Genomic DNA, 65,066 nt, shown 5'->3' on the forward strand with positions numbered 1-65,066 from the left:
GAAATATGATCGCATTCGGCAGTGGTTTAGATCTTCACATTTCTTTGGGATTTAAAGCTGCTTACTGAAGTATGTTCTAGTGTCGGATTATGAAAGCTTCTGGATCCGCCGTCAGGTCTTCTATACTGTAAGTATGTTCTAGTGTCGGATTATGAAAGCTTCTGGATCCGCGGTCAGGTCTTCTATACTGTAAGTCTTCGGAGGTAAGCAGTGTAGGTCCTCCGTTTTTGATCGTCTCTCAACTTTCAGAAACTTTCGTGGGTCTTTCGTTTTTTCGTAATGAATGCGGACGTTGTCACGGGATCCCGTACTTGGGTCCTCGTCAAAGAAATTGAAAGGCAGCAGCACGAAGCTGAGGTCACCTCCGGGACTTGTTGTTACAAAGGGGACGTCCTCTGAGCGCGGAATATGGTGTTTTCCCAAAGTGATCCAGGCAACCAAATCCTCAACAAGAAAAAATAGCAACATGAGTATAGATTAAGTGAGTAGAATTTCAAATGGTTTCCTACAATGTACGTGTGTTTTGTTGTCTCTACCATGAGTAACCTTTTTTTTTTTTTTTACGCGACTGAGGGTGTACGCCGTTTAACCCAAATAAGTCGCACAGTTTTCTTCTTTATTTCTATAATTTTTCTTTATTTCTGTACAATATACGTAACAACAATCTAGGGGGAAATGATGCAAGTCTTGTCTTTAAAATTTCCTTTTTAGAAATATGCAATGTAAAATTCATAGCCTGGGATTTCATTTCTAATTTTTTTTTTTTATGGTTACTGCGCTTAAAACCTGTCAGGAACTCATGAATATTTTAAGCACATATCACATGATAGCGCAAGACTCACTTGTTGCATGGTAAATTGAATTTAACGTAAACATGCCAAATGTCGTTTACAATTACAAATGGAAATCTCGCTTATTAGCAGTATAAAACATTTGCACCGATATTGCAATATTACTTTATTACAGTGATATATTTTCACGGCCTTTTTATTCATCTATATGCGTATGTTACATTGTACTTCATTACTTCATCTCTCTCTCTCTCTCTCTCTCTCTCTCTCTCTCCATGTATATATCGCACATATATGTGCACATGTATGTATATTTAAGAAATAGATTTCCTGTTTGGCTTGATGTCATGTTTTACATGATGGCTTGAACTGCGATGCTTGACGCCAGCATTCTTCACGCAACACGTTAGCGCGTCCTGAAAAGTACACAGGTGTGTAGCGTTTCTGTTCATTTTTAAAAATGAAATTCTGTTATATATTCTGCGTGTGTGTTTATGTGGCATATAAATTTGATAAAATTTGCAGAACCGAATTACAACAAGCTTCCAATGTTTTACACTAATAGTTCAAATAATCTAGAGATAATAAACAAAGATTTTTTTTTAATTCTAAGGGAATGTATTTCTTTGTTAAGAGTGCCTTCCATTATTCGTTAAAAGTATCTCGAAACTATCATAATTTTGATGAGGTGGTAATCTGAAAATAACCATGGGAATGGAAGTTGCATTAATGTTGAGTTAATTGAGATTAAATCCAGACTTTAACCTTGCATATAGATATTTCTCAGTCTTTTATTTCTATAATTCTTATTGCATCGAAAACCCTTTATTACAGATATCATCAACTAGAGTTATGTCGCTTTGTAAAAATCTTCGTATTGCAGACCATATCAATAAACTTTGACTGCTGAATTAACTGCCAATCCGTGTCCACTATAAAGAAGATGGACATTAAGAGAATGTAGAACGATATCAAAAGTATTCCAAATTCCAATCATGATGTTTAAGTATTCTAAAGTGTTTCAGGTTAGCTACACATATCATTAAATGCTTGTTTGATAGTAGCGGATTTATGTACATGTATGTATTTTAATGTTTCAATAGTCCTCTCTTTTAAATAACTACTAAATCTTCAGCATTGATAGAAATCAATGGGTTATAAAAATGACAAGATCTAAAGAAAGAAAAATATATTACCTCCCCTTGAATATTCTCGTCCCCAATAAAACTTTCAAAATCAACAGTCGGTTGTTCTCCATCGTAAGTAGCGTATTTGGAAGAGCTATGAGGCTCGCTCTCCTTTCGCTTTGTGACAGCCATTTGGTATCGCATCCATGACGCACCAGGTTCGTTCCCGTAACCTTCAGGTAGAACACTCTTAGACATACCCCTGTGAACTAGTCTGTAGCCTTTACGATGACCGAATTTGTTTTTATCGTTCTCGTTTTCACTGTAGAAGATCAGGTACTTGGGGTTACTGAAGTTGAACTTATAAGCGGCTTCCCTTTCAGTGGCGTAGTTTACCTGTACAATTTTCTCCTGGTACCACTTGTCTGGATTTTTGTCTTTTGAGAAATTGTTTGGAACACTATCCCTTACTATATTGTGGGTGGAGTAGCTATTAATGGGACCTCCAATATCAAGGTCAACTTTGAAATGAAACAGATGGTGGTGTATGGTTCCTATAGATCGGTCATGTATTTGGAAGCCATATTTTCTTTCAGATACCAAAGGAGAACCTAAGACAATCCCCGTCAAGTGAACTTTTGTCTCAAATGCGCCATTTTGATAGAAGATGAAATCAAATATATAGTCATAATTATCAAAGGTTGTAATCATACGAAGAATGAGAACCGTGTTCGGCGTGCCATCGTAATATCCAGACGGGGGTTCGAAAGGTGCGTGATGGCGTCGCAGGGGAATGCCGGTGTTATGTTCGAAAATACAGATCGCATTCTTTTCTGTAACTGGAGCTCTTGAAGATTCTGACATCAATACTGAGTCAATATATGTAGCATGTCTTGGGCAATCAACACCTGGAACCATGGAACGAATAGCCCGTCCAAGCATTGCTACACTGTCAAAGTAATTAGCAAACATTCCCAGAGGGTGTTGCGAAGAATAAAATACGGACATTTCTTGTAACCCTATCTCGTAAGCAATCATGATATTTTTGAATTTAATTTGATATAACTGGGGACCATGAGTCGGAGATATTCCGAAATGGAACTTCCAGTTCATATAGGACACAGTCTTGTCTTTGATGGTGTAACGTTTTCCGTCTGGTTCGACTTCAATAGGTGGTCTTTGAGGGTATTCTGGAAATATTTCATGGTGGGTATGTGATGTTGGGAAATCAACGCGGATCTTATTTACCTCTCCATTGTTCCATTTTTCCTTAAAACTTTGTAGCGAATCAAACAACTTGTTGTTATACCAAACGGCGCTGGGTTTGGGCATAGCCGTTCCATCCATTCTCAACAAAAGAAAGAAATTAACTGGGTGAAGAATGGCGGATTCCTTCAGTTGTGCCAATGGATACCAAATACCTCGATAGCTCTTTCCCCGAATACCCGCGATTTTGGCAGCATACGGTACAACAACGAAGTACCCTAAGCACTTATTACCACAGTCTGAAAAAGATCCGTCAAAACACTCATGTAGTATATCTCCGACAACTCTTTCGGATTCGTTTTTCAATACTTCAAAACCAATGTTATATTCTGGCCAAGTGATTGGTCGAAAGGAGAAAGGAATAGGTTTTCTCGACAAAGTTAATTGTGGTGATGTTGTTATGTCTACATAGTACTCTGCAACATCAGGGTTTGGTTTTCCTCCCTGGAATACGGTGACCATTGCACGCCTTCTTACCGGGGTTCCAGAACGAGGCTGAATCACATCTGTTTTCTCTGGAAGAACAAGTTCCACGGAGTAAATGTAGTTCGACGCAATGGTTGTTTTTTCAGGGTCGGTTAAATTTAATTCTTTTTGGGAGTACATAAAGTCCATAATAGTTTGGATTTCTTTTCTGGTCAAATCACGAAAAGCATGAGGTACATCTGTTTCTGTCAAATCTATAGCACCAGAAGCTGGATGTCCATAACATTCTTTAATTTCTTCGGGGTCTTTCTTTCGGTTCATCATAGCAATAATCACTATCATTACAATTATAATCACCACACAAAGTATGCCCAGGGTAATGGTCAAGCATTTCCAAAATTTATGGACCTTGGAATTATCGTCTCCATTCTGTTGTTTGTCCATTGCGTCTAAATAGAAGATAAGTGTTATCAAACATAATTCTCTCTCTCTCTCTCTCTCTCTCTCTCTCTCTCTCTCTCTCTGTCTCTCTCTCTCTCTCTCTCTCTCTCTCCATCCATTCATCCATCTATCTAACCACCCATCTATCTAAAAGCACTGCGTTCCAAGTAGTGTTCGAGAATCGTAAGAAATTTACAATCGATAATCGAATCGAATCAGAGGTATTATTTTCGATTCATAATCGAGATTATAAAGAGAATTCAATTTAGCTATTTCATTCATGCAAATAAATAAATCAAACATTGGTGTTACTTACTGCATTTGTCTAGTAGTATCAAATAACTAACAAGGCAACAGTTTTATTTTCACCTCGAATTTTCAAATCAATCTTTATCTCAACTGAACCATCAACGTTTCGACTTCGGTTTTGTCCGCTTTATCAATTTCATGGTCATGATATTTGTCAAGATGGAATTTTAAAGTTCCAATGCCAAAGGAAATATTGATTGATTGAGTGTATCTTGTTTGATGTCTCTCTCGAGAATTTTTCACTCATATGGAGACGTTACCAAAACCAGTGAAGGGCTTCAAATTTAGGTCTTTGCTCGGCGCTTATGGCCATTGAGCAGTGAGGGTTCTTTAGCGTGCCACACCAACTGTGACACGGGACATCCGTTTTTAAGGTCATCTTCGAGGACCCGTGACATTCACACCTGATACCGAGCGTTTGGCGATGAAATTGTCACTACTTGTTTTAACGACTTAGGTCTGTCGCGGACGGGATTCGAACCCCGACCTTCCGCATGCGGGGCGAACGCTCTAGCCTCAACACCACCGCGGCGGTCCAAAGTAAATACAAATAAATGTATAGATAAGAAAATCATAATAAACTTCATACACCTGGTATTGGAATAGAAATAACACATGTATATTCAATGAAAGTAATTTAAACTAACAACAAACAAACTTGATCACAGACCTAGCAATCATAACAGATATGGACACCACAAGAGTCGGCAGTTTTATCTGTAAAGGTCTACCATGTAAACAACTAATCTCGGCGAGATTCATCGAGACTGGATATCTCGAAAGAGGCGACAGTCCAAATATCCAGCCTCGACGAATCTCGCTGAGATTAGGAAACAACTACTGAGCTTTGCTACGCTTGCGAAGCTCGGTGGCTGTTGTTTAAATTGTAGACGTTTACAGATAAACTGCCGATTCTTGTGGTTTCCATATCTGTTATGTTTGCTAGGCGGTCCTTCATTTTTCTTCTTATATTCAAAATATTTCCAGACAATAGAACACATTGCACTGGAATATGGATAGAGCTCTACGTTGTCAGCCATTGTACACTATTTAATTTAAGAGTTATCGCCCGTTCCGGAAAAAACCCACTAGCACTAAAACTACACTAGATCTACAAACGTATTTACACTGCAAATTACATGTTTATTGTAATAAATTTGGCTTGCTAATCAATACTTTCTGGGGAGCGAATTGGGACACGTACTATTCGTCCAATGGGCTGATTCACAGTGGAAATGAATAGGCAGATTGTGGAAAATCGTGTTGCAAGATGTTAAGATGCTCCGACAACTGCCAGTACAAGTCCAGATAACTTCAGAATTTTCTGATTTTTACGTACTTGTATAGGTGTTTATATATCTCAACTGATTCGATATGCAAGAGCTTGTTCTGGGTATAGTCAGTTTTTAAATCGAGGTAAGCTACTGACAAACAAGTTGATGGTACAGGGATTTCAACAGTCTCGATTGAAGTCAGCATTTCGCAAATTCTATGGTCGTTATAACGATCTACTTCGTCAATACAACCTCGCATTGGGTCAAATGCTGTCTGACGTGTTTCATACCGATTGTTAAGCCGTTCTTGGCACACTGATTTTGACTAAGGATAACTCCGTTTACTTGATCAGGATATGGGGTTCACGGCGGGTGTGACCGGTCAACAGGGGATGCTTACTCCTCCTAGGCACCTGATCCCACCTCTGGTGTGTCCAGGGGTCCGTGTTTGCCCAACTATCTATTTTGTATTGCTTGTAGGAGTTATGAGATTGATCACTGTTCGTTATCTTCACCTTACATACCAAACTTGCTGCAGATGCTGTAATTGACCTATAGTGTGGAGCTAGATTTGCTAATGATAGGCCCTGTCTACCATGATGACAGTAACGCAGACGTTCGTAAACAATATGACGGCCCCTGACCCCTCAACTTGCCATATTCAATACCCGCTAAACTAGAAACAAATTACTCTTTAAAAAGAATGTTACATGTAAAGTGTGTATGTACATTATATCATAACGGGAATGAGATTATTCAAGTCGCATACATTCTAAAGTCAATGTAAGAGTAAGGTTGAAGTCATGCATACTATACTGGTGTAGCCATACACACAGAATCGTATATGTTTATCACTTTAGTGGCATTAATGTGTACTAAGTTGCCATGGCATTAAACATTGGAAGGAGACATCAAGTTCTTCACATGTTGTAGGGTCGTAGTGTAAAACTTATCAGCCGAATCATGGTACGTTTACCATCCTAGAATACTTATCCAGATGTATTACCTGGTATTTAATATTGATTAAATGACGTTTTTGTTACAAAAAAATGTTTTATGCTCTAAACATAATAATTTTGCTGGTTATATTAAATTTCCACAGTTAAACATATATCAAGTTCATGTAGTTTTCTTATCAAAGGAATGAACAGAGTATTCCATTTGGCACGCCGCGTTTTTATCTCGTATATCTCAGAAATTGTATAAGATATCTTCTAAAGTTTATGAGATATCTTACATCCTTTCATCGTCGGAAACCCATGGTTGATTACGCTTCGTTCCTCTGTCCATCACGTGATGAAGAGAGTAACGAAGCGTAATCAACCGTGGGTTTCCGACGATGACACCCTTTATAGGATATCTTGTAAAAGACAAGATATTTCATTTTTTCTTTATAAGATATCGTATAAAACATATCAGATATCTTATGTTTTATAAGATATCTCACAAAACATATTTCATATATTTATAAAATATCTCAGAAATGAATTTTTATAAGATATAAACTTTTATGAGATAACTTATATATCATATAAGATATTTCATATATTTTATGAGGTATGTTATAAACTGTAAATCATATGAGATATTCTATCTTGTAAACTTTTTTCTAAGATATCTTATAAAAGTTATAAAATATTGTATAAAATATTTATGATTTCTTTCTGATAAGAAATGATTTATAAGAAATACATTTTGCAACCCTTTACCGGCAATGATAACGTCTCCATGTGAATGAAAAACTCGAGAGAGGGATCTCTCAACTGATTCGAAACGCAAGAGCTTGTCTTGCATATGATCAGTTTTTAAATCGAGGCAAGCAACTGACAAACAAGTTAATGGTACAGGGGTTTCACAAGTCTCGTTTGAAGCCAGCGTTTCGCAAATTATATGGTCGTTATAGCGATCTAGTTTGCCAATACAACCTATCATTGGGTCAAATGCTGTCTGACGCGTTTCATACGAATTGTTAGACTGTTTGTGGCACACTGATTTTGACTACGATTAAAACGTTTACCTGATCAAGATATAAGACTCACGGCGGGTGTGGTCGCTCAACAGGGAATGCTTACTCCTCCTAGGCACCTGATCCCATCTCTGGTGTGTTCAGGGATCCATGTTTGCCTAACTATCTAATTTGTATTGCTTATGAGATTTATGAGATTGATCACTGTTCGTTATCTTCACCTTTCATCGAGTGATCATTCATTCAAAAAATTAATATGTTAAACACCACTCTGATTCCATGCATAAGTATTCTGAAGTTGAAATAAAAAATATGCTTGGATTTCTCATTGACAATACATTCGTAGTCTGGTGATCAGGTCTTTCAACAGTCTATTGGAATTCCCATGGGAGCGATTTGTATTCCTTTGTTAGCTGACCTGTTTTTGTATTCGTATGATGCAGAGTTGATTTCAAACCTTCTACATGCGAAGAACAATGTCTTGCCGTGACCTTCAACTTCATATCTAAATATATCGACGACGTTTTATCTATTACCGATACTCATTTACATTCATACATGTGTGTTGATTCGATATATCCCTGTGAATTCGAAATCAAAGACACCACAGAATCTTCCACATCTGCTTCGAAATTAAATATTTCATTGAAAATAAATATTAACAGTAAACTAACAACTCAACTTTATGACAAACGGAATGATTTCAGCTTCTCAATCGTCAACTTCTCATGTTTACGTAGCAATAATCCATTATCACCTGCATATGGTGTTTATATCTCTCAACTGATTCGATACACAAGAGCTACTTGTGCACATGGTCAGTATTTATATCAAACAGTTGATGTTACAGGAGTTTCAAAAGTCTCGTTTAAATTCAGCATTTCGCAAACTCTATGGTCGTTATAATGATCTAGTTTGCCGATACCACCTATCTTTGGGTCAAATGCTGTCTGACAGGTTTCATACCGATTGTTAGACCGTTCTTGGCACACTTATTTGACTACGGATTACTCTGTTTACCTGATGAAGATATAGGTCTCATGTCGGGTGTGACCGGTCGACAGGGGGTGCTTACTCCTCCTGGGCACCTGACCCCATCTCCGGTATATCCTGGAGTCCGTGTTTGTCCAATTCTCTCTTTTGTATTCCTTAATGGAATTATGAGATTGATCACTGTACCTTTCATTTAGTTACACAAAACAATTTTCTAGAGAATCCCATTTCTAGAAAGTGTACAATGCCAGTAAATAGGTAATACTCTTCGATATCTTCACTTTTCATTTCCCTTCTATTTAACACTCTCAATCACCGTTCTAAAAATAGAACGTAGATAGTAGTTCGACAATACAACCTCGGATTGGGTCAAATGTTGTCTGACGTGTTTCATACCGATTGTTAAGCCGTTCTTTGCACACTGATTTTGACTGCGGATAACTCCGATTACCTGATCAAGATATAGGGTTCACGGCGGGTGTGACCGGTCAACAGGGGATGCTTACTACTCCTAGGCACCTGATCCCACGTCTGGTGTGTCCAGGGGTCCGTGTTTGCCCAACTATTATGTGTTGCTTATAGGAGTTATGAGATTGATTACTGTTTGTTATCTTCATCTTGCATAGAAATGTCTAGGTCACATTTATCAACTAACAATAGAAAGAAAAACATGTATTTCCTAAGTATATTCAATATGGATTTTGTCAGATTGTTTTTGAAAATTAAGACCCCCCCCCCAAATATATTTATTATATAGTCTAGGGAATAACGCTTAGACCTCCACTTCCAATGCCTTTTTTCAAATTATATTTCCAGGTTGTTACTAAAAATATATGTGAACATCACCATCAACACTGTTTGAGACTTGGAAGTAATCAGCATGTTACTTTTAGTTATCTAATATATGATCTCATACAATGTGTTTCAACTTGCATGCTGATTTGTTTCCTTTAATGTCATGATTTACTGCAGCATAAAAATCATTTTACATTTATTTTCATTTCAAATATCTGAGTTTGCTTATCAACAAAGCTTTAAGTATTTTATCATGTGTTCTGAATTTCTGTTTGTGTGTTCTTGCACGTCCCTATATAAATTGTTTACTCATAAAAAGACAGCACAAGGTTTAGGTTATGAGATTTATCACCTTTGTTATCTTAAGCTTTAGCTGGTGTGCCACACATTTTGACCTATGGATATGTACATGTATGTCGTATGCGGCCCTAGCAGTGAGTGATCTTTTTCGTGCATGGATCCTCCATGTTTTCTTGGTAATAACCCAATAGTCCGTGATTTTCACTTCCATTGACGTACTTGGTTAAGGAACAGTCACTACCTATATACGTCCTAGGTTTGGAGAGGGGCAGGGGACCCACTACTGAAGAAGGGAATTGAGGAATTTTGATAAATAATTATTTTCCAGGTATGTTTGGAAAGCATCTCTGTCATTTCTACCGAGTTTTGATGATTTTCTTTTGATTTGTATTTTGGACCCTTTTTTATTGACTTAAATACTTGATTAAGATTTTGATTCCAATTTTATATCAGACTTAGATATCGCTTTGCTAATGTGAACTGTATTCTTTTGTCCTTCGGAAAAAGTGTTTCCTGGATGTTGGTAAATTTTGACATAGTTACGATCATAATCGGATAATTTTGACTAATGAGACTTTTCAACATTTTGCATGATGAAATAGGGCATACTTTAAAAGATCTTTTATAGAACCTTCACGCTTTTAGCCAAAGGTACGTCTCACAATCTCCCTTCTTTAGTCAGATTGCTTCTTCACGATATGATTGTTTCAGTTTCATGAGAACAGCGAGGCTCTGTGATTTCATATCCCGTTTTCCAAATAAATCTATATCTTTAGTCAGAAAAATCTACATGTATCATTTCAGGATGAATGTTTGGATTTTTTTCGCTTTTGGTCTGAATATTCCTTTTTATTTGTTCTCTAGATCAGCTGTTGCTTTACTTCTGAATTTTTCTGTTTATTCTGTATTCTTACTTTCAGCAAAGGAACAATTTATATCTCACAAGTGTAGAAATTCCGCTCAAGTCGTTGGAATACATAAAATCCAAGCGTTCAAATTTGAATTTGACTAAACTTGTTAACATGAACACAATATGATTGTAACAATTAATATTCTAGCGTTTCAAAAATTAAAAAATAATACTCACTATTCAGCTTTTGTTTACTTCCAAATCGTAGAATTTGCCTGCTTAACTTCCCATACAAATGATAATTCTTTTTAAAAACAGCTGATGAATAACTCTGGGAAAATTCCAAGTGTTTTTGTTTTTAACTTACAGAATCTGATAGTAGATTCTTCAGATAAGTTGCTCTAGTTCTGATATAAGATTTCCTTAAAAAAAAACACAAAAAAACTTTGCTGCCAGCAGCACTAAGGTCATGCTTGTGTGGGTAAAGGTAGGTTAACAAAACATCAAAACAATGAATTTCTGACTGTTGTACTTTTATCAGTGGAAGGTGAATTAAATATAACATGTTATGGAGGTGAATTACTATCTTAAAGATCATTGGTTTCATATTGAGTTTCACCTTCATTAACTAATATCAATTAATAAAAGAATTGGCTTTATGACCATGACTTGACCTAGGGTGTGTTAAATTTACCTAGAGAAGCCATTGTGCTAAAATAAACTTAATATACAGCACAACCAGCCGCAAGACATCTGACCTACTACCCGAATTGAATAGTGACCTTAACCTAATATCTGAATAGACCATTAGGTGTGTCAAAGCTTAACTGGCTGCCCTGTAATCCCTCATAGGCTGCTTAGCAGCTGCAATGACAAGAGTGATACAAGTTTAATATTTTATTAATTGGATCAGAAACAGGATGCAAATTTACATATATGGTGGAAAGGGTCGCATGCAAACTTTTTGTGGGGAACTGGGGAGGCGGCCAGTGTGCCAGTTTGACTACCAAAGTAGGGGCAACACAGGGGGCCTTATGTGGACATAGGTGCCCGAACCTGAACGAGTCCCCACGTTCTAAGGGAGGTAGAGATCTCTGCGCATCTCACCGGTTTCCTGCGTGCTACCTGGTTTAATTAGCAAGTGCGGAGCAAGCTTGTAGACCCTCCTACAGTTGTCACAACATGCACCAGCCTGTAGCATCCCCTCCCTTAGTAGGAGGTGGATGTGGCCCCAGCTATGAACTAGCTGAGAGCCCCACGAATTAAACTTTAGCAACTTATGCAAGAAATTAGTATTTTCTATGAATATCCACTGACCCTTGACCTAGTTTAATGGTCGTCTGGAGGGTACACGTGAAATACCTGCCCCCTGCTTTAGTAGTAGGTGGGAGGAGAGCCGATTTTGGCGCAGAATTAGTGATCAACTACTCCAACGCACTCCCCAGTCCCGAACCCCCCTAGAAAGATGCGACAATTAAGAAAGAAAAATTGCTCAAATTAGTGCATGTAGTAGTTTGACAGCATCCTGGAGACAGCTGGCATCGATCTGAAAACAGACAGTTATCGATGGTGACATGGAAAGGAATCTGGAAAATAAAGAACAAAGCAGCAGCACGCGTAAACACAAATCAATTTAATGATACAAGAAAATGGGTTTGGGTGGGTGGGTATTTTTCCCAATGTGTTGAATCTAAGGTTTGAGCAGAATGAAAAGTTAACTCGTTCCCCGTTAAGCGGAATTGTAAGAGGCAAGATAGTTCGAACCAGGTTTATTTCGTAAACGGTACAAACTGTATTAGCCAATCTTAATTAATTGTGGACTATTTGATATGTATCAAATAATCTTGATTATTGGTAAAATTTAGTAACATTAATTATGGTATTAGGACAATGTTTTCTGGTGAAGGTCAAGAAATAGGAAGCTTCGTGGATCAGTGTCAGTATCTTAAGTTTCCTAATGATATAATCTAATTTTTGTGCTTGTGCAGCTGTGATGTTAAAATGAATTTCACAATCCATCTCAAGTTCAAAAGTAAAACAAAATAGAAAACGGAATGTTATATATAGATATATAGATAGAGAATCCCACAGCAGCTTGAAAAGGGCAGGGAAGTTTAGCACCTCAGACAGGGGCAGAAGGGAACCCTCGAGTGGTTCGGGGCATAAAACACCACATCCTCACAAGTCAAGGTTTTGTGATTTGCAATTGTATTTTGAAAATGCTCAATGTACTCTTCAAAAAGTTGTACAATTATAGAACAAAGTAACAAATCGCATAAATGAAATAATTCTTTTTTATATATGCATTTTTTGTTACCATGGCAACCAATTTAAATTGCATTAAAGATATAAAAAAAAAAATGCTATTATTTGCTTTTTAAAATAACATTTTTCTACCACCTAGTATTAAAAATTAGATAATACTTTTTAAAAAAAAATTCTATCAGCGTTTTTACCCCATAAGTTTTTATAACACTGGTATTTCCGTTTGTACAAACATCCTGTAAATGTAACACATCACAAAATTAAGCTCATCTGGTCAAAAAATGACACAGGTGATTTTTTGAAAAAGTCAATTTTCAAAAGATAAATTCCTATACTGAACATACTGACATACTGATATGCAACATGACTTTGTTCGCTACATGTCAAAAGGTCGCAAACCTTACCTTATATATATATATATATATATATATATATATATATATATATACAGTGGAGCCTCGTTAATCCGGACACTTTGAATCCCAGCAAAATCGTCCGGATAAATGAAGCGTCCGGAGAATTGAATCGCATATTTTCTATCTTTACATAAGTAACCAATATGTGCCTACTTTATTGATGCATAGTGAATTAAACACATTCTATCATTGGATTTGACCATTTGCATTAGTAAATAAATTATGATAATGTTAACATTTGCATGTATTTCAAAGCACTAAAATTTAATGTACGTGTTCAGTGTATTTGCCTGTGCTTACATTGTACATACATATGATCCCTACAAATAAATATACAAAACTGTGTACCGTATGCGCTAAAACAAATAATGAAGCACTTTATGCAACTATAAGTAAATAAATCATTAGTAACTAACATAATCATTTACATTTCAAACATTTCATCACACTTTTCCTTCTTAAAGAGGCCGGTAATTTCCATCTGTCACAATTCACGGGTTCGGCGGTCTGTTAAAACAATCTTCATCGTCCAAAGTTGATATAAGAATTTCGTGATTAGCATGTCAGTTGACAACATTCTTTAATCAAAATTCAATCTGCCAGAGTTTATATTTCTTATTCTATAATTATCCAAGACAATATCTGGAGAACAAAATCATATAAGCTCGTAATATCAAGACCTACAACTGCTTTGATCTAGTCACGCGCACCTATTATTTTCATGATGCGATAATAACGGAACAAAACTCGGGTGAAACTAACATTACAGGTACATACAGAATTTAGTTGTCAGTTTCCTTAAAATGGTAATTTTCTCACTTCTACCCAGAGTTTAAAAATTCAAAGCAATAAAGCTATACAACATCGTAACAAGAATCAATCGTACATAGGTACATTCTACATGCGTGACATTCTAAACGTTAAAACCTTATACTACATATACATGTGCATGAACATACATGTACATGTATATTTCACGCCAATCAACAGTATAAAATCCGGAATCTAAAAGTATAATCTACACTCTTTAGATTTGAATAAGCCGATATCAATTTACGAATCAGTACAGCTGATATGTGTAGCAATTAAAAAAATTATCATTACGGCATGATGTTTAATTTATTAATACTATTAGGGTATTGATCAAGACTACAAAATAATATGCTACAGATTTATTTACAAAATTCAACACTACACGCAATAAAGATCTTATGCGCGAAAATTTTCAATACAATGTCTCGATCGGCACGTGCTATCTAACGGACTTATCATCACACACCACCTAATTGGAGGGAGGTGTTGACAGGGTACAGGTAATCGTTTCAATTAGACAGATTGGCGTGTTTTCTTTATAATTTATGCCATGCTAAAATTGTCCGACACAGACCTTCCCTAACCAAAATTACCGTGCGGATTAACGGTACAATTTTCAATGCATTATAACGTTTTGTAGTAAAAAGTGACCGTCCGGATCCGGAACGCGAATTCCGGATTAATGATGCAAAATAATGTATAAAAATTCCGTTCCCTAGAAAAATCGTCCGGAAGGTGAAACGTCCGGATTAATGGCGTCCGGATTACCGAGGCTCCACTGTATATATATATATATCTGTGTGTGTGTGTGTTGTTGTTGTTGTTGTTGTTGTTGTTATTGACATTATTTGAAAATCCACTGATGAGCCTGCAGGTGCAGATAAGCCTTTGAGTACTGAATATCAATTTTGACTGTATTCTACCCCGGTATCAAGAAAAAACAAATTATTGAATATATCCAGTGTAATTGATTGTAAACATTTAGTAACAAGAACAAAAAAAAAATGGATAAAATTGCATAACAAAACAAAATGTCACATGAAAGTAATCATTGTAATTAATTTTAATGAATAGTTATTCAACTCAATGCAAGGTGAAGATAACGAACAGTGATCAATCTCATAACTCCTACAAGCAATACAAAATAGATAGTTGGGCAAACACGGACCCCTGGACACACCAGAGGTGGGATCAGGTGCCTAGGAGGAGTAAGCATCCCCTGTTGACCGGTCACACCCGCCGTGAGCCCCACATCCTGATCAGGTAAAAATCAGTGTGCCAAGAACGGCTTAACAATCGGTATGAAACACGTCAGACAGCATTTGACCCAATGCGAAGTCGTATTGACGAACTAGATCGTTATAACGACCATAGAATTTGCGAAATGCTGACTTCAATCGAGACTGTTGAAATCCCTGTACCATCAACTTGTTTGTCAGTAGCTTACCTCGATTTAAAAACTGACTATACCCAGAACAAGCTCTTGCATATCGAATTAGTTGAGATATATAAACACCATATGCAGGTGATAATGGAATATTGCTACATAAATGTGGGAAGTTGACGATGGAGAAGCTGAAATAATCCCGTTTGTCATACAGTTGAGTTGTCAATATAAGACTAATATTCTGTAGAATTGATGTAAGATTGTGATTCGTGTTTCATTGATACCAGCAATACCTGATAAATATGTCATCTCATTGGTACCAGCAATACCTGATAAATATGTCATCTCATTGATACTAACAATATCTGATAAATATATCATCTCATTGATACCAGCAATATCTGATAAATATGTCATCTCTCACTATTTTGGAGAAAAATAGAACTTATTAAATTTGTTACACAAAGGTTAATAGTTCACTACTTCTTGTCTCGTTTCGATGTTTTGCCTTTCACACATATATCCCAAACACATGTTAGAAGTGCTCTTGTTGCACATTTTTACGTTGCACTATTAATGTACAAGAATTCGCAGGTCCAAGTCAATAAACGTCTCATTCAACAAGATCGTCATTCTACCTTTCAACTGGAATGTAGATTATCATTTTACACAAATTAAGTCTGAAAATATCAGTTTTGAGCAAATGTGATTTCAATCTTGCTTAGCGGAGAGAAAACACATGATCCCGACGTTAAGCTGAATGTAAAATTTGCTTTCAATCTAGAGTGCAATTGTTATATACACTATTAGATAAATGACGGCGTCAAATTTTGGAGGCAAGCTCAAATAAAAATATGAACTTAATTCTGAATACATAACAAACAATCACAGATGCTGTAATTGACCTATATTGGGAAACTAGATTTGCTAAATTAATGATAGGCCCTGTCTACCATGGTGACAGTAGCGAAGAAGGGATATTTCAGACGTTCGTAAACAATATGACGGCCTTCGCTCCCCTGAAGGGTGCCTCGTGTAACTTTCCACCCCTCAACTTGCAATGTTCAAACCCGCTAAACCAGAAACAAATGACTCTTAAAAAGAATGTTACACGTACAGTGTGTATGTACATTACATGCATCATATAAGATATCTCATGTATTTTATGAGATATCTTATAAGCTGTAAATCATATAAGATATCCTGTAAAATATATGAGCTATCTTATAAACTTTTTTTTTACTAAGGTATTTTATAAAAGTTATTAAATCTTATAAAAGTTACAAGATATCTTATGAAATATTTATGATTTCTTTCTTATAAAAAATGATTTATAAGAACTAAATTTTACAGCCCTTCACCGGCAATGGTAACGTCTTAATGTGAGTGAAAAACCCGAGAGAGGGAAGTTAAACTATATAAATCAATCAATCTTTTAAATTCAAACAAATAGTTTTCATGTTTAGTCGAAGGGTTATCTATCTATCTATCTATGAAAGGCGATTATAACGAACAGTGATCAATCTCATAACTCCTATAACATATAAGCAACGGTCTCTGGACACACCAGAGGTGGGATCAGGTGCCAAGGAGGAGTAAGCATCCGCTGTCGACCGTCACACCCGCCGTGAGCCATATATCTTGATCAGGTGAGCCATATATCTTGATCAGGTACAGACCGCCTCGGTGGTCTAAAGGTTAGAACGTTCACCCTACTTGCGGAAGCTAGCCGGCGTTGGAATCTCGGCCGCGACAGACCTAAAGTCGTTAAAACAGGTAGTGACAGTTCCATACCCAAACGCTCGGCATCATGTGCGAATGTCAAGGGTTCTCGGAGATGACCTTAAAACGGATGTCCCGTGTCGAAGTAGGTGTGGCACGCTAAAGAACCCTCACGGCTCAATGGCCGTATGTATGGAGCCCCAAATTAACATAAACTCAAATAATTGAAGATATCTTTAATTATTTGAAGATATCATCAATTCAATTGTTGCTCTCATTAATTGAATTAATGCGCGCATTAAATCAATTACTGCTCTCATCAAATGAATTAATGCGCGCTTCAATTCAATTATTGCTCTCATCAATTGAATTAATGCGCGCATCAATTGAATTAATGATAGCAATAATTGATTTAATGCGCGCATTAATTCAATTATTGCTCTCTTCAATTCAATTGATGCGCGCATTAATTCAATTAATGAGAGCAATAATAGATTTGATGCGTGCATTAATTCAATTATTGCTCTCTTCAATTCATTTGATGAGAGCATCAATTTAGTAGAAATATTGCTCGCAATAATTAATTTAGAGCTCGGTTTAAATAATTTGATGATCTCTTTAATTCAATTGAAGATATCTTTAAATCATTTACAATGCTTTTGTATAAGGAATTAATGCGCGCATCAATTCTTTTAAAGAGAGCAACAATTCAATTAAAGATATCATTAATTCAATTGTGGATATGTTGAATTGAAGATATCTTTAATTATATAGTTGCTCTCTCTAAACGAATTATTGCTCTCTTCAAATGAATTAAAAATATCATTAATTCAATTGAAGAGAGCAATAATTGAATTAATGCGCGCATTAAATCAATTATTACTCTCATCAAATGAATTAATGCGCGCATCAATTCAATTATTGCTCTCATCAATTGATTTAATGCGCGCATTATATCAATTATTGCTCTCTTCGATTAAATATTGTAGCGCGCATCAATTCAATTGTTGATATCATTAATTCATTTGAAGAGATCATTAATTCAATTGAAGCGCGCAGCAATTCAGTTGAAGAATTAATGCTATCATTAATTCAATTAATGCGCGCAATAATTCAGAATTGAAGATATCATTAATTATTTGAAGAGATCTTTAATTCAATTGTTGCGCGCATCAAATGAATTGATGATATCGTCAAATAATTGAAGATATCTTCAATTATTTGAGTTTATGTTAATTTGGCGCTCCATACGTATGCGCCGAGCAAAGGCCTAAATTTGATGTCCTTCACTGGTCTTGGTGAGCTCTCCATATGAGTGAAAAATTCTCAAGAGATACTTTAAACAAGATACAATCGATTGATCAATCCATTTGTACATATGAATGCTCAAGATGTACTGTATGACAGTCTTCTGATGTTACAAATACCAGGATAACGAATGTGTTTGACCGGCCATATGGGTTTTCGAATTTATTTTTAGAATAAAGTTCCTGATAAGTCATCATCATCGTCAACAACAACAACAACAGACGACATTCCCACAAATTTGAAACAAAGAACTGCTTTATTCACAGATAAATTCAATCTAATATTGCACTTAAATTATTTGTGATTGAATCGCTCCATTGACAACTACATAAGTATTAGTCCTTGACATAAGAATGTTCTATTTGTTGAAGAAAAAAATTGCTTATCGTGTAGCGTGTTATTTATTTTTTTTTAAAGCTTATCGGACTTGGCAAAAAGTAAAAAAAAAAAAAAACACGTCACAATATTCCAATGATGTCAGTATACACATATCCAAATTTCGCCGGGAGTTTTCCTTTTTTTACTAAATGTAAGAGATCACTACTGCGAATTACATAGCTGCATGTAATTGTATAATCTTTTCATACACGTTAATGAGTAGCCCACTCTGGGGCGTAATTGCAGTTGACTGCAATTGAGGGGAAATACTAAGTATTATAATAAATGTCAAAGTCACAGATCAATAAATTACATATACATAAGCCAACGTACGGATATACGATTTTTTGAACCGCAAAATGCCAGGCAAGAGACCTTACAAAGCTCGGAAACACGTCCTCCTCGCAAATCTGAGGAAATTCCAAAGTAATAGAAGCTTACCAAATTAAAAGAGTAAAAATAAAACAGAACTTGGGAAGTTATTAGGTATACCTAAGACAACTATGGTCAATATATTGTTTTAAAAAAAATGAAAAAAGATCTTGGAAGTGTAGCGAATAGACATCGATCATCCCATTTAGTCACCTCTTACGTCGAACAAGAGGGACTGAAGACCTGCAATCTAATCAAAATCAGGTCCTACATGTAAGATACGCCCACAATCGCTTCTTTCGCAGAATATACGGCGCGGATCTAAGAAGTCTGATTTTAATTAGATTGTGAGGAACTGTTCTAATCCGGATACCCTCGGGATTTAATCGTTCGGTATTTAGAAGTGAAATCGCGAGTACTTCGGATCAGACCTCCACAATCGAAACCTGGTGTCGCAGCAGGCTTTGGGACTTCAAATATTTTTCACAGATACGACTTACGCTACAGGTAGTTACCTCTCAATATGTGTGAAAATGGGGCGTAAAAGGCAAATTTTCGGTCCGATCTGTTCCTTCCTTAGGACAGAGAAGTAAATTACTTGTGGAAAACAAGATGTGTTCGCGAAAGATTGATGCTGCTAACAGAAAATTTTGGTATCAACAAAAAGGTCTTGACATAACAAACCTACATGTGAAATATGAAAGCTCTAACACTACCATTGAAATTTTATGACCAAGGTTAAAAATTTTGAGGACAGACGGGGACAAAAATTGAATGCCCGGGATCTCCCATTATGGGGGCCAAAAAATGAAATTGTAAAGACAATAGAATTAGAATGTTCAGCTTATTAGGTATGATTTATGCAGTTGTATCTCAAATAAAAATAATCAAGTGGTTTATTGTAGTAGTAGTAGTAGTAGTAAGAAGAAGTTTAGAAGTGGTGCTATCTTTTCATCGTTTTGTTATTTTTATGTGTAATCTATTTCTCTGTCCTGTAGATTGATTGATTGATTGATTGTATATGGTTTAACGTCCCTCTCGATAATTTTTCACTCATATGGAGACCTCACCAAGACCGGTGAAGGGCTACAAATTTAGGCCTATGCTCGGCGCTTACGGCCATTGAGCAGTGAGGATTTTTTAGCGTGCCACACCTACTGTGACACGGGACATCCGTTTTTAAGGTCATCTCCGAGGACACGTGACATTCACACCTGATGCCGAGCGCCATGGCGATGAAGCTGTGGCTACCTGTTTTAACGACTTGGGTCTGTTTCGGAGAAGGGAAGAGCATTCTTTTATTATGAGCATGGTATTATGTCCAATATATATTCATTACAAACCAAACAGGTCTCAATCATTAATATTTCTGAATTTCATAAAATGAAATCACTGTTCATGTCCATACAAAGCAGCCGGTGTTTTTACAAGAAGCTCTTTTATAACCTTTAACAGGTTTCTGATGGAACAGATGCCTTGTTTTAGTTGTAAGTTTCCACTTGGTGTCATAGTATCATAATCAATATCCGAGACAGGATCTTTTCCGCCATAAACTACTGTCATTACGATAATCATACAACACCAAATTTATTAGTAAAGAGTATTTTACCTTTTAGTGAGATAACAAAAATCTGTTAACAATTTAATAGAAGCTTTATTTTCTGAAATCATATTTAAAAAAAGCATATAAACCAAATCGAAATGGTAAACACATATACCATTCAATTGAATTGTAATTTTGAAAAAAATATATAAAGCTACGTACAATTCCAAACTAATTCTGACGATCTATGAAATCTTCGGGATCAGCTGTCAGGTCTTCGATACTGTAAGTCTTTGGAGGTAAGCAGTTCAGGTCCTCCGTTTTTGTATGCCTCTTCACTAGCAATGACTTCCTTGGGTTTTCTGTTTTAGAGTAATGGATGCGGACGTTGTCACGGATTCCAATACTTGGGTCTTCGTGGAAAAAGTTGAAAGGCAGCAACAAGAAGCTGACGTCAGTTCCTGGTGTCTGTACGACAGGAAGATCCTCTGTATGTGGGATGTGGTGTAGTCCTAAGGTGATCCAAGCAACCAAGTCCTAGTATTAAAACAAGTATATTATTTATCAGGGCTAGTTAAAGATCTTCACCATGATTATCTAGTTTGCTTTATTTTGATTCGATATAGTTTTTCCAACTCTTATCAGTGAATTGCACATTCTAAGAAAGTTAATCCCGCACAGGACCACACCGGGGTAAGTCGGCATAATTCACTGTTTTTACCAATGAATTATTTTTTTCTAAACAAGAGACCTTTTTACCATTTTACCATTTTTCACCCTTAGATCCGGTACTGCTAGAGGAACTTCATTGTTGAGGTGCTGTTTTGTGCATCAGAGAGAGAGAGAGAGAGAGAGAGAGAGAGAGAGAGTTGATTGATAGGGTTGAACAACCAATACATTTGCTTATTTGCAAAACATTATGCTAGGGGACAAACTTGTCATCATCAACAATTAAGTTAAATGTATTGAATGCAATTGTTGTGAAATTTATTTCCAAAACTTTTACCCAAATTAACAATCAAAATGATTCTTTAATATTTTGATTTAAACTTAATTTTTTAGGTGACAACAATCTTGATACTCAGGCTGCCCAGGCTATTTTATTACATTTTCAAATGCAAGGTTAAGGCCTGAGAAGTCGAGCAAATCAGTTAGCATCTCAGCAATTAAAAATAGAATGTCTACATTGCTGCATGCAATGAATTGCCCAATCAAATGATTCCCAGCTGACTATTGATCAGGTGAAAATTTTGATTCAGATATTTTTTTTTTAAAAAATACAAGTGGAAAAATATCTACACAAAGTTTCACATTTCTTTCACAATATTAAATATTTAAAAAAGATCAATTTGAAAATAGTTATATAGCATTAGTTGCATTTAGTAATTTATTTTTTGAATAAATTTTCAGGGTGCTTCTCAGCTTCATTTTCAACTTTTTATATTCAATAAATGGATTGATGAAACTGGGCAGTAGGCTTAGCCTACATGAGCACTTTTACCCTCTCTGCTTCTCAGATTCATAACACGCTCCCTGCTTCTCAGATTGATAACTTGATGGTTACTTGCTTGCACAATCTGTCAGTACAGGGGCTTGAACAGGGAGGACATACATGTCACTGTACCAGCTTTTGTATTTGTAAGCCTCTCAAGAACTTAACGAGATTTAAATTGAAACAATTAATTGAGGATAAAATGTAATGGTTTTTTCCATTAAACTAAAGATAAATACAAATGTAGCTGAAGAAAATGCAACAGAGCAAATTGAGATTTCAATCGGAGACAACCTCGCATTGGGTCAAATGCTGTCTGACGTGTTTCATACCGATTGTTAAGCCGTTCTTGGCACACTGATTTTGACTGCGGATAACTCCGTTTACCTGATCAGGATATGGGGCTCACGGCGGGTGTGACCGGTCAACAGGGGATGCTTACTCCTCCTAGGCACCTGATCCCACCTCTGGTGTGTCCAGGGGTCCGTGTTTGCCCAACTATCTATTTTGTATTGCTTATAGGAGTTATGAGATTGATCACTGTTCGTTATCGTCACCCATAAATCTATTTTGATGCTCTTCATATACTAACTAACTGTGATCGAAACGACCTACATGTAAATTCATTTAAAAGTGATATAGTACAAATTGTATAAAAAAAGCCATCCAGCAATAACTTACAATAGGTACATGTATTAAACTAAATTCTTACCTCCCCTTGTATATTCTCATCTCCAATAAAATCTTCGAAGTCAACAATCGGTTGATCTCCATTGAAAGTGGCATATTTTGAAGAGCTATAAGGTTCGCTTTCTTTGCGTTTTGTGATAACCATTTGGTACCTCATCCAAGACGCACTGGGTTCATTTCCGAAACCTTCTGGTAGAAGACTTTTAGACATACCTCTGTGTAATATTCTGTAACCCTTGCGATTACCAAATTTGTCTTTGTGTGCTTCGTCTTCTGTGTATACTACGTGGTACTTGGGGCTACTAAAGTTATACTTATAAGCAGCTTCTCTCTCAGTAGCGTAATTCATCTGCACAATTTTCTCCTGAAACCACTTTTTTGGATTTGTCTCACTTGAGAACTGATTTGAAACACTGTCGCTCTCAATGTTGTAGGTCGTATAGCTGTTGATTGAATCTCCAATATCAAGGTCCACCTTGAAATGAAACAGATGGTGGTGTATCATTCCAATAGATTGGTCATTTACTTGAAAACCATATTTCCTATCTGATATCAAAGCGGAACTTATGATGTTTCCCGTTGACGTCACTTTAGTTTCAAACGCACCATTCTGATAGAAAATAAAATCAAATATATATTCATAATTACCAACGTTTGCTATCATACGAAGAATAAGCACAATACTTGGTGTGCCCTCGTAATATCCAGATGGGGGTTCATAAGGTGCGTGGTGGCGTCGTAGGGGAATGCCAGTATTATGTTCGAAAATACAAATTGCATTCTTTTTTGTGACAGGTTCTCTTGAGAATTCCAACATGAAGACGGAATCAACAAATGTAGCATGCCCTGGACAATCAACTCCAGGAACCAGTGAACGAATTGACCGTCCAAGCATCTCTACACTGTCAAAGAAATTTGTAAACATTCCATCGGGACGTGTTGACGAATAAAAAACGCATGCTTCTTGTAACCCCATTTCATAAACAATCATGGTATCTTTGAATTTGATTTGATACAATTGGGGACCATGAGTCGGAGATATTCCGAACTTAAAGTTCCAGTTCATGTATGTAACCATTTTGTCTTTGATGGTGTAACGTTTTCCGTCTGGTTCGACTTCAATAGGTGGTCTTTGAGGGTATTCTGGAAAGACTTCATGGTGGGTATGTGATGTTGGGAAATCAACGCGGATCTTATTTACCTCTCCATTGTTCCATTTTTCCTTAAAACTTTGTAGCGAATCAAACAACTTGTTGTTATACCAAACGGCGCTGGTTTTCGGCTTAGAGGTTCCATCCATTCTCAACAAGACAATGAAATCAACTGGATGTAGATGGACGGGTTCTTTCAGCTGCATCAGTGGATACCAGAAACCACGATAATCCTTTTCACGTATGCCTGCAGTTTTTGCAGGATATGGCACAGACCAAAAGTACCCTAAACACTTATTCCCACAGTTCGTGAATGATCCGTCGAAACTTTCTTTTAGAATATCTCCGACATTTCTTTCCAATTCCTCTTTTAGTATCTTCGAAGCGATGTCATATTCTGGAAATGAATACGGTCGAAAGGAGAAAGGAACTGGTTTTCTTGACAAAGTTAATTGTGGTGATGACGTTGTTATATCTACATAGTATTCCCTAATATCAGGGTTTGCTTTGCCCCCGTGGAATACAGTGACCATTGCTTGCCTTTTTACTCTGGTTTCGGGATAGGGCTGAATAACATCCTTTTTCTCCGGCAAAATCAACTCCACCGAGTAGATGTAGTTTGAAGCGATGGTTGTTTCTTCAGGGTCAGTTAAATTTAATTCTTTCTGAGAGAACATGAAGTGCAGAATAGTTTGGATTTCTTTTCTGGTTAAATCATGAAAAACATGTGGAAAATCTGGCTCTGTTAAATCTATAGCACCAGAGGCGGGAAGTCCATAGCATTCTAAGATATCATCGGACTCCTTCCTATTGATCATCATTACAATAATTACTGCAATCACAATTACGAGCACCAAACAAAATATACCAAGGGTATAGGTAAGGTGTTTCCAGACTTTATGGACTTTGCGTGTCCCGTCTTCCTTTTCCTTGTCCATTAATCTGAATTAAAATTAATAATTAATGAAAGGATATATACTAACCTTATTCATCTACATAAGAATGAAAAGTTTTATACATACATGCATCTGTTTTCACTCTCGAGTCGTCCTAGTTTGGATGTGGAGCTGTCCTCTTATGTCAATGTTTTGAAAATGTTAAACCTATTACAATGACATTTATGTGTATTTTGTGGAAATGACATTCCAAATGTGCGTTAAGTAGCAAAGAGAAATGCACAATGCATATTTTTAATACCAATATAAGCAGTAGCATATTTTACCCCATAAAAAGCATGTTTACTGTGTGGTTTTTATTTTTAATTTTTAATTCAACAATGAGTATGAGGTGATTTCGTAAAACGTTTAGATGACCTATTATTCAAAGTCATTAATGCTCCTAAGAATGCTCTTAAAGTGCTTAGTTAATAAGACCTGAATACTCGGAATGATGATTTATTTTTAGAAAATGGTTTTAAAATTTCCCTCGTATATTCCCACTTAAAACTTTGAATCCCGACTGTGGCTAAAAGTTGCACTACATGAAGATGATGCATTGCAATATGACTAATCATCGTCCTGCTGCTCATGAGAATAAGAGTTTTAACAATTTTTCCTAGATGCCTTAATGAAGCCCCACCTGTGCCTCCCTTATTGGGCACGGTGTAAGGCGAGTACAATTTTTTCAAGGACCCCATATATTTCGCTATTACTCCTGTGTCTACATGACGAATTTATCCTGTTGATGATTTTACCTTCACATTAATTAAAGGCATATTGACATTATTCATATTTGAAGCTTTATTAAATGTACAACAATGATAAACAAGAAAACTTATTGACGCAAGCGTCAAATTCGGCCGCAACTTTCTGGTTTCCATCCAAGGCTATTATACAAGCATCAAAAGTCTTCATTAAATGTACTTTAAAAGGCAAACCATGTAGAAATATTTATATATGTATATCCATATTGAAGCATACTGTCTCTACAGTAAGTCATTCACAGTTCTGCTTCCTAGCAGAATATGCACTTTCCATTACGCGGCTCCATCTCCATACAAATAAAAAGAACATATTTGTAAAATGTATTTAATCATGAAAAACATTTTTAAAAAGGCTATTTTGCATTTTTTGACAAATTTAAAAAAGAGCATAAAGGTAGCATTCTCAACAAAATGTTAAATAAAGTTCAATTTTCATTTGCCAATTAAAAATATATATAACTTTATTATACATGTGAAAAAATATGGTTCCAAGATGTTGTAAGACAATGTCTTTGTAAAATAAAATAAAGCAATTACTCTTTTGTTTACAAATTAAGCAAAAATAAACATAAAAAAACTGCAGTTGAAAATATGACCTGAAAAAAAAATTCCTGCTCATTTTTCTTTTGTAAGAAAGCATCCTCATATCAGGTATATTTCAGAAATTTAAACTATGTTGATGATGAACAGTTAGCATTCTGAGCTACATGTTAAGGTGGATCGATCCTCATGTGGTTTATCAATATTAATGGTTAAAAGTGGAAAAACTGTATTAATTTCCACTCGATATAGTTTAATTTAATCAATAACCAAAGAAAATGTATATGTCGTCACCCTTTTAAAGATGTCAGTTATACAAAAACAGAAGTATATATCAACATAAAATAATCACACATTTTCGTTAAACAGAATAATGAAAATTAATAAAAACTTGTTGGAATGACAGATTTTAAATGTCAACAGTGTAAGAAAACTGCTAATTCATAGATGTATGAAAATTACTTGTGGATAATAGGGAAATCATTGTATCATAGACATGCAGTAGAGGAAATTCCAGCATAAGAGTTATTGCCCTTGACAACATTTTTAAAATTATAAATAATTGATTATCTATGGAAAATAAAAACTTTTTAGTATCAAAAGTTTACCAATTTTTTTTTTATTTTATTCAGTGAATAAATTCCTCTAAAAGATATATTTCTATCATGCACAAAATTTATTTATATAAAGATTTTGCAAAAACCTATGACATCACATGAGAATCGATCAACCTTAAGTAACACAGTTGAATTGCTTATGATCCAAAAAAGTGTCAATACAATGTTAAATGTAACTTCAAAATGGCATCTATAGAAGTTTGTAATTCTGCAAAATAATATTGCACAAGTAAATTCAGTATTCAAATTTTGTATACATACATGTATAAAAATGATCGAGTATGCATATTGCAAATGTAGAGGAAATTTAGGTAGTACAAAATGTTATAACCAAAATACAATTTAATATTTAAATGACCATATAAATTTGTTGATTGATACTGACAGGTGGTACGAACTATTTAAATCTAAATAGAATTTAATATGCAAGTCATACATGTATGAATTTGTTGAATGATATTGACTGAAACACCTTGACAAGCCTCGGGTAGAGAAAAATATGACATTTAAAATTCAACTGAATGAAAACAACAACACAGAACGCTGATGAAAATAATAACTTCCCAAGTCATCTAGCTTCTGCATTTAAGGTAAACGAGTCATAACATAGCTGCAAACTTGCTTAAAATGAATTACGAAGGAAAATATGTACCCATTATTAGATAGTTCACATCTGAATGTTATAAATTGAATTAGCTGCATTGATGCATCCCTTAAAATGAATAGGTAGTTTGGGCACAAGATACTCAATCATGTCATTTGCAGAATTTACTTCCATTGTTTCCTGGAGAATATTTTCCAGTGTGGAAGGGAATAAGGCTATTTTTTATCCTTTTCTTTTTCAGTGGAGTAAAGGAAATTGACTCTGAACGAAAACATGATTGAGTCTGTCCTGTTACAGATGGGGCACTTTCCTCCCTGGTACTTCTTTTGTCGACAGGCTAAACAAATCAATGTAAAATACATGTATGAGAATTATACTGAATATTAAGATATACTTTTTAGGGGGAAAAAATGTTTCCGAAAATATGAGCTTAATTTTAAATTGTCCTTTGAAATATCTTTTATTTCAAGATATGTACCTTTGGCACTGCAACATTTGTAGTTATCAACATCCATGAAATCTGTCAAGGTGATTTCGTGCATTTCTTCTACATCTAAAGGTTCTTCAAAATCGGGGTCTGCAGTCTCCTCATCGTCTTGATTTATTATGATTTCGGGCATGTCTGATAAGAACTAGAAATAAGCATTTGTAAGTAGGAATGGGTTAATTACATGTAAAATATCTACAAAGATGTCAGTTATTTCATAAAAATGGATAATATAATTTCACGTAAATTAGTTGAAGGTGATTGAGATTCATCAAGGAATATTTGCTAAAAACACTATTACTTTCTGATAAAACTATGCTTGATAGAATATAACAATCAATATGTAATATTTGAAAAATATTGGCAGCACAGAATTTATGTGCTCATGGTTCACCATTCTATGTATTTGCATAAAACATTCAGCACAAAATAATAAACATTAAATGTAGTCGAGGTTCAAATTTCAATGTTTCTTTCAACTTCATGCAATATCTATAAATTAACATACCTGGCATTTAGAGATGGGGGATGTTGTTAATTGTTTCTGGTTTTGAAATGTTTTAGGAAAAACTGCTGCCACTTGTACAACATCTCCTCTAGCATAGTTACTTGAGGCATTATCTCCAAAAAGGCAGACTTTTGCTTTGGCTGTTACATCTTTCAGAAGGAGTGCTTTGACAGGCAAGGTCCCTTGCATTCTCATATGTAAAGGAGATACCTGAAAAGAATAAAAATCAATAAATAAAAAAATTGAGGTCTTGAATTTCCTATCCTGTAAAATGGCTATAAAGTGATAATTATGGAAAACATTTGGAACTACTTTTTCAAGAAACACTAGCATTTGACTTGGTTATTATTTTCAGTTTAGTACCTTGGCAACTTTTCCTGTTACTGTAGATTTGTTTGGAGAAACCAAGGCATCTTTGAAAGGCTTTTGGATTCCTTCTGCAGGTTCTTTTTCAGGGAGACACAAAGTAGCTGAATCTACTGCAGTTTCAACAACTGCACAGTAACTAATTGAAGTATTGCTGCCTGCCCAAAATGTGTTTTCACCTTTTGAAATAATGTTTGAAAATTTGAAGCTTGTTCCCTCTTGTATCATTTGGAACCGGTTTTTCAAATAAATTCTTCCATAATAAATGTCATGTCCTTTAGCAGCTATAATGTTGAAGTATGTCATTTCCCTTTCTGATTGTTTATTCCTATAAGACAATATTGTCTTTGACTTTTTCAATACCATAAACTCTAATGTGTCTTGTGCAGTTGCCTAAAATGTAAAATAAATCCTTGTTTCATTCAAATTGTGAAATTTATCTTTAATATAAACAGAAAATCATTGATATCAAATGTTAAACACTCATGCATTTGTTTCCATAATTTTAACTCAGCAAACTTTATGTACTTTTCTGTAAATATTTTCATAAAAAGTATAACTTTTCTGTAAATATTTTCATATAAAGTATTAATCTATGAAACAAAATCTCTGATGTTTTTCATGTGAACATAAAACAGAAAAAACAAAACTGACATTCAATTATGGAAAATGCATTACAATAAACCACAATGTATTCATAAAAATTAAATACTATTTTATCTGATAAAGAAAATCCATTAAAAAAATTGACTCTTGTGGCAAATATGCTAATGCACTTTTAATCTACAGCTAATTATTCAGTTGTGAATACTACCAATATGTGTACATGTGAAATACAGTCAACTGTTACAAACAAGTCTATCATTGACAACTTTGTTATATCATGAAGAATTTACTTTTCATTGTCATATTCTTTTTTAACCTTTTTAATCTACAATATTCTTCAATAACAGTTTCATAAGCTTGATTTTTTGAGGGATTAAATCCTGTCAGGAACAGACCATTTAAGCTGCGTACCCTACTGAGAGCTACATAAGCCATCCCTCTGTCAAAAATGTCTTATCCTATATCAATTACAGCAGAATCAATTGATATCCCCATTACTTTATGAATGGTTGATGCCCATGCAAGGATTAGAGGAAACTGTCTCCTAATGATGTGACGTCCTTGATACACAAAGTGATGTTCAACAGGATTTATTGCTATATCACTTTGATCAATATGTTGATTGTTAATCTGAATCCTTCCAACTTTTGGATCATCAAATCTTACATATATAATTGATGGATTACTCAATTCTTGCGAAATGGTGCCAATTTCAGATACTGTACCAATAGCACCATTTACTAAACCTCTGTCTGTTTGAATATTTCTTATTAACATAACTCTAGCACCTTTACATATTTTAAGTACATTCTGAAGTCCTCCTGCAGACCTATTATTTACAGGTATTAGATGCTGTTCTACTTCTCCGAAAGCATTTTTATCTTCTTGTGAAAAGAAGTGAAATGCATCAATTCGTGTTATAACATTATTACCCAACTCGTTTAATTTCATTGTATTGTGACAGTTTACTTTGCTTCTAGTTGGAAACACATGCAGAATATTTTTTTCACAAGGAAGTATTAGCCTTGTTTTTAATAACTGTTCATCTGACTGATTTATCATTCCATACCGCACTCTGTTCAACAGTGAATAAAATGTTCTGTCTCATATTATCTTCTAAAAACATTGGGTAAAATAAATGCCAAAGTAAACTGTTTGTAAAAACAAAAGTACCTTGCACAGGCCTCAACTGAAAAAAATCACCTATTACTATTACACTGCAACCACCAAATGGTAGTTCATTATTTTTTTATTTCTGATAACCTTCTACTTATAAAAGAAAATAAGTCACTACTAACCATACGTATTTCATCAATAATAATTGTATGGATAGTTTGAAAGTAATCCCTCAACTTTTTCAAAGCAAAACCTGTTAAACTACTATATGTTAAATGTTTTGCTACCGGAATTTTGAAAAGAGAATGCACAGTTTGGCCATTGATGTTAGTAGCAGCCTACCTGTTGGAGCACATACAACAACAGGGCTTGTATTCAACATTGATGAACAGAACAACTGAAGATAAGCTATCACTACTTTCGTTGTGAAGGTTTTCCCAACACCAGCACCACCAGTGATGAATAAATGCAAAGGCAACTTATTTTCATCATAGGATTTTTTAATGTAATTAATAACACTGAGTTGAGATGAAGAAAGCTGTTCAATGCTCTTTCTAAATTCTTCCATTGACATTGAACAATACATTGAATGAGCGTGCAGCTAATCTTGTTCACAATTTTCATCATGTAGCCACATGTGATTTTGAACACCCATTTCTTTATCTGTATTTTCATGTGTGAATTTTTTTTTAGTGATTTTGCTATTATTTCTTCCTTTATAGCTAAAGTTTCAGTTGATTAATCAATTTCTGATTCTTCGTTACATTGGTTAGTTTGTTCAAGCATTGCTATCCTTCTCATAGAATTTTCTACCTGTACAGAAAAAGAAAAATATGTGTGATTGACAGTAGAATTAAAATATCTGTTTTTGTTGATAAAAGCCTCTTTGTAATTACTGAAAGGTTTCTCACACCTATATGGAAGTAAGAGCAGCAACATTGAGTAAAAGTATTCTTCACTATTTGTTGAAAAATTGGGAAAGCGTACAACTATACACTTAATATTTTTCTTCATCCAAATATCATATTTTTCTATGTAAATTCTTTCTAAACGACACTTTAAAGTAGGTTATGATGCCTTCTCATACCACGCACTGAAATAGTAAAAAGAAATGTCCTCAAGCATAGTGGGTCTTGCTCGATAGTAATCAAGCACATTTGTATGAAAAATTTCTACTGAATCATCAGGAAAATTGTCCAATTCTTTCTTACTTTTTAGTAACTTAAATCGTTTACTGGGCAACATAGTATTAATGAAAACAAACTTTCTACTTGTGTGGATCAAGTTTAAATTACTAATCCTGTATGCAGCTTCTTGAGAGCTTAATCTACGGTGACGCAATACACATAGACCTATTTTCAATAAACACTGATACCTAGGTATTGAAGGATTTTCTTTGAAAACTTGATGTATTAGATTTCCTAAAGCTGTTTTAAGTTCATCAGGCTCTGATTTGCAAATATAATTACAGACATAATATGCAGCAGCTTCTGGATGTCCATATTTGCTCTTCAGTGCCTTAAAGTCATAGGATTGTAACTATTAATCATCGTCTCATTCAATTTACGCTTTGTTTCATAAAATCGACCTTTATTTCTGTGAGAAAAATCAATGTTCCCAAATATTTTTGTTTTAATACGAACAGATTTTGGAAATCCAAATCTACATGATGATTTAAATCCTTTGGAACAGTAGGTTGTATGAGAATGTGTTTGTAACTTGCAAACTAATCTATTCAATTCAGGGTCTTCTCCACTACTAGGTATACATGACCAGATAGTTGCATTTATGTATTTTAGAAGATCCTGTTCGGTTGCATTTTGGGCAATGTTGTTAACCCAAAAAACATGTGTCTGTGGGGACTTCCCCGGTTCTGAAACTCCACCCATGCAAAATAGTCAGTAACATTCCCTAAAGGTTTATGATTGCCATCAATTATGTATTTTTTCAGATTTTTAAACCTTCTTTCAAAATGCGTAGCTGTCAGTAATGGGTCACGCTTCATGCCCTCAAAACAATTTGCTGTTTTCTCTGATTCTTGAAAAGTCAGGTTGTTTACTACCACACTTAGTTCAGGCCAATGCAGATCATCTGCTGACAGTGTCATAAAAATTGTGGGTGGACCTAATGTTTTAAACATAGCTAGTAAATTATATAAGTGATTTCTGAAATAGGCTACAGTTCCTCTTATGTTTTTCATGAACATATATGAATTTTGCAAAATTGTTGAATTTTGTGTACAACTTCTTAGATCCCCTGCTGTAACTGAATTTGCATTATTTTGTTTTATACGCATGTTGATGTTTATTTCTGACTTCAAATGTGACAAATCTATAGCTACTGCAGAATGAAGTAAGTATGTAATATTTTTTCTGAAAAAAACTTTGTAATTGTATATGCGATTTTTAATATACATTGAAAGTGACAGTTTCTGGGGCCTATCATGTAAAAATCCAAACTGTCCCTTTGGAAATAACCAAGGGAATGCTTTCTTTTCACCCTGAAACATTTCATATATATCAACGGGTTTGTCTTTTATACTTGGAACTTCAATAACACCATCACATATGTATCTTTTGATTGAAAGATCTGGAATATTGGAATCTAATGGTGTCATTGTGCTGAATTCCAGGTTTTCTACAATTTCATCGAAGCCCTCACGTTCATCACTTATTTCCATACTAATGTAATTACCTTCATCAGCAATATCTTTTTCAAAGTTGATATTTTTATATAAGGGATTAAAATGTTTCAACCACATTAATGCATTTCTTAAATGTTTTCCTGACATTCTGTGTTTATAATCATCAGCTGTAGTATATGCATTGTGAAGGAACTTCACTGAGAGAAAACTAGAATTTTCCGGAGAATGTGGCAGCTGGCTTGCAACATTCTGAATATCAGAAGGTAAATGTAAAGCTAAACCTTTCTGAGCAAACTGACCTCCTGGTAAAATGATGATAGTCATAAAAATCTCTATAAGGGCAATTAATCTTTTCTCAATTGTATTCAAAATATTTAATTGTGGAGGGATGGTGTCAATATGCAATGAATTACCCCGAGATGAAAGATAGGGTGTCTTTCCTCTCCCAATTTGTCTGTAACATGTATTGCACAAATTTGTGCTTTTACTGTAATACGTACCATTCAAAAACCTTTCACTTGTTATGTGGTAAATCTGATCCTTAAATAAAAATCTCTCACAACTATGACACCAATACACTGGCCTCTCCCTTATTGCTAGTTCATAATCAGAAATATGATTTACATCTAGCAAATAGTTTACTCTAACATTGCTACTATTTACGACACAAAAGTCGTTCACATATGGCGACCCTGATTCCAGATCATCCATTTCAAAATTACAAAATATATCGGTATCCTTACCATCTTGCATGCTCATTTTATCACTCAAGTTATTCAATTTGAAATCTAGACTCTTTCTTCTCTTCTTTTTCTTAGATTTATTTTGACCAATTTTCTTCACATAAGTGTGGAATTTCAAACAGTCATTACCACACTGAGAATTCATGTTTCCCTTAGTTTTATTTACAAAGCTTGTGTAATTTCCCCTATCAGAATCATTCAGAGTTATTTCATGCTTACTACATGTATTTTTCCTATCATTGCATGTCTTTTTAGTATTTGGGGGCGACAACCAATACGGAAAATGAATTGATGTCATCTCATACTCTTTTTCACTGCACACTGTATGAATATACGTTAAGAATTCATCTGTATCAGAAAATGTAAGTAATACACCTAACCCACTGGGATCAGGGAACCCATATCTATTTCGTTGATGAAAGTCAAACATGTAAATTAACTCAGTGTCAGAATGGACATAAACTGCAACAGAACTGTCTCCAAAAGTGACCAGTAGATAAGATGACAATTGTACTGCTTCATAACATGCAGAATCGAATGTTAACTGATCGAATTTTTGTAGTGCTGTTCCAGTGACTGGTCCGAAATACAGATCATAAAAGTAAGATATTTCACCAGTCAATCCTCCCGTCCAACCTGATACATTTGATGGCAATTCCCTATGTGATAAATATCCATTCACATTGCTAACTGAATGAATGTATCTATACAGGTCTGTGCCATGATGTATTGTTTCATTCAAATCCGTAACACTAATATCCCTTACACCTGGGCTATATTTCGCAAACATCAACAAAGCGACCAATACAATTGCGGTACACTGTACACCATTATACTGCTGAAATTGCTTACAACCCTTGAAATTTGTGCTTGCAATTTGCAAATAAACTTCTTACCATTCTGTTTCAGTTTTGTCTTCAGGAAAAAGTTCTTTGTTGTTCTTCGTCCTTTTGATGAACTGGCGGGAAATTTCCTCGTGCTTAATGATGATAACGGATTCTCAATCCCGATGAAATTGCATCGTTGGCGTTTGAAACGTACCGTATGAATATTTTAGATGTAAAATATCACATAATCCATATAAGAAAAGGGTAACAATTGGATTACTTTCTCACATAAAAAGATGTTATTTAATCACTTGAATTAAAACAAAAAATTTAATTATTTTCTTCAGAACGAAAATAAATAGCCCGCTTTAACAAATTCCATATACTGATCCCGATATCAATGATAAAAAAAGCTCGAGATCTATATATATTGAATGCAGTTAAGTAAAAATAAATCTATAAATAGAGGTCATGTATGTTTCTTGTTTAATTCTGATAAAAAGAATTTATGGTATAACATTGGTAATTTACTGCGGGTCTATAAATTATTTTTTTTAATATAGGCCCGCAGTAAATCATGTCACCTTTCCAAAACCATAACATATAATCGCCCGCATCCTGGCGGCCGATAATAATAAATGACTGCAATACGATATTCTTTAGGCCAAAAAGGCGTGTTTCCGGTTAAACGATTGACCCTGATTTTTTCTCCAGACCTTAATTTTTCGGATAAATTCCAATCCTTAAGTTACGTACTTTGTTTCTCAAATAAAAAAATGCGGTAGGCCGGGGTTCGAATCCTGGCCGGGACAGACCCAAGTCGTTAAAACGGGTAGTGACAGTTCCATCGCCAAACGCTCGGCATCAGGTGTGAATGTCACGGGTCCTTGGAGATGACCTTAAAAACGGATGTCCCGTGTCACAGTAGGTGAGGCATGCTAAAGAACCCTCACTGCTCAATGGCCGTAAGCGTCGAGCATAGGCCTAAATTTTAAGCCCTTCACCAGTCTTGGTGAGGTCTCCGTATGAGTGAAAAATTCTCGAGCGAGACGTTAAGCAAGATACAATAAAAAAAAAAACAAAAAAAAAAAAAACAACCAAATCTATTAAGCTCGGGTTCGCCATTCAAATTATCGGAAATTTTCAAAATGGCGTCGTACCTGTTTTCTGCCATTTTCTACCCAGAGTTCCATGCGCCCCTCGCACTACACTGTATGTGAAGCTTGCGTAACGCGCCCTCTGGTGAGAGAATGGTTTTCTGCAAGTAGATTAACACAAATATACATGCAATCATGTATTAAATAGGGTAAAATCAGTTGTCAAAATGTCATTTTTTTTATGGTTTATTTTAGTATTTTACCCAATACTGAACACTTGATGCTACATGTCAGTATTCACAAATATATGCATCGTGTACAAGTTTCTTTCCCAGTGATACAAGGCAATGTGCAAGGTGAAGATAACGAACAGTGATCAATCTCATAACTATTACAAGCAATACAAAATAGATAGTTGGGCAAACACGGACCCCTGGACACACCACAGGTGGGATCAGGTGCCTAGGAGGAGTAAGCATCCCCTGTTGACCGGTCACACCCGCCGTGAGCCCTATATCCTGATCAGGTAAACGGTTCTGTAGCATGCCAACGCCTGTCGCGACACGGGACCTCCGTTTTCAAAGTCATATCCAAAAGACCTATGATTCTCACTTTTAAATGCCGAGCGATTGGCGATGGAGCAATCACTACCTATTTTAACGTCTTAGGTTTGACGCGGCCATGGCACAAATGTTGCTCGAACTCACGACCTCTCAGTTACGACGCGAACGCTCTATCACTAAGTTACCGCGACCGATCGTCATATTTAGATGTTTAACGGAATAGGTCTTCAGTACCCCTTACTAGTCGTAAAAGAAAGGTGAAGATAACGAACAGTGATCAATCTCATAACTCCTACAAACAATACAAAATAGATAGTTGAGCAAACACGGACCCCTGGACACACCAGAGGTGGGATCAGGTGCCTAGGAGGAGTAAGCATCCCCTGTTGACCGGTCACACCCACCGTGAGCCCTATATGCTGTTCAGGTAAACGGAGTTATCTGCAGTCAAAATCAGCGCGCCAAGAACGGCTTAACAATCGGTATGAAACACGTCAGATAGCATTTGACCAAATGATCGGTTGTATTGACGAACTAAATCGTTATAACGACCATAGAATTTGCGAAATGCTGACTTCAATCGAGGCTGTTGAAACCCCTGTACCATCAACTTGTTTGTCAGTAGCTTACCTTGATTTAAAAACTGACTATACGCAGAACAAGCTCTTGCATATCGAATCAGTTGAGATATATAAACACCATATGCAGGTGATAATGGAATATTGCTACAGAAATATGGGAAGTTGACGATGGAGAAGCTGAAATCATCCCGTTTGTCATACAGTTGAGTTGTCAGTTTGCCGTTAATGTCTACTTTCAATAAAATATCTAAGTATGAAGCAGAAGTGGACGACTCTATGGTGTCCTTTATTTCGAGCTCACAGGGATATATCAAATCGACATATGAATGAAAGCTATCATTGTTAATAGACAAAACGTCATCGATATATCTAAATGTCGAATTGAAGGTCACAGCGAGAGATTTTTTCTTCTCACGTAGAAGTTTTTGAATAAATTCTGCTTCATATGAATAAAAAAAAATGTCTACTATTAAAAAAAAGCAACAAAAAAAGAAAAGAAAAGAACAACAACAACAAAATTGCAGACCCCTGACCCTAACACACTTATTGGTTTTTTTGGCCTTATCAAATGTGCAACAATTCAAAAAATGGCCGCAACATTTAAATTAACAACAACGGATTAAAAAAAAGTTTTTCAAGAAATTGTAAGTTCAAAAATTCATTTATCAATAGTATCTTAAAATGTTCTTAACTATGACGTCATGATATGCGCTGACTAATTTCCAGTGACAAGGCGTAAGTATTCTCACGACGTCATAGTACACATGTGTGGTCAGTAAAACAAGTGGAAGACATGATATCTTTGTACATGTATATATTATTGGCTTTAGCCAATGAAATTTCAAGATTTATATCAGAGGCAGGATAATAATGTTCCTGTTGCTCTTGAGAAAAACATGATAAAGTTTCCCCCGATATATGTTCCCCATGTAAAACTTTATTTCCCTATTATGGACCCCCCCCCAAACTTGAATCTCAATTACCTAGAGATGTTAGCTTATCAATATGATTAACATTGACTCTTCTGTTTTTTGAGATTTTAATTTTTTCCCTATGTATCCCATGTAAAACTTTAATCTCCTATTGTAGTTCCACCATACCCTTGGAGGCCATAGTTTGGAGAAACTTGAATTTCCATTATGCTTGGAAGCTTTCAGATACTGGTAGTAAGTTGCATCTTTCGGGCCCTGTAGTTCTCGAGAAGATCTTTAAATAGCCCCATGCTATGTTTGTTTTTTATGATCTCCCCATTGGAAGGCGAGATGACCCTACCTTTGAACATACTTCAATGTTCTTCGTCCAAGAATACTTTGTACCAAGTTTGGTTGAAAATTGTCCCGTGAAAGAAGAATAAAAGTTTACAACGCCAACGACGACGACAAACGTTCGCTGGGATATAATGAATCGACATATGAGTGAAAATAAGTATTATTGATAGGTGCAAGGTGATGATAACGAACAGTGATCAATCTCATAACTCCTATAAGCAATACAAATATACATTTGGGCAAACACGGACCCCGGGCACACCAGAGGTGGGATCAGGTGCCTAGGAGGAATAAGCATCCCCTGTTGATCCGTCACACCCGCCGTGAGCCCCATATCCTGATCAGGTAAACGGAGTTATCCGTAGTCAAAATCAGATAAACGTCATCGATATATCTAGATGTCGAGTTGACGGCCACATTAAGATTTATTTCTTCTCCGATATGATTCTAAATGAAATGAATTCGAATCTTATTTTACTTGTGTGAATTGTATTTACTGGATGTTTGCCATAGTTACGGTCAAAGTGGGATAATTCGGACGAAGAAAAGTTTTTAACATTTCTCTGTGATGAAGAAGGTCATGTTAGGATCTTTTACAGAACATTAACATTTTTAGCCAAATCTACATCTCGCTCTCGCTTCCCACTCATTATCTGTTTCTGTATTACACTAAAACGCTTCCTTTTTTAGATTTATTACGTTACTTCTGTACCATATTTGTTTCAGCTTCACTTAGAACTGCAAGGTTCCGTGATATCACATCACGTTTTCGATGACATCTTTTGTTGAATTTGAAATATTACTTTCTGATGATGAATTTAGATTTTTTTTCACTATCGGTAAGAGTTTGTACATGGGTAATAAATCCGAGCATTTTACTATTGTCTGCTGATTATATTGCATGTTCTCTATTGTAATCTCACGATTTGCATGAGAGGAAATTGTTTCCATCCATCAAATTTAGAAATTCCACTCCAGTCATTGGACTGCATATGATACAAGCACTAAATTCTAATTTGGCTATACTTGAAACATGAACACAATGTGTAACAATATTTAACAAATTATTAGTATTCCATCATTTCAAAACAAAAAAGATCCTTACAATTCAGAACAAACAAATATCTGTATTTTCCCGTTACACTTCTCATGGATACCTCTGGAATAATACCAAGATCATTTTTTTTATACCAGACTCTGAAAAGGGTCTTCAGATTCTACAGATAGGTCGCTTTGGTTCTGATAAAAGATTTCACGAACCACGTCATTCTGCTGCCGGAAGTTCACAAATGTTAATTTTTTTCATACAAATCATGCGTATGTGTGTTAAGATGGAACATCGAAACGACAAAACGAAACGGTAAAAGGCGAAACAGTAATCTGAAAACCTTATGGAAAAAATTTTTAAAAAATCTTACACTTTACTTTTATTAATGGATGACGAATCATGATCTTACATACGTGTATAATTGAGGTGAATTACTGTGTTGCAGCTCACTGATGTAAATTATGATTTTATTGAATTGTATAGGAAATGGTACACAATATTAATATCAATAATTGATTTTGATTATGTTGACTATGGATTACTTCGTTTATCTTATCAAGACATAGGGCTCACGGCCGGTGTGACCGCTCGACAGGGGATGCTTTCTCCTCCTGGGCAACTGCTCCCACCTATGGTATGTCCTGGAGTCCGTGTTTGTCCAACTCCTTATTTTGTATTCCTTATAGTATTTATGAGGTTGATCAATGTTCAGACGTGCAGTAAAGTATATGTATATATTAAGTATTGAGTAATAACATATGAAGTAATTAGTAGAGTAAAAGTACATATATGAATATATACAGTGTATCGTAGTTGTAGTACAAAAAATGTACAGTGTAGTAGTGATGCGTACACATGCGCACTAGATTATGGTACATGTGCAATGTGAGATAGCAATATGTATATTTGAAATGTGCAACTTCATTTTATAGATCCTTTAAATTAGCCACAAATTAAAAGAAATCAAGGAGAAGTAGGAAGTAAGAGTGGGAGCCAGAGGAAACGTATTAGAATTCCAAACGAAGCCACCATTCCAACTGGACCCAGTGTAGTTATTGAATCAACCGCAGTGCCATTACAGTGACAATCACAAGACTGAGTTTTAATTATATTTCATTTATTTTTGTAATAATGATGTAAAAATAATAAAGATGTAAAGTGTACCATTATCTGTTATATTTCCTGACAACAAAACGTGACATTTGGTGTTAGAAGTGGGATAGATAGTGTTGTCAGGAAAAAATTAAAATATTGCACATCTTGGTTTAAATACAAATCTAATCTTTTTTATGTAAACTCATTCTACTATTTCAATACACTGTTTAGAACAAACCACTGATTTTGTAAACAATATTGTAGGAGAAGGAACTTGGCTGTTGTAGTAATTAGGATCCAGAAGTGAATACCTCCTCTGCCTTAGAGTGTTCTTGGTGATAGTCTGGAGTGAAGTACATGTTACAGAACTGGAAAAATGGTATTTCATTTTAAACTTTGTTATGATAGTACTGTGTCGCCCAATCTCGATCAGTGTAGTTCACCAATATTTGTAATCAAGTCAGTACAAGTCTTCGAGACTGTAAGTCGTGCACCTCAGTGTGTATTTTCAAGGTCATGTAAATATTTTTGGTATGATCATTGGTACAAGTCTTAGAGACTGTAAGTGGTGCACTGTATTTTCAGGGTCATACAAAGATTGTATGTATAAGTATTGAGGGTTCTGCAGTTTGCCATATGCTAGTCTATTCGTCGGTAGATACTATTACTATTTATCATGGCAACTGAAAGTTTAAGTGCAATGATAGCAGCAGGGAAAGAGTTAGGGTACACTGATCAAGACCTGAGATATTATGTGAAAGAGCAACAAGACAGATTGAGAGATGAATGAGTGGCTCAGAGAGAGAAAGAGAAGGAAGAAAGAGCATATAGGTTAGAGATGGAAAGGTTAGATCAAGTAGTTAAATTGAAAGAAATGGAGGCTAAACATGAACTTGATATGATAAAATCTGGTAGTGTGAAAAACGTAGTTTCAGAAACTTGCGTGAAAGTAAGCATGCCGAAAATACCACCTTTTGATGAATCGCGAGATGAGATGGACAGCTATCTTCGACGATTTGAGCGGTATGCAACAGCGCAGAATTGGGAGAGGAAAACATGGGCTACCAGCCTTAGTGCCTTATTGCGTGGAAGAGCATTAGATGCTTACACCTCCTAGGCACCTGATCCCACCTCTGGTGTGTCCAGGGATCCGCGTTTGCCCAACTATCTATTTTGTATTGCTTGTAGGAGTTATGAGATTGATCACTGTTCGTTATCTTCGCCTTGCACGTATATGCATTGATGTCTTCATGAACAGCTCAAGATTACGATAAATTGAAATCTGCTTTACTTCGCAGGTATGACATGACCGAAGACGGTTTTAAGAGAAAGTTTAGGTCAAGCAGACCTGACCCAGGTGAGACATTCACACAGTTTACTGTAAGGTTGGGGTAATATCTTACCAGGTGGATTGAAATGGCGAAAATTCAAAAAACACATGATGGACTTTTTGATTTGATATTGCGAGATCAACTTCTTCATGTCTGTAATCAGGAATTAGCCATTTTTTTTAAACAGAAATGTGTAAACTGGCAGATCAATTTTCTGAGTCTAGAACTACAAATGCTGCTCACCTTTGCTACAAATCGACTAAGAAACCGCCCAATAACGACTCTGCCAAAGGTAAAGACAACCGACACCAACCTCCTCAAAACTCTAAACCTCTTGTACCACTTTCGGAAAGGAAATGCTACCTTTGTGATAAAAAAGGACACATAGCACCTAATTATCCAAATAAGTCAAAAGGTAAGTTTTCTGGGAAAGTGGTTGAAAGTGAAGATCAGGAAGCCATTGTAAATTGTAACGCCTCGATAATGAACCAAAATACATCAGTTGATTCATGGGTAAGTGACAAAACAATGATTTTGACTTCAGCTTGTCACAGCAATGAGAAGCAGATGCCAATATCGGCAGGGTATGTAAATGGTCACCCAGTCACTTTACTGAGGGATTCCGGATGCAGAAATATAGTGGTAAGAAAAAGTTTAGTGCAAGCGGAACAATTCACTGGAGAAGAGGTTACATGCGTTCTGGCAGACAGTACGAAGAGAATTGTTTCTGTGGCCATTATTCACATTGACTCTCCATATCTAACTGGAAATTACAAGGTATGGTGCATGGATAATCCTGTCTTTGACCTAATCATAGGAGAAGTTAGTGATGCTAGAAAGCCACATAACCCAGATCCGGATTGGGAGCCAATTTTAGCAGTTGAGACGAGGCAACAGAAGATTGATAAAACAAAGCCGTATACCCCTCTCATAGTTCTCGACATTGTAGTGGATGCAGTTAAACCAGATGACATTCGCCGTGAGCAAGAGATTGATACAAGTCTTCAAGTTGTTCGTCAGAATGTGAAGCAGAATAAGATATCAAAAGATGAGAAGGTCACATGGTTCTCCAAAGATGGACTTATGTATAGAGAATTCAAGGGAGACAAGACATATTCACAGCTAGTCGTTCCTTCAAAATTTAGGAATACCGTGATGAAGTTGGCCCATGAGTCAATCATGTCTGGACACTTAGGTACCAGTAGGACAATTAACAGGATCACCGCTGAATTCTACTGGCCAGGAATGCAATCCGACATTAAGAGATTCTGTCGTTCCTGTGACACATGGCAAAAGACAGAACCTCGAGGAAAAGTAAGTAAGGTACCCTTAGATAACATGCCTTCAAAAGAGTGGCAGTAGACATAATAGGTCCTTTGCATCTACCAACGGAGAAAGGTAACAGGTTCATTTTGACGCTTGTTGATTACGCCACCAGATACCCCGAAGCGATCGCCTTACCAGGAATTGATACCGAGCGCGTAGCTGAAGCTTTGGTTGAGATGTTTTCCCGCATAGGCGTTCCTCAAGAGATGTTGACATATATGGGAAGCCAATTTACCTCATCATTGATGAAAGAGGTCAACCGACTCATTTCAATGACGAAGCTAACCACAACACCTTATCATCCAATGTGTAATGGACTAGTAGAGCGTTTTAACGGGACCCTAAAGCAGATGTTGAAGAGAATGTGTATTGATAGACCTAAGGACTGGGACAAATATCTTGCTGTCATGCTATTTGCATACAGAGAAGTGCCACAAGAAAGTTTGGGGTTTTCACAATTCGAGTTAGTTTATGGCAGGACGGTGAGGGGACCAATTACTATCCTGAAAGAACTGTGGACACAGGAAATCAAGGATCCAGAGATAAAAACCCCTATCAATAATGTCTAGATCTACGTGAGCGATTAGAAACTACATGCCAGTTGACACATCGTAAGCTGGAGGAAGCATCGAAAAGACACAAGAAGTACTACGACAGAAAGACAAGGAGCAGAAACATGAAAGAAGGAGAAAAGGTACTACTTTTATTACCCACTGATAGTAACAAATTATTGATGCAGTGGAAAGGGCCGTACACCATTTACAAAAAGTTGAACAAAGTGGATTATCAAATCGATGTAAATAGAAAACTCAAGACATTCCATGCAAATTTATTGAAGCAATATGTTGAACGCAAGGAAAATGAATGTATGGTGTTGGAAAACAACATTCTTGCGGCAGTTAGCACAAAACCAGTTGATGGGGATGAACAGGACTTTGAGTCGTATCTCAACATTGACATCAATAAAGAGATGCAAGAGAACAAAAGGAAGCTCGTAATGGACGTCCTTAGTGAATTCGCAGATGTTCTCACAGACAAACCTGGTAACATCAATGTACTCCAACATGATGTCAGAACGACGACGGAAAAGCCCGTTCGAGTTGCACCCAGACCAATGCCTTATTCCATGGTAGAAACTATAAAAGATGAAGTAAGAAAGATGCTGGAGCTAGATGTGATTGAGCCTTCAGAAAGCCCATATTCGTCGCCAATCTGGTTGCTAAAAAAGACGGAACATACAGGTTTTGCGTAGATTTCCGTTCTCTAAATCGTATCACTGTCTTCGATGCAGAACCAATGCCTGATATTGACGCCATGTTTTCAAACCTAGCAGGACATCAATATTTTTCCCGTTTAGACTTGGTAAAAGGTTATTGGCAAGTGCCTCTTACTGCAGATTCACGTCCAAAAACAGCCTTTCAAACACCTATGGGTTTGTTTCAATTTACTAGGATGCCATTTGGACTTGTTACAGCACCTGCAACGTTCTGTAGATTGATGCGAACTGTTCTTCGGGATTTGCCAAAAGTGGACAACTTTATCGATGATATTTTGATATTTTCTTTGATATTTGAGGAACATATTTCAGATTTGGCTTTAGTATTGCAGAGACTACGAGAAGTCAACTTAACAGCAAAACCAAGCAAATGTGCAATTGCTTATCATCAGCTGGAATGTTTTGGGTTATATTATTGGAAGAGAAATGATACAGCCTCATCCGGATAAAGTTAAAGTCGTCCAGAAAGTAAACTTCTACCGGAGATTCCTTCCGAATTGTTCTCATATATCCTTACCACTTACAGATCTGACAAGGAAGTTTGCTCCAAATAAGTTACAATGGACGAAGTCACAGGAAATAGCGTTCCAACATCTGAAGAAAGCATTAACATCCTCGCAGATTTTAAAACTTCCAGACATGTCTCAAATTTTCATTCTTCAAACGGACGCTTCCGACAGAGGACTTGGGGCGGTCCTTTTACAGGAGGAAAACGGCCAGAAACGACCAATCGCGTATGCGAGTAGGAAATTAAACAATGCTGAAGAAAATTCTTCAACAATTGAAAGAGAATGTTTGTCAATTGTTTGGTCGATACAGAAGTTTCACAAGTTTTTGTATGGGCGAGAGTTCGTCTTAGAAACAGACCATCAACCCTTAGTTCAAAACTTCTCAAGTCAAGACTTATGCGATGGGCTTTGACGTTGCAACCATACAGATTTCGGATTATTTCCATCAAAGGAAAAGATAATGTTGGTTCAGATTTCTTAAGTCGTTTGTGAATACGAATTGAGTATGATTGATTCAAGAAGACAATTTCTAAACGCGGTTTTGTTAATAAAATGTTTTAATCAGTATTGATTTTACTTGTATTTGTGATTGTGTTGTATGGATGTGTTTGTCCCTTAAATGTTTGCATTTAAAGTACTGCGTACTTCTTCAAGGGGGGAGGGATGTCATATTTAAAGTCCAAACTGCTTTCCGTTCGTCCATTACCAAATCTGTGTTCAGGTAAATAGATAAATTTTATCCCCAACTTTCACCCATACGTTTAAATCAGGTTTGAAATTACCGACTAAGCAAGGTCTATTTTTAAGTCCTAGTATTCGAACTGGTTTGCGGTGTTTGCTTTGGTCAGTTTGGGCGTAGCAGGAACGAGTAACGGACGTCAAAAGTAAATCGAAATTCTTAACATTGTAAGGTATTCAGTTTGTCGTATTGCTTCAGACAGGTTCCACTATAGCACTTCTGAGGTAAGCTTATCTACTTCATTATTGATATTAATTTCATTTCAGTTTATTTATAAAACTTCCAAATTTCTTCACTTGCAGTTTATTGTTGACTTTGTTGTGTAAAGTTGGTTTCAAGTTTGCATATTGTTAATTTTGCAAGTACTGTGTATAGTTTTAAGTATAGAGTACCGGTATGTGTAAAACTCTCAAGAGTACACAAGTAAAGTGACGAGTATTAGTAACAATGTGAAAAAAACACTGTCAATTATCATACCAGTATGTGTATTGTGTAGTCAGTAAAGTACATGCACAAGTATATGTATATATTGAGTATTGAGTAATAACATATGAAGTAATTAGTAGAGTAAAAGTACATATATGAATATATACAGTGTATCGTAGTTGTAGTACAAAAAATGTACAGTGTAGTAGTGATGCGTACACATGCGCACTAGATTATGGTACATGTGCAATGTGAGATAGCAATATGTATATTTGAAATGTGCAACTTCATTTTATAGATCCTTTAAATTAACCACAAAATAAAAGAAATCAAGGAGAAGTAGGAAGTAAGAGTGGGAACCAGAGGAAACGTATTAGAATTCCAAACGAAGCCACCATTCCAACTGGACCCAGTGTAGTTATTGAATCAACCGCAGTTCCATTACAGTGACAATCACAAGACTGAGTTTTAATTATATTTCATTTATTTTTGTAATAATTAGTAACAAAATTGATGTAAAAATAATAAAGATGTAAAGTGTACCATTATCTGTTATATTTCCTGACAACAAAACGTGACATAGATATAGACCATCTTATACGTAATCCACCAACGTGTTCTTGTTCTTCATCTTCTTTCAACTATAGTCCAGGTGGACATGTCATTACTGGTGATGTTGATATAGTTGAAAATGAGGATCTCAAAATCACTTATCGTAAAAGTTCCTAAATACAAGGAACCTCGGTCTTTTAATTGGCGACAGAACTTCATCTCTATTATGAATTCTGTCGAAGATTATGCCAGCCGATGGGCTAAATATGAAAAAGAACTTGATACATTGTCAGAATGGGTTAAAAGCATAAGAGGAATATTAATGTAACCGAACAGGAAGGCAGATGTTGGTTTTATTAATTTATTCAGTAGAAAATAAAGGCATTGACCTACAATAACAGATAAATAATATTACAAATCAAGAAAGAAAAACATAAGTGAAATATGACAATTGTAAATTGTACCCACAGTAAACGTTTTAGAAGCATACTATACTTTATAAAAATATGTACATGTGTTCTGTAAATAATTTAGATTAAGATCTTACAGACTCATATAATCATTACGACTTTGAAAGCAAAATTACAATAAAGTAAATAACTTGCAATCAAAATAATTACGTATATCAGCTCTTTATATGGAAATGAAACATATACTTAAATATAGAAATAACATACCATAAGATGCGGAAGATATCAGCTGGTTGTAACTCTTCAAAACGTATTACTGCTCTAACTACATAGGTAAGCGCGGTAGATTTATATATATACTGAAAGACTATTATTGGATAAAGAAATTTGAAATTACCAATGAATCAAAGAACCAATGAAATAACAGAATAAAACTTTACTCAGCCAACTCAATCCAGATGCGCAATTGAACTTACGGCAAAGTGAATTTTAAGATTGTATTTAGCAAAACGATCAATGAAAAATGTCAAAACGAATAAATACATATAGAAATTCACATTTATACTATCACATAAACATCCCGCATTAGACATATGAAAACAAAAGTACGTACCATCTATCCTTCTGTGTTTAGTAAACCAGAAGTGATAATTTTTTTTTTAGATAGGTTACATGAGGAATATGTTTTGGTTCCAGCTGACAAAGCTAGTAACAACATTGTCTTTGTTTGTAAGGCTCATTATTACAATTGTTAAGTTTTGCACTTTCTTTCATTTTTATTTATTTTTTTTAAATTATTTATTTTCTTCTAAATGGATTGATCTACGTTAGTATTGATCTATATTATATGTATGTGTGTGACTGTAGGTGGGGGGTTAGTATTGATCTATATTATATGTATGTGTGTGACTGTAGGTGGAGGACTATGTAAGTATGTGTGTATGTGTAGAACATGTTGATCTATAAAAAAAAAATCAATTCATAGCAAAATTCAACAAACTCTTATTAACTATTTTCATGTAAACCTCATTACAATATTGTTAAATCTTAAAAAAATCCATTTTATTCCTTTATATCATATCTTTGTACTTGCCCTTTGTATTTGGGAGAGGGCCTACATAGGCTCTGCCTGTTGCCCAATCCTGTTGAGTTTCTCAATAAAGTATGTTTAAATTAAATTACAACTGAATTTTCAACGAACTTGGCATGAATTCCACTTTTGGTAATCGTACTTATACTCCAACTGCCCTTTCAAAAGGTGAAGTTCTTCAAAACCATGCTTCAGTTTTAGACACATTTAATATCCCAGTCAATGGGTCGAATGAATATGAGTTACCGTACCTATACTGGATTCCTAAACTACATAAAAACCCTTACAAACAAGGATACATTGCTGGATCCAGTAATTGCTCTACCAAGCCCCTATTTTTGCTCCTCACGAAAATATTAACAGTAGCTGTGAAGGAGAAACTTCAAACTTACTGTGCGATTACATATGCCAAAAGTGGTGTTAATCAAATGTGGATTCTAAAATAGTCTAAAGAACTTTTAGTAAACTTGAAATCGCAGAATTTTTCCCAAATCAATAGCATTAAAACCTGACTTTTCAACACTATACACGACCATTCCTCAAGATAAATTAAAGACTAGACTTTTTGACATCATAGACAGCTGTTTCTTCAACAAAAATGGAAAACGGAAATATTCATATCTCTTGATCAGTCATTCAAAGACTTACTTTGTTAAACATCACTCTGATTCCACGCACAAGTACTCTGAAGTTGAAATAAAAAATATGATAGAGTTCCTCATTGACAATATCTTCTATATTCACATGAAGCAGAATTTATTCAAAAACTTCTACGTGAGAAGAAAAAATCTCTCGCTGTGGCCTTCAATTCGACATATCGATATATCGATGACGTTTTGACTATTAACAATAATAACTTTCATTCATATGTCGATTTGATATATCCATGTGAGCTCGAAATAAAGGACACCACATAGTCGTCCACTTCTGCTTCATACTTAGATATTTTATTGAAAGTAGACATAAAGGCAAACTGACAACTCAACTGTATGACAAACGGGATGATTTCAGCTTCTCCATCGTGAACTTCCCATATTTATGTAGCAATATTCCATTATCACCTGCATATGGTGTTTATATATCTCAACTGATTCGATATGCAAGAGCTTGTTCTGCGTATAGTCAGTTTTTAAATCAAGGTAAGCTACTGACAAACAAGTTGATGGTACAGGGGTTTCAACAGCCTCGATTGAAGTCAGCAATTCGCAAATTCTATGGTCGTTATAACGATCTAGTTCGTCAATACAACCGATCATTGGGTCAAATGCTGTCTGACGTGTTTCATACCGATTGTTAAGCCGTTCTTGGTGCGCTGATTTTGACTGCAGATAACTCCGTTTACCTGAACAGGATATAGGGCTCACGGCGGGTGTGACCGGTCGACAGGGGATGCTTACTCCTCCTAGGCACCTGATCCCACCTCTGGTGTGTCCAGGGGTCCGTGTTTGCTCAACTATCTATTTTGTATTGTTTGTAGGAGTTATGAGATTGATCACTGTTCGTTATCTTCACCTTTCTCTTACGACTAGTAAGGGGTACTGAAGACCTATTCCGTTAAACATCTAAATATGACGATCAGTTGCGTTAACTTAGTGATAGTGTTCGCGTCGTAACTGAGAGGTCGTGAGTTCGAGCACCATTTGTGTCATGGCCGCGTCAAACCTAAGACGGTAAAATATGTAATGATTGCTCCATCGCCAATCGCTCGGCATTTAGAAGTGAGAATCATAGGTCTTTCGGATATGACTTTAAAAACGGAGGTCCCGTGTCGCGGCAGGTGTTGGCATGCTACAGAACCCTTACTACTACGGCCCTGAGCGCTAAGCATAGGACTTGACCTGTTAGATGGTGACGTCTCAATATGAGTGAAAAATTCTCGAAGGGACGTAAAAAAAAACCAATTAATCAATCTGAATATCAAGCAAATGAAAATTCTTTTTGATATCTTTTATTTCGAGTCACTGGGATATATTAATTCCACATATGAATGAATATGGTTAATAGATAAAATACCGCCAATGTATATAAATGAAAGGTGAAGATAACGAACAGTGATCAATCTCATAACTCCTATAAGCAACACAAAATAGAGGGAGTCGAAGGACACAAAGAAAAGTTTTTTTCCTACTTCTCATGTAGAAGTTTTGAATAAATTGTGCTTCAAAAGAAGATAATTTGCTCGCATGGCAATTCAAACATACTGTTGGAAGTCCTGGTCTCGAAAGACTTCATAGACATGAGATAATCCAGCATCTTTTTAGTATCAACTTTAGAGTATTTGTGCGTAGAATCAGAATAATGTATTTTTAGATGACTGATGACAAGATATAAATATATCCAACTTCCATTTTTATTGACGAAGGAACTATTTTGATGTTAAAAAAACCCAGTCTTTGATTTATTGTGAGGAATGGTTGTATGAATTGTCGATGCTCTTGATTTTTATATGCCCGTCTTTAGACGGGGCGCATAATGATAATCCTCCGTCAAAGGTTTTCTGTTTCTATTTTCATTTCTCTGTCAGATATCAAGCTGGAACTTGCTATTTACATTCTTTGTGGGTAACTCTAGATCATGTTGCAATTTTGATCCATTTTAATCTCTCTTGAAGGAGATTTACCCCTTTGGTTTTAAGATTAATGTGATATGAAAGGTACATGTTTTGTCCAGCCAACGCCTCCCATAATTTGCAAGTCTGGACCTTATTTTACAGAGTGTTTGTATGGGTATTGACAATGTGCATGAGGCAAGGATTTTGATTTTCTTCGATATTTGAGAAAATTACACGTTGTTGAACTTGGTCATTTTTTTAAAAGAAAATATTACATAGAGAGTACATGATTTATCTATGTCATCAAGCGAGGACCTTCTTATTTCACAGAGTGTTTGTATGGGTATTGAAAATTTTCATGTGGCAGGGATGCAATTTTCTTAATTTTATTTTTACAAACATTACACGTTGTTGAACTTGGTCAGTTCTGAGGAAATATTGGAAAGGAAGTGCATGGTTGTCCTTTTAGCTCCTCACAGTTTTAAAGACAGGGCATTTGTAAACAACTTGGAAGTGTGCGTATTGCAAAGATGTCTTGTTGAGGGAGGTTTAAGGAAGTATGAAAATCCAAGACATTCATTATACAAGGAAAGTACTACATTAATAATTTCATATAATATTGAGCTGATGTAATAGATTTTGCATAAACTCTTGCAAAAGTACATTTTAATGTTGAATTAAAGAATTCAAATCCTGCGAGGTTAAAACCTATGAACCACAGATATATAGGCTAACCTATATATCGAATAAGCCTCCCTGGATAGATATGAAAAATCAATAGAGCAGGTAATACCTGGGTATACTGCTGACCTTCTTTTATTCATATGTTACAAAACAAAGTATGTCAGAGTTTGATGATGGCTGATATTACCTTATGCAACGTTCTACAACTGTTGACATTTTTGCCATGTTTGCTAATCAATTTAACAAAACAAACACTATATAAAAACACCCTATCTAACTTTCTCTTGTTGGAAAGTTTTCTGAATTTTTACTGAACCTTCTTTGGATTGACTTCTTGAATATGTTATGGCATTGTTCTTTTATAGGTTCTCCCTCACAATCGTTAAGAGTAAAGCTAGGAGCTTGGTAAAATATTTGCTGAATTCTGCAAGGCATGTTTGTAAGGACAGTGCATTTTTGTTTGTAGGGATTATTATGACATTTTGGAATCCAGTATTGGTCTCAAATTCCCAGTCTCAAACTCAAATTCAGTCTTCCCATTGACTGGGATACTAAATGAGTTGAAAAATGAAACGCGATTTTGAAGAATTTTGTCTTTTGAAAGGGAATTGTCAATATAAGTTGGATTTTCAAATGTGAAATTAAAGCCATGTTCTTCTAACGATTGTAATATTGAGCATCACAAAGATTATGCCGTTACAAGCTTTGTCAGCTGAAATCAGTACATATTCCTCATGTAGTTTATCTACTTCTTGCATCACTTCTGGTTTACTAAGGATAGAAAGATAGATGGTACAAAATTTTCCTTTTGCTTGTCTAATACGAGAATTCAATATGCAAGACTTGTCAAATTCTCTTAGATTTACATAAAATAGCTGATTATCACTGCCACTCACAATAACATTGTAGCAAATGACAGCGTGATATGAATTTAGCTTGCGTAAATCCTGCCAGGAGGTTTGGTTCCACTGGTTGTGACGGACTTTGATGTTCATATATAGTGAGCTCCTCTGTAATTTCTTTATAAACCTTTAAAACAAAACGATCAATGAAAATCGTAAATAATTCGGGACCGACTGCAAGGGCTCAATGGGTAGAAGTCTAACTGATATGGCCCTTAGCAACAGGGATATATTAGGTCTATAGTTTGGGCACTTCACCTACAGGTGGTCTCAGAATGAGAGAAAATTTCTTATTGGGGCGTAAAAAGCAAATTTTCGGGGGACCTGTTCTCTTTTTAGGTCAAAGAAGGAAAATACATGAGGGAAAACAAATCAATGAAATTGTAATAATAGGTTTGGTATGTCCAGCTGATTTGGTATGTTTTATGCAATTGTATGTCAAATAAAAAAAAATTATCATGTGGTTTATTGTAGTAAGTACTTTTACGTAATGTCCAATACACTCATCAGATATCAAACTGGTCTCAATAAAAATTATTTTTGATTGACCTTACTAATGTCAAGGTGTGTCCTTTATCAAATAAAATCACTTTTCATGTCCTTACAAAACAGCTGAAGTTTCAACAAGAAGCCCTGCTTCCTGATGGAACAGATCACTTTGCTTAATTTGTGGTTTTCACTTGGTGTAATAGTATCATAGCCAAAACCTGGAACATGATCTTAGTACGTCTCAGACAGCTTTATATCAACAAAGTAATGTCATTTACGACAATTATACAACATCGAATTAAATAACAAAAACCTGTTGAGAATTTATTACAAGCTTTATTTTCTGAAATCATATCATAAACATAGAAACTAAATGGAAATGGTAAAAATACTATCAAATGGGCTACAAGTTTAGTTTTCAAAAATAAAACTACATCCAATTCCAAACTAATTCTGACGATCTATGAAATCTTCGGGATCAGCTGTCAGATGTTCAATACTGTAAGTCTTTGGAGGTAAGCAGTTCAGGTCCTCCGTTTTTGTATGCCTCTTCACTAGCAGTGACTTCCTTGGGTTTTCTGTTTTAGAGTAATGGATGCGGACGTTGTCACGGATTCCGATACTTGGGTCTTCGTGGAAAAAGTTGAAAGGCAGCAACAAGAAGCTGACGTCAGTTCCTGGTGTCTGTACGACAGGAAGATCCTCTGTATGTGGGATGTGGTGTAGTCCTAAGGTGATCCAAGCAACCAAGTCCTAGTATTAAAACAAGTATATTATTTATCAGGGCTAGTTAAAGATCTTCACCATGATTATCTAGTTTACTTTATTTTGATTCGATATAGTTTTTCTAACTCTTATCAGTGATATAGTTCAAATTGTATAAAAACATCCAGCAATAACTTACAATGGGTACATGTATTAAACTAAATTCTTACCTCCCCTTGTATATTCTCATCCCCAATAAAATCTTCGAAGTCAACAGTCGGTTGATCTCCATTGAAAGTGGCATATTTTGAAGAGCTATAAGGTTCGCTTTCTTTGCGTTTTGTGATAACCATTTGGTACCTCATCCAAGACGCACTGGGTTCATTTCCGAAACCTTCTGGTAGAAGACTTTTAGACATACCTCTGTGTAATATTCTGTAACCCTTGCGATTACCAAATTTGTCTGTGTGTGCTTCGTCTTCAGTGTATACTACGTGGTACTTGGGGCTGCTAAAGTTATACTTATACGCAGCTTCTCTCTCAGTAGCGTAATTCATCTGCACAATTTTCTCCTGGAACCACTTTTTTGGATTTGTCTCACTTGAGAACTGATTTGAAACACTGTCGCTCTCAATGTTGTAGGTCGTATAGCTGTTGATTGAATCTCCAATATCAAGGTCCACCTTGAAATGAAACAGATGGTGGTGTATCATTCCAATAGATTGGTCATTTACTTGAAAACCATATTTCCTATCTGATATCAAAGCGGAACTTAAGATGTTTCCCGTTGACGTCACTTTAGTTTCAAACGCACCATTCTGATAGAAAATAAAATCAAATATATAGTCATAATTACCAATGCTTGCAATCATACGAAGAATGAGTACAATACTTGGCGTGCCCTCGTAATACCCAGATGGGGGTTCATAAGGCGCATGGTGGCGTCGTAGGGGAATGCCAGTGTTGTGTTCGAAAATACAAATTGCATTCTTCTCTGTAATAGGATCACTTGATGAATCTAACATGAAGACGGAATCAACAAAGGTTGCATGCCCTGGACAATCCACTCCTGGAACCAGTGAACGAATTGACCGTCCAATCATCCCTACACTGTCAAAGTAATTTGTAAACATTCCATCGGGACGTGTTGACGAATAAAAAACGCAAACTTCTTGTAACCCCATTTCATAAACAATCATGGTATCTTTGAATTTAATTTGATATAACTGGGGACCATGAGTCGGAGATATTCCGAACTTAAAGTTCCAGTTCATGTATGTAACCATTTTGTCGTTGATGGTGTAACGTTTTCCGTCTGGTTCGACCTCAATAGGTGGTCTTTGAGGGTATTCTGGAAAGACTTCATGGTGGGTATGTGATGTTGGGAAATCAACGTGGATCTTATTTACCTCTCCATTGTTACATTTTTCCTTAAAACTTTGTAGCGAATCAAACAACTTGTTGTTATACCAAACGGCGCTGGTTTTCGGATTAGAAATTCCATCCATTCTCAACAAGACAATGAAATCAACTGAATGTAGATGGACGGGTTCTTTCAGCTGCATCAGTGGATACCACAGACCACGATAATCCTTTCCACGTATACCTGCAGTGCTTGCAGAAAATGGTACAACCCAATGGTACCCTAAGCACTTATTCCCACAGTTAGAAAACGACCCATCGAAACTTTCTTTGAGAATATCTCCGACAACTCCTTCAGATTCTTCTTTCAGTATTTTTATAGCGATGGCATATTCTGGAAATGAAAACGGTCGGAAAGAGAAAGGAACTGGTTTTCTTGACAAAGTTAATTGTGGTGATGACGTTGTTATATCTACATAGTATTCCCTAATATCAGGGTTTGCTTTTCCCCCGTGGAATACAGTGACCATTGCTTGCCTTTTTACTCTGGTTTCGGGATAGGGCTGAATAACATCCTTTTTCTCTGGTAAAATCAACTCCACCGAGTAGATGTAGTTTGAGGCTATGGTCGCTTTTATGGGATCTGTTAAATTCAGCTCTTTTTGAGAGTACATGAAATCCAGAATAGTTTGGATTTCTTTTCTGGTCAAATCACGAAAAACATGCGGAAAATCTGGCTCTGTTAAATCTATAGCACCAGAAGCGGGAAGTCCATAGCATTCTAACATACCATCAGACTCCTTCCTATTGATCATCACTACAATAATTACTGCAATCACAATTACGAGCACCAAACAAAATATACCAAGAGTATGGGTAAGGTGTTTCCAGACTTTATGAACTTTGAGCTCCTCATCTTTCCTCTTTTCGGTGTCCATTTAGTCTAAATTAAAATTCGTAATTAATAAAAAGATAAATACCAACCTTATTCATCAACGTTAGTAATACAAGATTGATACTTACTTATTTTTACTCTCGAGTCGTCCTAGTTTTGGATGTGCTCTCCTCTTATTCCAATGCTTTGAAAATGTTAAAGCAATTACAATGACATTTAGGTGTATTATATCGAAATGACATTCCAAATGTGTATTAAGTAGCGAACAAAAATGCATACTGCATACATTATGATACTACATTGTATGTTACTTTGAAAACCAGTATCAAAATAAATCTATCACATTCTTGTGAAGAGAAAACTATTCATCGGAGTAGTACTCAGGCAAAGTAATATATTGTAAGAGCAATCGAGTTTCTATTGAGGTGCTGGAAAACAATATTAAATGGACGATCTTTCAGTGTTGTTTTGTGTGTGTGTGTGTGTGTGTGTGTGTGTGTGTGTGTGTGTGTGTGTGTGTGTGTGTGTGTGTGACACTGCGAGTTAAGATTACTTTGAAAGAAAACTAAACAATAGTGTATACTGTATGGAACGTGGGGGTACTGCCTTACTATTGACTTTTGACTATGAAGTGAGGTTCCTGGTTGAAATTGTAAAACTACCTATTATTTTAGAGTTATCGGTGCTCCTTAGAATGTCCTGAAAGTGATTTGTTTGCATTATCTTTCTTTATAGACAACATGCTGAAATGGTGATATTTTTTCCTGTATTCCATTTCCTTCGATTTATTATTTCTATGCATATCTCAAAGAAAGAGATCCGTCTAAAGGAAATTTAAGAGTTTTTCTATTGGGGTGAAATCAGCATTTCGTAAATTCTATGATTGTTATAACGATCTAGTTTGCCAATACAACCTATCATTGGGTCAAATGCTGTCTGACGTGTTTCATGCTGATTGTTAGGCCGTTCTTAACACACTGATTTTGACTACGGATAACTCCGTTTACCTTATCAAGATATAGGCCTCACGGCGGGTGTGACCGGTCGACAGGGATGCTGACTCCTCCTCGGCACTTGATCCCAGCTCTGGTTATAAAACTTTGTTAGGGGTCTAAGTTTGCCCAATTCTCTATTTTGTATTGCTTATAGGAGTTATGAGATTGATCACTGTTCGTTATCTTCGCCTTTCAAAGTGACGCACAAATAATTTTTGTCGCTATTTTGCTTAGTACATGACACATACAATAATGTGATTCCTGACAATCCTACACTTGTCATAGGGTATTCCTTTCAAGAACTATTCGGTAACGTTTTCAATAATTTTCACTTTTGTTAGCAATAGAAAATGGCAAGCGTTCTTCTATGCACATGAAAGGTGAAGATAACGTACAGTGATCAATCTCATAATTCCTACAAGCAATACAAAATAGATAGTTGGACAAACACGGACCCCTGGACACACCAGAGGTGGGATCATGTGCCTAGGAGGAGTAAGCATCGCTGTCGACCGGTCACATCCGCTGTGAGCCCTATATCCTGTTCAGGTAAACGGAGTTATCCGTAGTCAAACTCAGTGTGTCACGAACGGCTTAACAATCGGTATGAAACACGTCAGAGAGCATTTGACCCAATGCGAGGTTGTATTGACGAACTAGATCGTTATAACGACCATAGAATTTGCGAAATGCTGACTTCAATCGAGACTGTTGAAATCCCTGTACCATCAACTTGTTTGTCAGTAGCTTATCTCGATTTAAAAACTGACTATACGCAGAACAAGCTCTTGCATATCGAATCAGTTGAGATATATAAACACCATACGCAGGTGATAATGGAATATTGCTACATAAATATGGCAAGTTGACAATGAAGAAGCTGAAATCATCCCGTTTGTCATACAGTTGAGTTGTCAGTTTGTCGTTAATGTCTACTTTCAATAAAATATCTAAGTATGAAGCAGAAGTGGACGACTCTGTGGTGTCCTTTATTTCGAGCTCACAGGGATATATCAAATCGACATATGAATGAAAGTTTATTATTGTTAATAGGCAAAACGTCATCGAGATATCGATGAAAATAAAATAAGTCCTGATAAACCTCTATTTCTGGTAGCTATCCCCTATAATTCAATTCTCCATTTTTCCATCATATTGAGATGTCACTACCTGTAAGTAAATTACAACATATTTATAAATATCCTCGGGGTCGTAGTAATGAGGTTCTTTAACGTGCCAATGTCTGCCGAAAGTGAGGTAATATCCGAAAGATCTGTGACCATTACTCACTTGGAAATGTCAAGTGTTTGGCGAAAGAGCAATCACTGCTTAGATTTTACGTCTTCGGTTTGACATAACTCGAAATGACGACCTCCCGGTTACAAAACGAACGCTCTACCACTGCGCTACCGCGATTGGTGTGTCGAGAGTATTAACAATTGTCTTCTTATGTTGGCTTCCAACCAGCGATTTTTGGAATAACCGACATCTTTTAAGGATCACAAATGACATAGGGAAATTCCTGAAATTCAAAACAATTCGTAAAATATATTTTGATATTCCAAAATAAATCTTCCGATACAGTACGAGACAGAGGCTTGTTGTGCACCAGTAAAATGGGAGGGAAATCGGACTTTATAAAATGTTACTTATTGGTTTATAAAACTTCATAGGAAACAGAAGAGTTTCATAATTCAAAAAGTATGCCTTCTGGTAATGTTTTCTTTGTATGATAATCAAAACACTTTCAGATCAATTCATAATCTCTAACCGCCAACCAAACGGCTTTTACGATACATTCCTCCTCCGCCCATCCTAATGTAAAACTCATTGGTTTATTCTTTACTTTGATATACACTTATATCTTTGTAATCATGCATCACACACTGCTCATTCTATACACATTATGGTTTGTCGTAAATTACTCTTGAGAAACGAATTATCTATGAAAGTTTTCACCACTTGTTTCTAAATCACTTGTTCATTATTTGAACAGTGTGTCTTTCAATGTCTTTTCAAAAATCGATACTGGACAAAAGTTAAAGCTGCATGGCCTGTTATTTTTCTCTCCAAAGCGTAAAGAATCATGGTTTTCTAAATATCTGCTTTTAAAAGAAAATGGTGGAAAGCGTATCTATGAAATAAAAAGTGAGATATACTGTGAATTACATTTTATTATGGAGAACATTTACGCGTAATATCGTAGGACAAACCATTCACGAAATTTTAAGCTCTTAGATAAAGAAGACTTAAAGAGGTTCGTACCTGAGATTTGGAGTAATGTCAATTTTTTGGACGTGTATTTTTTATTTCTACATTGAAAGAGAATTAGGAAATTTAAAAAAAAAATGCTTGTTATTGAGCCACAGTGATCTAAAGTGACCTTTTTGCACTTAAAATTTGCTCAAGATTTATTCAATTAAACTTGGTTTGTCTGTTGGTGTCAACACAACATAAGCAACATAAATCAATTATTACATAAAATAGATACATAATCATGTCTTCTAACAATATAGATTTAAAAAAAGTTTAATACAAGTAGTGGAAATAAATAATGACCTTTATGCACTTGATGTACAAAGACTTCATGATATCAAACGACAGTTTAAAGGTTTCTAAGATTCGATGTTCTGTTTGGACAAATTTATCAACAAAATTTAAAAATTACAACATTTGAACTATTTCCAAATCTGAAATACTTGTATCATGAATTATAAAAACTGATATGCACGTATAGCAGTATGAAAACAAGATATATTGGATGAAACACAAACTGTAATATCAAGCAAATTTAGAAGTTTTTGATTACATGTATTCAATCCTTCCGCCACAAATTGTAGCCCCTGCCAAACCCTTTCAAAATTTGAATGGACACAATTTTTTTTCCAACTGGATAGAGTTTAGTAATAGATGTGTAATATGTGTACACCAATGGGATCAGTATTGAACCAGTAAATACTTAGTTTTAACATTCTACGCAGATGTGCCCAAATGCTTAAGAGCTAACTTCCTTAAGCAATATTTATTGATTCGCGAATACATCCATCATTGTATCCACGCAAAAAAAGGTCTCGCGAAATAAAAACAAACGATGTGGCAACCATTCTCTTTTTAAAATTGAGCTATAGGTAAAAACGTTTCGTCTAACCATCCTTCTGAGTGTATTGTCCTCCGGAAAAGATGTTTTATGGGGTATCCTGGATCTTGCACGATCTATAAAGTAATTTGTTAACTGTACTTTCTGACAATTTTACATATGGTTGAATGGTGATGACCCAGTTGGCGACCAATTTGTCTCAATAACCTGTTTCCCTCATTCCAATAATCTGTCATTGGATTGCATTTGAGAATTGCGGAGGACCCATAATTTTGATGTCCACGAAAAGTAAACCTAATTGGTTAAATTGTAAAGGTGATATAAAGAGCTGAACACTGCACAAAACTCTCAATTTTGTCGGACGTGAGTACAATGGTTGCTTGATTGATTGAATATTGTTTAACGTCCATCTCGAGAATATTTCACTCATACTGTGACACGGGACCTCAGTTTTTGCGGTCTCGTCCGAAGAACCGCCCCATTTAGTCGCCTCTTACGACAAGCAAAGGGGTACTGAGGACCTATTCTAACCTATTCTATCCCGGATCCTCACGAGACTACAATAGTTGCACGAGCGATTCTAAACCATTAGAGTGAATAATAAACAATTGAATACAGATATATTGTAAATAAAGGTACCGCCTGAATTGCGTTACTGATTTCAAAATTATTGCTTCATTTTCAAAATTTTTATAAAGGAAGGTGAAGATAACGAACAGTGATCAATCTCATAACTCCTACAAGTAATACAAAATAAAGAGTAGGGCAAACACGGACCCCTGGACATACCAGAGATGGGATCATGTGACTAAGAGGAGTAAGCACCCCCTGTCGACCGGTCACACCCGCCGTGAGCCCTATGTCTTGATCAGGTGAACGGAGTAATTCGCAGTCAAAATCAGTGTACCAAAAACGCCTTAACAATCGGTATGAAACTCATCAGACGGCACTTGACTCAATGATAAGTTGTATTGGCAAACTAGATCATTATAACGACCATAGAATTGGCTAAACGCTGACTTTAAACGAAACTATTGAAACCCTTGTAACATCAACTTGTTTGTCAGTAGCCTGCCTCGTTTTAAAAACTGATCATATGTAGAATAGGCTCTTCCGTATCGAATCGGTTGAGAGATATAAACACCATATGCAAGTATGGACCATTGCTACATAAATATGGGAAGTTGACGATGGAGAGGCTAAAATTATCCCGTTTGTCATAAAGTTCAATTGTTAGTTTGCCTTTTGTATACATTTTCAATAAAATATCTAAGTACGAAGATGATGTGGAGGACTCTGTGGTGTCTTTCATTTCGAGTTCATAGGGATATATCAAATCGACATGTGAATGAAAATGTTCATTGTTAATAGATAAAACGTCGTCGATATATCTAAATGTCGAGTTGAAGGCCACATTTTTTCTTCTCATGAAGAAGCTTTTGAATAAACTTTGTTTCAAAAAACATTTTTAAAAAGCCAGGTCAGCTAATAAAGGAGCACAATCCGTGCCCATTTAAATTGCAACAGACTGTTGGAAGACCTTATCATCAAGGACTACGGAGATATTGTCAATGAGGAACTTCAGCATATTTTTTTAAATATATTATGCAGACAATTTTTTTTTAAAACTTCGGACCATATAGCTCGAAGGATAAAAAAAATTCTGTGATATTACCCGAAATATGTTTCGTTGTGCTAGTAATATATGAATTTATGGAAAATATTCTTAAGTTTTATTACAGAAACCTAATTTTTTATGTTTTATGTTATGTTCATTTTTATATAACATATTGTATTGAAGTTTTTATGCGTGAGCGTAAAATGTTTAATTTGAAACCGACAAAGAGTTTTAAAAGAATATGCGTCAGCAGTTTGTACAGTCTCCCTAAGAATCCAACTTGGCTCCCCAAAACCTATTTACAGCCGCACAATGCTCGTCTGTGGTTTCCATTACTCTTCCTCTTGAAACCCTATATTGAGTTCCCTTGGAATCAAAACTTTCTGGAATGGATTCCCGCACACATAAAACCCCAAGTAAAACCACAATCAGGGAGAAGGAGTGTGCTTAGGAATAGATTTCATTTTTGGAAATACATAAAGGTATGAACTGCGACGCTTTACGCTCACATACTTCATGGAGCGCGTATATTTAATTCTTGGACATGAATAGCAGGTACTTGGTTAAAATCCTTATATTTAATTTGAATGCCTGCTTTGTCGTTCGGCTTTAAAATCAAGAGACATGAACGCATTGCCTAAAACTCATTGATGATTTGAAAAGGTAAAGATACCATACACCGATAATATAGAAATATTGATGCATGTATGTTACTCAGTGTTTCGAGACTATTTCGTTAGCGTCATGTTGCAGGCTAAAACAAACAAAATAACAGAAGCTAGAATTTTATGACAATTACACTCATCTACTTCATGTGGAAGATGATATGGAGATTTATTCCGGCTGCTTGGTGCAATTTCTTAGCAAAATTGCTCACTTGATGAGGAAAGCATGGGTCTTTCTACACAAGTTCTTTGATGTATTAGCTTCAATATTAGCTTGGACCCACTCTGAAAAATTCAGCATGTCCGCCATTTTCAAGATGGCGGAAAAATGAAAAAATTGTTCAAAATGTTGTCGCTTAAACATTTGGTCTAACATACATCGAGGTTTTTCCTCCTTATCTAATCAATTATAGCTCTAAAATGTTGAACCTTTCATTAAATTGCAAATGTAAGAAAGTTCAGTAAGTAAATAATGCTTTTAGTAAACATTTTGCCCTTAGATATTAAAACAAATTCTTCTTTATTTACCAAATAATGAATCTGTATAATACAACAGAAAGAAAACATGTTTGTTTGAAATAGAATAAAGAAGGGCATATTTTCTAGACAATTCAATGAAGTTTAAATGTTGAGATCAAGGTCTAATCTCTGTCACATATTCCACCACATTTACAAAGGGCAGTACAGGTTAGATTTGCCTTTACACATTGGCATCTTCGTCTAAATCCATTTCAAGGCTTGCATCGTCATTTGATAAGTTCTTTGCAAGTTGCTGATGCTTCCTGTAGTGATGCTCAGATGGAATCCACATATCTGCTTGATCCCTTTTCCAACCCAAAATTCCTCGATACAATGTTGGAGGCTTAGGTTTAAGACATCTGTCCCAGACTTGGCTAGCCATGCAACAGCTCGTTTTGTGTGCTGAAGCAAAGCTGCTTCTGTTGGAGGAATCTATTCCCCAGCCCTTTCTAGTAAATAAATTAATTCTTGCATCATTGACCGTCATATCTAGTGATCAGCCATCCAAAAACTTACTTTGTTAAACACCATTCTGATTCCAATCACAAGTACTCTGAAGTTGAAATAAAAAATATGCTAGAGTTGCTCATTGACAATATCTTCGTGGTCTTTGATGATCAGGTCTTCCAACAGTCTGTTGAAATTCCCATGGGCACAAATTGTGCTCCTTTGTTAGCTAACCTGTTTTTATATTCATATGAAGCAGAATTTATTTAAAAACTTCTACCTGAGAAGAAAAAATCTCTTACTGTGGCCTTCATTTCGACATTTAGATATATCGATGACGTTTTGTCTATTAACAATAATAACTTTCATTCATATGTCGATTCGATATATCCCTGTGAGCTCGATATAAAAAGACACCACAGAGTCGTCCACTTCTGCTTCATATTTAAGATATTTTATTGAAAATAGACATTAACGACAAACTGACAACTCAACTGTATGACAAACGGGATGATTTCAACTTCTCCATCGTCAACTTCCCATATTTATATAGCAATATTCCATTATCACCTGCATATGGTTGTTATATATCTCAACTGATTCGATACGCAAGAGCTTGTTCTGCGTATGTTCAGTTTTTAAATCGAGGCAAGCTACTGACAAACAAGTTGGTGCTACAGGGGTTTCAACAATCTCGATTGAAGTCAGCATTTCGCAAATTCTATGGTCGTTATAACGATCTAGTTCGTCAATACAACCCATCATTGGGTCAAATGCTGTCTGACACGTTTCATACCGATTGTTAGGCCGTTCTAGGCACACCGATTTTCACTACATATAACTCCGTTTACCTGATCAAGATATAGGGTTCACGGCGGGTGTGACCGGTCGACAGGGGATGCTTACTCCTCCTAAGCACCTGATCCCACTTCTGGTGCGTCCAGGGGTCCGTGTTTGCCCAACTATCTACTTTGTATTGCTTATAGGAATTATGAGATTGATCACTGTTCGTTATCTTCACCTTTCATACCTCTCCTCAAACCTCCTCGGTTGGAGGTGGAACTTTAGAATACCCCAACATATGCACAAAATCTGTTATGAACAATGCTTTAATTTTCAGCTAAGACAAAACGTCTACAGCCGGATCCCAAACTGATAGTACACAATCTACAGATTCCTTCCAAACGAAAATCGGATGTCCATTTCATTTCTCTACAGTGCTATGTTCTGATGACGTTGTGTTGTCTGATTACCTATTTAAGCTCATGCTTCATTGTTTAAATGGTCCGTAAGTTTAGTATTTTTATAGGAATATAATATAAAATATAGATGTTTTTCGTATGTGATATGACAGTGCCCCCCTCTGCATATCGAAATAACTTAGTATTTAGTCTACCGCGGCGGGAAAATACAATAGAAAGAAATCACGTTACCCTATACGTTACAAACATTTGTTCGTTGTTGACATCCGTACACACCATGTTTCAAGATAAAAATATATAATAACTATGATAACTAGTACTTTGTCTAAATTATCTTAAGATACTGGGACAAAACTGAAAGTTTGAGCGGAATTCGTTTTCTCTCTCATGCACCTTCGTTTAGTCGTACTTATCGCGCTTACTGCATTTATTATCTGAGTATCTCCTCAGCTATTCATAGACTGGCTGAAAACTGGTCGTATCATCAATTCTTGTCGTCTGGAATCATGTAACGTCTTATATCTACAGCAAGTGATCATTGGGTCACACCAAAGTAATTTTCAGTGTTTCAAACTACGCATCTAAATGAAGAATCAATTCCAATTTGTCGCAGAATTACTTATCTTCGCAAGGCAGTGTCCGATTCGCTTATACTCATCTGAGTAAGGGAATAGGACATGTGGGTTACGCAGATGAGATCTACTGCTGGGACTAAGAATACTGTCAGAGGGCTTTAAATTAGTGATGAATAATACCTAGTCTTTTGGAATGAATAAATGTATATACATG

General features: G+C 35.8%; 4 protein-coding genes and 1 long non-coding RNA gene across 6 annotated transcripts in view; all 5 read right to left on the reverse strand.

Annotated features, from left to right (window-relative positions):
- LOC125651284 (putative amine oxidase [copper-containing]) overlaps positions 1–4,054 on the reverse strand; it is a 4,268-nt gene extending 214 nt beyond the window's left edge. Inside the window, exons 1-2 of the mRNA XM_048879860.2 lie at positions 1,988–4,054; positions 1–444 (exon numbers count right to left, since the gene is read on the reverse strand). The exon at positions 1–444 is cut by the window's left edge and continues 214 nt beyond it. Of these exons, the coding sequence (XP_048735817.2) occupies positions 139–444; positions 1,988–4,054 (2,373 nt within the window). The 3' untranslated portion in view covers positions 1–138. The remainder of the gene's footprint in view (positions 445–1,987) is intronic.
- A 16,779-nt stretch (positions 4,055–20,833) lies between these two features.
- LOC125650947 (putative amine oxidase [copper-containing]) lies at positions 20,834–25,188 on the reverse strand. The gene is made up of 3 exons (XM_048879525.2): positions 25,098–25,188; positions 22,947–25,017; positions 20,834–21,279 (listed from the first exon to the last, which is right to left on the reverse strand). The coding sequence occupies exons 2-3, from the start codon at positions 25,011–25,013 to the stop codon at positions 20,974–20,976; spliced, it is 2,373 nt and encodes a 790-aa protein (XP_048735482.2). The 5' UTR covers positions 25,014–25,017; positions 25,098–25,188; the 3' UTR covers positions 20,834–20,973.
- Positions 25,189–27,739: 2,551 nt separating this feature from the next.
- On the reverse strand, positions 27,740–29,127 carry LOC125650952 (uncharacterized). Its single transcript, XM_048879532.2, has 4 exons — positions 28,897–29,127; positions 28,534–28,743; positions 28,017–28,170; positions 27,740–27,875 (listed from the first exon to the last, which is right to left on the reverse strand). Exons 1-4 carry the CDS (start codon positions 29,125–29,127, stop codon positions 27,754–27,756), a joined length of 717 nt encoding a protein of 238 aa, XP_048735489.2. The 3' UTR covers positions 27,740–27,753.
- Positions 29,128–46,993: 17,866 nt separating this feature from the next.
- Positions 46,994–47,371, reverse strand: LOC130055172 (uncharacterized). The gene is made up of 2 exons (XR_008803446.1): positions 47,324–47,371; positions 46,994–47,035 (listed from the first exon to the last, which is right to left on the reverse strand). It is a non-coding gene; the product is annotated as an uncharacterized LOC130055172 (long non-coding RNA).
- A 5,717-nt stretch (positions 47,372–53,088) lies between these two features.
- LOC125650946 (putative amine oxidase [copper-containing]) lies at positions 53,089–55,918 on the reverse strand. 2 transcript variants are annotated; one of them, XM_048879524.2, is made up of 3 exons: positions 55,863–55,918; positions 53,708–55,782; positions 53,089–53,525 (listed from the first exon to the last, which is right to left on the reverse strand). In XM_048879524.2, exons 2-3 carry the CDS (start codon positions 55,775–55,777, stop codon positions 53,220–53,222), a joined length of 2,376 nt encoding a protein of 791 aa, XP_048735481.2. In that variant the 5' UTR covers positions 55,778–55,782; positions 55,863–55,918; the 3' UTR covers positions 53,089–53,219. The 2 variants fall into 2 exon arrangements, with proteins under 2 accessions (XP_048735481.2, XP_048735480.2); XM_048879523.2 differs by lacking the exon at positions 55,863–55,918 and having other exon boundaries at positions 53,708–55,808.
- Between the last annotated feature and the right edge of the window lie 9,148 nt (positions 55,919–65,066).

Source organism: Ostrea edulis, chromosome 5 (assembly GCF_947568905.1).
Source record: "Ostrea edulis chromosome 5, xbOstEdul1.1, whole genome shotgun sequence".
Lineage (NCBI taxonomy): Eukaryota > Metazoa > Mollusca > Bivalvia > Ostreida > Ostreidae > Ostrea > Ostrea edulis.

What these genes read in the sequence shown, in the direction of transcription:
- LOC125650952 (XM_048879532.2), bottom strand. Translation starts at nt 29,127, where the DNA reads ATGATACAAGAGGGAACAAGCTTCAAATTTTCAAACATTATTTCAAAA. An exon ending in TAACAGGAAAAGTTGCCAAG is followed by an intron (nt 28,744 to 28,896) that starts GTACTAAACTGA and finishes TATTCTTTTCAG; the next exon opens with GTATCTCCTTTACATATGAG. An exon ending in CAAATGTTGCAGTGCCAAAG is followed by an intron (nt 27,876 to 28,016) that starts GTACATATCTTG and finishes TGATTTGTTTAG; the next exon opens with CCTGTCGACAAAAGAAGTAC.
- LOC125650947 (XM_048879525.2), bottom strand. Translation starts at nt 25,013, where the DNA reads ATGGACAAGGAAAAGGAAGACGGGACACGCAAAGTCCATAAAGTCTGG. An exon ending in ATGAGAATATACAAGGGGAG is followed by an intron (nt 21,280 to 22,946) that starts GTAAGAATTTAG and finishes TTTTAATACTAG; the next exon opens with GACTTGGTTGCTTGGATCAC.
- LOC125650946 (XM_048879524.2), bottom strand. Translation starts at nt 55,777, where the DNA reads ATGGACACCGAAAAGAGGAAAGATGAGGAGCTCAAAGTTCATAAAGTC. An exon ending in ATGAGAATATACAAGGGGAG is followed by an intron (nt 53,526 to 53,707) that starts GTAAGAATTTAG and finishes TTTTAATACTAG; the next exon opens with GACTTGGTTGCTTGGATCAC.